This window comes from Xenopus laevis, chromosome 8S, assembly GCF_017654675.1.
Source record: "Xenopus laevis strain J_2021 chromosome 8S, Xenopus_laevis_v10.1, whole genome shotgun sequence".
Lineage (NCBI taxonomy): Eukaryota > Metazoa > Chordata > Amphibia > Anura > Pipidae > Xenopus > Xenopus laevis.
In genome coordinates this window covers 12084582-12156670 of record NC_054386.1, presented here as the reverse complement: position 1 = coordinate 12156670, position 72089 = coordinate 12084582, and the positions used below count along the sequence as shown (strand labels likewise).

Sequence of the window (72089 nt, the reverse complement as noted above, 5' to 3'; positions counted from 1 at the left end):
ATAAATAAATGATGATGATGATGATGATAATGATGCCATTGTAATTCATCTGTATTGGTAGACTGTGTGCAAGTTGAGGCACAAGACGATGTATAGAGTTTTTCAGTATGTGACCACACAAGAGCAGAACAGGAGCCTTAAATTAGATATTTAAATTTAAGGTTTTCTGGAAATTATATAAGGATCAATTATTTATTAAATTTTTCATAACTGACAGTGGTTGAAGGAGCAGATGTAAAGCAAGACCTGTCGACAAAAAATATCAATAATCCACTGACAGATCAGTACTGAGAAAAGCAATATATATTGGTGCAGAATTGTTTTCATACTAATAACAGACTAAGGCTTTTCTATCGATTTCTTCAAAGATTATTTCAGCAGGAAAGCACCCCATGTGGCCAGAATAAAATACTGAAGTGTAGGAGTGAGAAAATCATATATTTCTAGGGCAAGTAATGGGCATCATCTGTAGAAATGGATTTTGTGTAATTCGGTTTCTTATATCAGCCATCTGCTACAAAATGGATAGGAGAACAGAATTTTATAATACAAGTACTGGTTATTCTGCATTGTAACACCCATATGTAACCAACAGCAACCAGTAGACTAATACAGTAAAATCTCATATTGGTTGCTATGGGTTACTGATCTGGGGCAAAAGTTGCACGTTGTTAGCATTTGTTTCAGTGATTGAATCAAACTAAAAAAAAAAAATAAGCTTAAAGGACAAGGAAAGGTAAACTAAAGAAGTAGGTAGAAATGTTGTACATTATGTTGTGTGCTTCTGTACCAGCCCAAGGTAACCACAGATCTCCAAAGATGCCCCAGTAGCTCCCCATCTTCTTTTCTGCTGATTCACTGCACATGCTCTGTGCTGCTGTCACTTACTGAGCTTAGGGAGCCACTCACAATATACAGTACACATAGAATAGAACTGTCACAATATAAGGCTGATTAGTAATTAATACAGATAATTACTACATGGCAGCACAGAAACCAGTGCAATTAGCATCAGAATTTAATAATCAGCAAACCTGTAGCATCAGCTGATATTACAGGGGAAGCTAATTTTCTGCTGGATAATTAGTGACGAGCCCTAAGCTTAGCTTCTCAACAGCCAATCAGAGCCCACTGAGCATGTGAGTGTCACAGACACTTTCCAAGATGGTGACCCCCTGTGACAAGTTTGAAGTCCTGGATCATTGCTGCTATCGACAAGCTGAAACTTTAGGCTGGTGCAATAAGGTCACTATATAAAATATGACATTTTTAGTCATATTCATTTTTAGGGTTTAGTTTTCCTTTAAAGATAATACTAAAATAAATTCAATGCATTCAAAAGTATAGGTGAAATAACAAAAGGAAGGCTTTCCTATAATGGTTAGATACAATTGAGTTTAAAGGATTTTGGTAAAGTGTAAGCAGAGCAAAACATGATCAGTGGAATTGTTTGTTCAGTGCACATAAGTTGGCACATGAATAGGGAAAAGAAGGGATCTGGGAGAGAAAAGGCAGAAGAGACGGCAAGGAGGAAACGAAAAAGGTAAGAAAACAAAAGGAGACAAAGCCACAGAAAACTGGAATGAAAATGTAAATTATAAAAAAAAAAAACAGAGAAAGGAAGGAGGAAATACTAAGATGGAAAAAAGATAAACATAGAAGAAAATGGTTCGAATAAATATTAAATTGGGAGAAATTAAAAGGAGAAAGCAATATAGGAAATGTAAGAGAAGATGGAATTTTCAAACCTGCCTGATGCAAACCAACCAGTATTCATAGTACATGTGTACTGGCAGGGCCTCCATTAGAGGGGGACAGGGGCCCGAGCCTGAAGGGGGGCCCAGCAGTGCTGCACTTTTGAAAGAGCCCCTTGACAGCGCCGAAGCCTATGGCCATTTCCGATGTCCCGATTTGCTGAAGTGCCACAAAGCCGAACAGCCGAAGTCCCGAAGTGGCGAAAAGACCCGAAGCCACGAAAACAGCCGAAATTTAAGTCCTGAAGCGACGAAGAGACCTAAAGTCACGAAAGTAGACGAAGTTGAAGTCCTGAAGCCAGGTGTTAAGCTATGCGCATGCGCACGCACAGAAAGTGGAAGGCCCTGGTAGGCAAGGGGACATCACTGGACAGGGGGAAACCGGAATTGGAGGTAACAGTGCTGGACAGGGGAAGCGAAGGGGACGGCACCGGCAGGGGAGCGGGGGGGCGATGAGTAGAGCCGGCCTAGGGGCAGCAAGTTTGTAAATCCGGGCCTGCCTGAAGCCATGAGTTCGATTCTACTGAACATCAATTTGTGTTTTTTTATTTTTTTTTTAATCCCCTGGCCACCAATGTATTGTTTTAATATTCTATAGGCCCCTGCCACCAATTTTTTTTAACTTGTATGGGGGGGGCCCTGACGCCAATTTTTTTTTTTAAAAAAAAAAATATTCTTTGGGGCCCTAGTTTTTATAACTTGTAAGGGGGGCCCTGGCACCAATGTTTTGTTTTATTTAACTTGTAGGGGGGCCCTGACCACCAATTTTCTAAAAAAACTTTTAAGGGCGGCCCTGGCACCACAGTTTTTTTTTAACTTATAAGGGGGCCCTGACCATCAATAGCTTTTTATAACGTGCGTGTGTGAGGGGGGGTTACCTTTTTTTAGCACTGATGCCTGTGTGGTCTTTTAACTGTTGTGTGGAGTGGGCGGGATCTGGGTGGGGCTTTGGGGGTGGGCTTGGGGGCTGGGTGGGGCTTGGGGGCTGGGTGTGGCCCTGGGGGCTGGGTGGGTGGTGCCCCGTGATTTCTAATGGCGGTCCTGTGTACTGGTTTGGATTGTCGGACTAGCATACACATACAGATTATTGTAAAAAAAAAACAAAGGGGCAAATTCACTAAGATGCGAAGTTGCGCCAGGCGCAACTTCGCCGCACTTCGCCAGGCGTATTTTCGCCAGCGCTTCGCAAATTCACTAAAATCCGAAGTTGTGCACAGGGGTAGCGTAAGGTTGCGCTAGCGTTGTTTCGCTATATAAAGCGAAGTTGCGCTAGCGAAGGCTAATTTGCATACGGCGCGAAATTCAAATTTCAATGGAGGAACACGTATCTGCACTACAAAAAATTTTCGATCTTTTTCAGCCTATCAGCCATCATGTAGAAAACACGCCAGCGTTTTTTGGGACTTAGAAAAAATTTTGACTTTTTTTGAAACAATCCCTATCTACTCTATTGCGCTTCGCCAGGTCTGAGGTGGCGAAGGAAGTCTAGCGTAAAAGGTAGCGTTCGCTACACTGCACAAGTTAGTGAATTTGCGTAGTTTCGTCGCTAGCGAAGATTCGCCTGGCGTAAGGTTGCGAAGTAACACTAGCAAAACTACGCGAGCGTTCGTTAGTGAATTTGCGCAGTAGCGAAAATGCCAAACGCTAGCGAATTAACGCTAGCGTTCGGCGCTTCGCGCCTTAGTGAATTTGCCCCCAAGTGTATACAGTTGTATCTATGTGTGTATGGCCAACTATAATGGCACAGTTTTGTCTAGCACATACTCTAAAACAACACAAGAGTCTGTATTATTAGTATACGTGTTAGTACATTTGCTGCATGCTGTGTTCGCATAGAATAAAATTTGGTGAAAGGACTTGCAAAACTGGACTTTTTTCATTTGCTAAAGAAGGCAAAACAGCAAGTTTAGGCACAAAAATCACTCTGAATAAACAGACTGCACATTGTGAAAAATTCAGACTAATGTAACACCATTTTCTTCTCAAAAACCTGCAGCAGTTTGTTACAGAAATCTTAAAACACAGGTGAAGGCAAGAGAGACTGATTTTGCCTTACTGATTACTGATTAATTACATTTCTTTATTTCACTGACGGAAACAGAAATAGTGAGAAAACAAAAGCATCATATGGAAAAACAGGGACATCTTTACCATGTTGTGGCAGCTAATTGATTGCCGCCAGTGTTGCTCAGCTGCATACTAAAATAAATGTTCTTTTCAATGCATTAGTATAAAGGCAAGGAAGACAGAAGCTGAAATAGAAGGGAACCTAGCTGGGCTCCAGCCTTCCATTCATTAGAATCAGGAGGTGGGTGTACAGGAGATATTTGTAACTGCAGATAAAGCTTTAATCTCTTGCTCTTTCACAATAGAATATAAATAATCATTTTTAACATCTACCGTAAATTAGAAGGAAATTAAAAATATACTGTACAGGGATCTGTTATCCATAATGCTCTGGACCTGAGATTTTCTAGATAATGGATCTTTCTGTTATTTGGATCTTCATACTAGAAATCATTTAAACAATTAATAAACACTGGTTTTGCTTCCAATAAGGAATACTTAATAGTATGGTACAAGGTATTTCTATTTTAAAATTTGGATTATTTGTATAAAATGGAGTCTATGGGAGACTTTGGATTTACGGAGTCTTTTCATAATTCGGAAATTTTTGGATAACAGGTTTCCGGATAACAGATCCCATACCTGTACCATAATGATTCAATAGAACGCTATGCTGTGGGTTTTTTAATATGAGAGACAGAATGTTAAGGCAGACATGGTAGAAAAAGAGAGAGACATTGGAATTCTGGGAAGCAGCGATGAATGGCAAAATTGCATTTACACATTGTCCAGAAGATCTATTTGAAAGGTCGTTATCAGAAAAAACTGTTTCTACCTACAAAAGGGAATGGGAAAGATGGCAGCTATTCTGCAAGGATGGTAAGAACGATGAAAATGTGAGTGTATTGTTAGCATTTCTAACAGAGTTAAGAAAAGAGGGAAGGTCAAAAGCGGGGGCAAGTACAGCATTAGCAGCAATTGCTCATTTTTCGATAGCACACGGGAAGATAGACATAACCCATTCCCCAGTAGTAAGAAAAATAATGAAAGGATGGGCAATGGTGGAAGGAACAAGAACAGATAAAAGGGAACCAATAATAGAGCGTAGATTACAGTTGATATTGGGGTCATTAGAAACAGTTTGTTTGAACAAATTTGAGTGTATATTGTTTAGAGCAACTTTTGCGTTAGCGTTTGGGGGGGCATTTAGGATAAGTGAACTAGTGCCTCCTTCTAAGAAGGCACTGGGGAAGGGTTTAATGCTTAAGCATGTTTTGGTACAGGAGGAAGAGGTTTTAGTATACATTGCTAGGTCAAAAACGGATCAGTTGGGTAGGGGAAAATGGGTTAGGATTGAGAAAACAGAAGGGGTAGCGTGCCCAGTGAGAGCAGTAAAAGAGTACACGAGAGTAAGGCCAGCGGGAGTTCAGTGGTTTTTGATACACGAGGATTTATCTCCTATTTCAGCTTTTCAGTTTAGGCAAGTGTTAAAGAAGGCAGTGGTGGCCAATGGTTGGGACCCAAGTAAGTTCGGGTCGCATTCTTTCAGGATAGGGGCGGCAACGGAGGCCGCAATGAGAGGAGATAAGGAGGAAAGAATAAAAGACCTAGGGAGATGGAGGTCGAGAGTGTTTAAGAAATATATTCGACAGGTAAAAGGGAAGGAGTAGGAGTATAACTGTGGTTGATGTCTGTTAATTCGTGTTTTTCAGCAGGGGGTACAACTCCTTGCAGAATCGTGATCATAGGCCATTCATTTGTTTATTGGGCAAGCAGACATGCAGCAGGGCAAGAATGGGGATTACCGGAGGAAAACATGAAGACTGCATGGCTGGGCTGGAGAGGTATGAGGTGGGAACAATTGAAAGGTAGGTTGGTCTCCACCCTCCGGCAATGTGAATTTGTTGATCTGCTAGTGATACATGCAGGAGGAAATGACTTGACAGTGGGTAAGACTCCAGCACTAATAGAGGCCATGAGACAAGATATGGAGTAGGTGATAGGAAACCCGAAGGTGGGGAAGATAGCATGGTCGGACATTATACAAAGGGGAGAATGGAGAGGAGCAATTTACCCTAAAGGTGTGGAGAAAGCAAGGAAGAAAGTAAACAGAGCCATGCACAAAATCATGTATTCCTCCGGTAATGGGATAATAAGGCATGAGAATATAAAATACAAGCAAAGAGATCTTTATAGATACGATAGAGTGCATTTATCGCGAGAGGGTTTGGATTTGTTTTTGAAAAACATTGGTAATTTTGTGGAGGAATGGTGGAGGTCACGGGCCAGATAGGTGGGCCATGGAAAAAGGATAGTAGGCACCCTTCCCTATTTTCCAGTGGGTGGCGTCAGCACGGCTCCGGAAATGGTGAGATTTACAGTGCAGGCCTACCCTTGGAGAGTCACTAGCGTGGATCAGACTGAGACTGCACGGTCTTGTCTGAGTTCAGCTGAGAGGCTGGGTTAGCGCCACTATTGCACATGATAGGGAGCAAGAGGATGGGTAACCGTAGGTCACAGAGTGCGTTTTGCCCCTGAATCTCTGCTCCCTTGTAAGTCGGTAAAGGTATGGGCGGAGGCCCAGAGGAAATGATAGGAGCCGCAGTTGTGGGTCAGGGGTGCCTAGTCCTTTGTGAATTTGTAAATAAAGAACGTGACCTCCACAGATTTTGCCACTATTCATGTGTTTGTGTTTTTATTTAATTGAAATGTTAGGATTTAGTTAAGGTAAAGTTAAAAGAAGGGGGTAGGGGGATCCTTAGCCTAAAGCTTTAATCTCTTGCTCTTTCACAATAGAATATAAATAATCATTTTTAACATCTACCGTAAATTAGAAGGAAATTAAAAATATACTGTACAGGGATCTGTTATCCATAATGCTCTGGACCTGAGATTTTCTAGATAATGGATCTTTCTGTTATTTGGATCTTCATACTAGAAATCATTTAAACAATTAATAAACACTGGTTTTGCTTCCAATAAGGAATACTTAATAGTATGGTACAAGGTATTTCTATTTTAAAATTTGGATTATTTGTATAAAATGGAGTCTATGGGAGACTTTGGATTTACGGAGTCTTTTCATAATTCGGAAATTTTTGGATAACAGGTTTCCGGATAACAGATCCCATACCTGTACCATAATGATTCAATAGAACGCTATGCTGTGGGTTTGTTAATATGAGAGACAGAATGTTAAGGCAGACATGGTAGAAAAAGAGAGAGACATTGGAATTCTGGGAAGCAGCGATGAATGGCAAAATTGCATTTACACATTGTCCAGTATTAGTAAATCAGACTTGTTATAAACTCAACATACAGTAGTTCTCCTGATATCCTTAGGGGACTATAAAACTGGTCTAATTGCTGACCCTATTTTTGTAGTTTTTAAATTACTTGCTTTACTTTACTTTTTCTACTGTAAACGGGACCCTAGCAACCAGTTAGCGTTCAAATTTCCAAAACTAAAAAGTTGCAGAACAAAAGGTAAATAATTCAAAATCCAAAACAAAATGAAGACCAATTAGAACCTGTCTCAGTTTATCTCTGTCTGGCCAGAGTTTCGGTAACTCCATCATTATTCATCAGAAGAGGAAGGACTGACTCAGTGGAGTTCAGTACAAATATGTGACGTTGCAAGAACAATGTTGCACACAAATACCATGTTTTTCCCCCACCTGCTGGTGATATAATTAGGAAATGTAACTGGCAAGCCACACTGGTTTGGCTGTGGAGTAGAAGCCTTGTAGTAGTAGTAGTAACAGTATTGGAGATACTGGAAAGTGCAGAAGACTGAGAACACAAAAGAGGACCCAGGAAAAGCCTGGATTTGGCTTCCAGTGCAGCAGTGGCATTGTCATTAGGAATGCACCGAATTCAGGATTCGGTTCGGGATGCTGCCAAGATTCTGCCTTTTTCAGCAGGATTCGGTTTCGGCTGAATCCTTGTGCCTTTCCGAACCGAATCCTAATTTGCATATGCAAATTGTAGGGAGGGCGGGATTTCACGTAACTTTTTGTTAGAAAACAAGGAAGAAAACCAAATTGTTTCCACTTTTTCCTTTCCTGCCCCTAATTTGCATATGCAAATTAGGATTCGGTTCGGGATTCGGACGAATCTTCCAAGATGGATTCTGGGATTCGGCCGAATCCAAAATAGTGGATTCAGTGCATCCCTAATTGTCATAGTCATTGTCATGGCACCTTAGTTTCATGATGATGATGAACCATTCAGTCAGGCAAAGTAATAGCTAAACCAGGCTTTAAAGGAGAACTAAACACTAAAATTGAATATGAATATAGCTAAAAATGCCGTGTTTTATATACTAAACTTGTTGCACCAGCCTAAAGTTTCATCCTTTCAATAGCAGCAATGATCCAGGACTTCACACTTGTCACAGGGGGGTCACCATCTTGGAAAGTGTCTGTGACACTCACATGCTCAGTGGGCTCTGATTGGCTGTTGAGAAGCTAAGCTTAGGGCTCGTCACTGATTATCCAGCAGAAAATGAGCTTCCCCTGTAATATAAGCTGATGCTACAGGTTTGCTGATTATTAAATTCTGATGCTAATTGCACTGGTTTCTGTGCTGCCATGTAGTAATTATCTGTATTAATTACTAATCAGCCTTATATTGTGTCATTTCTATTCTATGTGTACTGTATATTGTGAGTGGCTCCCTAAGCTCAGTAAGTGACAGCAGCACAGAGCATGTGCAGTGAATCAGCAGAAAAGAAGATGGGGAGCTACTGGGGCATCTTTGGAGACACAGATCTTTACTGCTTAAGGGCTGTGGTTGCCTTGGGCTGGTACAGAAGCCCAAAACATAATGTACAACATTTCTAGCTACTTCTTTAGTTAAGCTTTAACACAACTAGAGGGACATAACAGCTACCAACCAGGTCCCACAATCACAGCAGGCAAGTGGTTTTGTAAATAGCAGTTAATCTTAATCCTGTGCTTGAAGAAAAGGGGTTACATGCTATATCACACTTAACCCTTTCCTTTATGAATTGAATTCAAGGAGAAATGGCACCCACTGCTTACATTTGGGTATGCGACGTTGTTGTTTTCTCAATGTGTGTCTGAGCTGCAGAGCATCGCTTCCTGTGGTTTCCACTACAGCTCAGAGATTCTGAATGATACTGTCTGTCAAATGAAAAGGCATAGATTCTGAAATTGGAAAAAGAAAGAGTAAATAAAGCAGCAGGGCATAGGCACTGTCAGGGGAAACCTTGAAAATATCCCTATTGTTTTGCACATTGAAAGCCCTACATTCTTCTAGCAGATGAACAAGTGTATTTTCTTAAAGCAAATACTGTATTACATTGCAGGAACAGTATCAGTATTCATGTGCTAATATTTTCAGATGGACTGATCCTAAAGCACTGCACCCAAACAGCCCATCAGCAAACACTAACATGAATGCTATTCATATAGTTTATCATTTAGTCTTCTGTCTAAGTATCATTTCTCACTACTAATACTGCTTGATCTCTCAGCCGCATTTGACACTGTAGATCACCCTCTCCTCCTCCAGTCCCTCCAGTCACTTGGCCTTCGTGACACAGCCCTGTCCTGGTTCTCTTCTTACATCACCAATTGTTCCTTCAGTGTCTCCTACAATGGAGTATCATCTTCTCCCCTACCTCTTTCTGTTGGGATTCCTCAAGGCTCTGTCCTGGGACCATTACTATTCTCCCTCTATACTTCCTCCCTTGGCAAATTAATAAATTCGTATATTTCCACTACCACCTCTATGCTGATGATACTCAGATCTATCTCTCATCTCCTGATCTCAACCCAGAACTCCTAACTCGCGTCTCCTCCTGCCTGTCCGCTATCTCTACCTGGATGTCGCAACGCTACCTTAAATTAAACCTCTCTAAAACCGAAATGGTTCTCTTTCCTCCAACTAACACCAGTAGCATCCCCGAAGTATCCATCATAGTTAACAATTCCACTATCACCCCCTCTCCCCAGGCCCGGTGCCTTGGGGTTATCCTAGATTCTGCCCTGTCATTCACTCCTCATATCCAGTCACTTATTAAATCATGTCACTTCCACCTAAGGAACATATCCAAAATACGATCATTTATCACCCAAGACGCTGCCAAAATTCTTATTCACTCTCTCATCATATCACGTCTAGACTACTGTAACTCTCTTTTAATTGGCCTCCCCCACCAGAGACTGTCACATCTCCAGTCAATAATGAACACTGCTGCGAGGCTCATACACCTCAGCAACCGCTCCTCCTCTGCCTCGCCATTCTGTCAATCCCTGCACTGGCTTCCGTTACCTTTCAGAATCAAATTCAAATTAATGACACTGACTTTCAAAGCACTTCATAACTCTGCCCCACCCTACATCTCTGAACTCATCTTTATATACTCACCCACTCGCTTACTACGCTCCTCTACTGACCTGCTACTCAACTCCTCTCTCATTACCTCCTCACATGCTCGCATTCAAGATTTTGCAAGGGCTGCACCCCTCCTCTGGAACGCTCTACCATGGTCTGTCCGACTTTCTCTCAACCTTTCTGCTTTCAAGAAATCTCTGAAAACGCACTTCTTTCGAGAAGCCTCCCCTCACTCTGTTTAACTACCAAACGCAACACCACATACAATACCACATTTCTCACCCACTCAATTCGATCTTGCCCACTCCCACACCTTGTGTATTACTCCCTTCCCTTTAGACTGTATGCCTATGCATAGGGCCTTCCTCACCTTTTGTACCTGTATTGATTGTGATGTTTGTTACTCCATATATTCTATGTATGTAATTCATGTGATGTAGTTGTATAATCACATTTACTTTACAGTGCTACGCAATATGTTGGCGCTATATAAATACATGTTAATAATAATAATAATAATAATAAGTAAATGCTTCCTGCAGTGCTTCAAAACTCTTTTATTCTCATTTTCTTTTAAAATCTGTGACCATGAGATTCTAGATAGTGTCGGCTCCAAGGCGAAGAAAACAAATAATAGGAAATTTCTACGTGGTATGTGATCAGCATGTAAGAACAATGAAACACACTGAGAATTTATATGAAAGCAAACACACAGGTTTAAATGATTCTCCAATCTCTATGGGGTGCATCTGAAAGGACAGATATTCCTATCAGCAAACTCTGCTTAACAGTAGTGATGGGCGAATAAATTCACTAGACACGATTTTTTGTGGCAAATTTCCAAGTTTTGCCACAGGCGAATTAATTTGCGAAAACTGTGGCGAAAATTCACCCCCGAAAAATCCACTGCAGCAAAAAAAAATTGACATGCGTCAAAATTGGCGCGCGCATAAAAATTGTCGTGTGTCAAAATTATTCGGATGCCCATTGACTTTAAAACAAAAAAATGTTGGTCATGTCAAAATTGACACGCGTCACAATAATTTTGATGCCCATTTACTTCAATGCGTTTTGCGTTTTATTTTTTGCCGTTTTCGCAAATTTCTCGGTAAATTAAAAAATGCAAAATTAAATTTCTTTTTACACACACACATATATATATATATATATTAAAATATAATGGAATCCATTTAATAATGGTGATGTTACTTCTATATACCACTCTATTGCTTTGTATGCATTTATTATATTATAGCACTATCTTCAGCAACATTGAATGCCACGGTTTCATTTCTGCAGATAGCTCCTTGGGGATTTTGGTCAGCTTGCTGTTCGACTTGACAGTTATTATGTATTGAACATTTTCAGTACAGAAACAAGCCTCAGGAATTAAACTGATCTCCTGAACCTGAATTATATTCACGAGATATGCCATTGATATCACATATGATTTATGAGCAGCAGCACCATGGAGAAATAACTAGATCTATTTCTATGAACTTTACAATATAGATTTTCTTGGCTCGCTGGTGTCTGACTAGGTTAGAGATGAGCAAACAAGTAACAGCTCTGTCTCCTGACAGATTCACTTCAAACTTTTCAATATTGCCAGATTGACTTGTCAAACCTAGTTTGCTGATTAAGTAAACCACTGTAGCTGAAGCCCCAAATATCATCTGTGTATGTGTATATATATATATATATATATATATATATATATATATATATATATATATATATATATATATATATATATATATATATATATATATATATCATGAGTACAAGTTATTGCAATTGAAACACATCCATTTGTACGGGAGCACCATGCTTGACTGCTAAAGGTCCAGCCCTGAAATGACCAGCTGTGGCCAAGACATACAATTGAAACACATGACACCATGTTGGAGTAAATAAAGGCCACAGCTTTATTAATTAATAGCCTTGTAAACCAAAACCTTCCACATTATGCCAGATGCTGAGCAAGTCAGCAGGCACGAGGTTAGGACCCGGAAAACAGGGGGGGGGGAGCCGTAGGCTACTGCCCCACCTGCAACTTAACTCACCAAATTGTATCCCAATTACCAATTGGGAGTAGTGATAGGCACTGTTTCGCTTCGCGATAAAATTCGTGAATTTCTCGCGAATTTGCAAAACGGAAAAATTAGTTTTTGATGCCGGCACCTGTTTTTAACGTCAGCATCTGTTTTTTTCGACGCCGGCTATAAAAATTTTCGGGCGCATTTTGCAGGCGTTTAGCGAATTTATTTGCTGGCGGCGAATCGCGCAAATTCGCCGCGAATTCGCGCCTGCCAAATAAATTCACCCATCACTAATTGGCAGTGCAAACGACCCAAAAGCTGTGACACAAAGTGAAGAGAAAAACATTTTATAAATAATTTTAACTATGGTTACAAAGATCAGTAAAACATGTTAAACAGGGGTGGGTGGCAGATAAGCTGATATCACTAGGCTTGCAGTTCCGGGAATGATTAGGCAGGTTTTGCTGCGCGGGAATCCGTTTGTGCCCGGCCTCAAATGACCAATGGGATTGGGCAGGCTGTCTGACAAACCCCCTGGTTGGTCCCAGCAGCCATGTCCCACCCCCCCATCCACTGGGGGTTGGGTGTTGGGTGAGCCGAGGGTGAGTAGAGTATAACAGTGCTTTATTAGCAGGCTCATGCAGCCATTACACAACAGTAAGCAACTCTAACACCACAAGCTGTATACAAAGTATGCACAGTATTGAGCACAGTGACATCTACAGGCCAATTGTATAAACACCACACTTTCCTACTATTGCTTTTAAGATGTTTGTGGTATCATTATATCTTCTCATTCTAGCCCCAAAACTATGGCTATGGCTAAAATCTAAATCGCCAGTGAGATGACACTTGGAGTGCTTCGTTGCCTGAAGTTTCCTTGTGAGGCAACTTCAAAAAATGAAGTGCTCCGTGTGCCATCTCACGGCGATTTAGATTCTAGCCGGCGGGAAGGCAGTTCGGGGAGATAAGTCGCCCGAAGAAGAGGTGATTTGTCGCTGAGAGACAAAATCTCCCCGAATCTTCACGTGTGTCTCTGCCATTAGAGTTGAGAGTATTATGGTTTCTACCAAAGTTAATCCACCCTGTGCAAATTTAGAGGTACATTACCCTTAGGAGGTTGTACTTTTGATAGCTCCTAGCTTTTCATTTCTAGTCTAAAAGGATATTTCATAAAAGAATGACCGACAGATAATACGATATAAAAAATGAATAAAGTGTATGTAGAAATCCCATTTGATGTTGTCTGGCAAGTAATTGAATGAATAAGGAACATCTGTTGGCTTGGCAACGTTACGGTAGCCATAGTAACCACAGCAAGTTTAGAGTAATGTATGAGAAACCATTCTTGTATTTGACGTGAACATAAAACACATCATTATATAACAAACTAGGTTATAATTCAATTGACATACTGAATGTGTACCAGTCACATGTACAATGAGTAAATAATAGAAGTACACTAAACATTTTGGTCCTAGATGGAGGCGACAATGTACTGCGAGTATTTGCCACACACTTCTGTGAACAGCAGGTCATTGAAGGCCATTTACTAACATTGGGCTAAACTGTACCACTGACTGGCTGCTATGGATTACTGTACTGGTACTGATTTCAATGGTGTTAATGAAAAAGCCCAATTCATTTCTGCTTCACAGAACTTACAATCTAATTTGTGTTACTTACGTGTGGAATATTAAGTAAATTGCTCAGTGTGACAATAGGTGCTAAAGAAATATAATCCAGGGCTGTTAATTAGGGCTGTCTGTTAATGAAGTTTACCCTACAAATATATGAAAGTCTGTCAGGACATTCCAGTTGCTTGTATGCTTACAAAATAGGAGAAAAACATGATAAAACAAGGTGCCAAGTATGGAACCAGCATATTTCTGGGTAAAATATTGTATGTGTGTGACATTGTGCAATTATAACAGCGACACATGGGCTAATTGCACAATTGTTGTTCACAACACTCACATACAGGGTCAGACTGGGCCGGCGGGACACCGGGAAAAAACTCGGTGGGCCCCGCCGGCCCTTATCCGCTTCCTGTGACACTGCTGCCCTAACCTACTCCTCCTGGTCCTGGTGCCGAAAGTTGAAAGGTACGGGCACGGTACGTATGCTGGTTGTGGGGCCCATGCACAAAGGGACCCCAGAGTAGGCTTTGCGGGGTCTGGGGGGGCCCCAAGACAGCAGTCCCCTTTGGGCCCCCAGTCCGACCCTGCTCACATACCAGTAGTTGGTTAAACCACCTGTGCCTTGTGCACCAAACTTGAACTAAAAGCTCTGCAGGATAGACATTTTTACTTTTATACAAACAATTGTGTAATCACACTGTGTATAATACTATAGGGAACCCTATGCAAGGATAGTGAAAATGATAATAATAGGTATAGTATCTAATATCCGGAATGCTTGGGACCTGGGGTTTTGTGAAGGATGGATGTTTCACTCTTGATACCTTAAAATGAAAAATGATTTAAACATGAAATAAACCCATTAGGATTGTTATGCCACCAATTTTTATTTATGCAGCTTATTCAGCTTAACCAAGTACAATGTAGATATTTATAATTGCAGAGAAAAAAGGGACTTCCTGTAATTTTGAGCTAATTCTGAGTTTCTGTTCAGGAAAATGGAATCCCATACCTGTATAGCCATGCCATTGCAGAACCCTAAAATGTTTAACCATCTTTAATAACAATAAATATTGTAAAACAAACCTCGGTATTCTATACTTTTATAAAAAAATTCTGGATGAACGTCCAAAATTTAAAGTAATGTCCGTTTTAGGGATGTAGCGAACTGTTCGCCGGCGAACTAGTTCGCGCGAACTTCGACTGTTCGCGTCCGCCGAATGTTCGCGAACGTCGCGCGACGTTCGCCAATATGTGTTCGCGTTCGATTCGAACAAAAATCGTTTGACCATTCGACCATTCGATTCCTTCGACCGCTAAAATCGAAGGATTTTCGTTCGAATCGAACGATCAAAGCCATTCGATTGAATGAAATCATTCGATCGAATGGTTTCGATCGTTCGATTCGAACGAAAATCCTTCGATCGAACGATTAAAATCCTTTGATCGTTCGAATCGAACGATTTTGCGGATGTTCGAAGTTCGCAAACTGTTCGCGAACTGTTTGCATTTTTGCCGGTGTTCGCGAACGGCGTTCGCGAACACATAAACGGCAGTTCGCTACATCCCTAGTCCGTTTATCTAATCTAACTATTCAGAATCAAGGATAAAACAATTTGGGGATGAACTGAATCCATTAGCATTGAATTCAGCAAAACCAGTAAAAAAACCTTTTTTTTAGAAACATAAATTGCAGAAAAAAATTCCATTATTCCATTAATTTTAAAAAGTACAAGTTCCAATGAGGCATTGTTTCTCTTTTCATGATTGCATAAAAAATTACATCAAAGTTAAACTTAATTGACTTTTATTCCTCAGTTGCCTTTTTTTTCTCACGATCGCTAGCATATTTAAGATTAATTCCAATCAGGTTTAATTATAGGGGGAAATCAATAACACATGAAAATGGCATTGCAAGATTAATTTTTAATGAGGCTTTACAATTGTTTTAATTAAACTCGAATGAAAATTTGAACATCAGATTGCTGGAATGGTTCACTTAGACTTCCTGGTGACGGCTATAGAATTTTATCAAAATTACCAGAGTTCTTTGTTTGATAAATTTCCAAACTATGAGTTTGAATAACTGGATCTTGAAAATATTCAACATAGCATTTTTTAATTCCACTTCCAAACACAGGGAAAAGCATGATCTAGAATTTTAAAGAATCAGCCCTTAATGATTTGCATTTGCAAAACCTGCTAAGATTTAGCATTATCCCAAACCATATTCTGAAATTGGTTCATCCTTAGGAAATATAACATTTTACTTAGGTTTAACTTCAGAAAAACAACGTAGACAGTTGCCATTATAACATTTCTACAGCATTACATTCATTAAACAATTAATAAAGAAAATTGAGCATAATTGACTTCCAAATGTGGAACAAGGTTTCGTTAATTATAATACAGGTATGGGACTTGTTATCCATAATACTTGGGACCTGGGGTTTTTGGATAATTTGTATCTCCATAGCTTAAGTCTGCTAGAAAAATGATTTAAACATTAAATAACCCCAATAGAATTTTTTTTAAAAAACTAAAATCGAATTTCACAAAAAAAGACTTTAAAATGTGAATTTTCTACATACAGTATTTAGAAGTTGAGGGATCCTTATTTAAATATAGAGTGCAATTGTATTCCTGTGTGGCACAACTTTCATGGAGGCAACAACTTTGTGTAGCCTTGTCTTTGTAATGTAATAGAATTCATGCAAAGGGCTGCTGTACCAGCAGGGAGAAACATAGACAGCCATGTAACAGACATTACCGTACATATGTAGGGATGTGAAAATCTTAGACACCCTTACACATTACAGACAGGCACACCCCTAGTAATATGGACACCTCAGTGGGTCCTTATGGGGACCTTGTGCTTATGTCATCCCTGCAGTTCTCACAGTGGATGCTAGATGGCACTGTGATATAATATAAAAGGGCTTGAAAGCCATGAGGTAGAGGCCATTGCTGCTGAACCTTTCCTCTGTTAGGCCACAGAGGTTAGGGGTGGTGGAACTCAGCCTGAGTATAGTGAAGTGATAGTTATACCCTTTAATAGATCACTTTAGGAGTGATAGATAGGGTATGTAGTTGAGCAGCTCAAAGCTCCGATGAGGATATTAGAGGGATTAAGATCCCGGGTATTACTGACCCCATAGTAGGGCCTAAGTGTTAAACTCAGGGAAGTATGAGTTTCTGAGTTCCACTTAAGGTAATCTTGAAGCTTGGGGAAATACCTTCCAACAAACTGCATTGTTTTCTACATGTACTCTTCTCTCTTCAGAGAGTTGTTCTATATTAATACAGTGAGTATGCCTTGTTACCTTGATTAATCTCTGTTTTATTCTATGTTCCATGCTCCATGGTGAACTCTAGTTTTGGTTAATAAACTCAGTTCATTATTCAAGCAAATAAAACTACTGGCGCCCAATTTCTTTTGCATCGCACACAGTTACAGTTACACTACACCCTGCCTCCACCCCGCTGCGAGGGCTTACCCCTGAGAAAGAGAGCTCATCTGTGGTCTCAGCCCACAAAGGAAAGTAGCGTAAACTGCCCTCTCATAAAGCAGTTTACTATAGCGCTACACATACAATAAACTGTCACTATATATTTGTTGAGGGGCTGTTTGGTACGGAAGTTTATCATACAAAATGTAGGTACAAGTGATGGGCGAATTTGTCTCTTTTCGCTTTGCCACGAAATTCACAAATTTCCAGCAAAATTCATAAAACGGTTGAAATATTTGCGGAACGCGATTGTTGACCCCAGCGTCAATTTTCTCAATAGTTCTATGATTGTTGGGATTTCCCAAACTGTGGAGGTGCAATAGAAAATTAGATAATTCAATTATAAAAGATATTTTAGCATTGTATTGCTTGCAATTGTGAATACAAATTTATAATGTTTGACAAAGGAAAGAAGACTCTCTGATGGTGAAGTTATTGAACCAACAGAATGTAATCGACATCCAAAGAGCAAACAATTAAATATGCCAATAAACGAGGAGACCAATGAAGAACTACATTTTGTTTTTGTCGCTGATGTTCGGCCTTCATGAAAAACATTGAAACCTTTTATATTAACACCTGAAAGGAATATTTTTATTTTATTGTCACGAGCTAGACGATACGTTGAAAATGTGTTTGGAATACTGGCAAATCGCTTTTGCATTTTCAACACCTCTATAAATTTATGGTCTGAGAAAATAGACATTATTGTTCTTACCTGTTGTGTTCTGCATCATTTCCTGCACAAGAACAATCATAGTTCCTATGCCCTTGAGAGCACGGTGGATCATGAGATTATTCAGACAGGGATTATACCATCTGAATGGCGTAACGGAAGCAGCCTGCTTCTACAACTGCAAGGTTCACAAGCAAGAAACACATCAAGGGGCTGATTCACTAAGGGTCAAATATCGAGGGTTAATTAACCCTCGATATTCGACTGGGAATTGAAATCCTTCGACTTCGAATATCGAAGTCGAAGGATTTAGCGCAGATAGTACGATCGTAGGATTATTCCTTTGATCGAACGATAAAATCCTTCGAATCGAACGATTCGAAGGATTTAAATCCAACGATCGAAGGAATATCCTTCGATCAAAAAAAGTTAGCTAACATTGACTTCGGTAGCTTTTAGAGGGCGAACTAGGGGGTCGAAGTTTTTTTTTAAAGAGACAGTACTTATGGTCGAATAGTCGAACGATTTTTACTTCGAATCCTTCGATTCGAAGTCGTGGTCATAGTCGAAGATCTAAGTAGCCCATTCGATGGTCGAAGTAGCCTAAAAAACACTTTGAAATTCGAAGTTTTTTTACTTCGAATCCTTCACTCGAAGTTAGTGAATCGGCCCCCAACTGATGCTAAAACCAACATGATGTACAGTTTTTCAATGGGGTTGGCAAACTAGACTGGCAATTCCGTATGATTTAAATTGTGACCTTTTGCAATAATTATTGTATAGTGCATAATAAAGTCATTACATAGCACTTTGTAGAAAATAAACATTTTAATTTGGTTTAACATCTGGGGGGTTATTTATCAAAGTCCAAATTTATCTCAATATTTTCAGAAAAAAAAGATTTTTGCCCGAAAACTTCGGATTAGTGCACGAAACCCAGCGCAGATCAAAAAATCTTTGGGACTTCTCCCATTGACTTACATGCAACCACGGCAGGTCTGAGGTGGCAGATTTTCAGATTCAGGCTTTTTCCGAAAAATGTAAATTTTTTTTTCCACTAACAATTCGGATCTTACGCTTAGCGGCAGATTGATTAAGGGTCAAATTTCGAAGTACAAAAAACTTCAAAATTCGGCCATCAAATTAAAAAAGTTTGAATTCGAAGTTTTATCAACAAATTTGGCAATCCTGCGGTCGAATAAAAATCCTTCAATTTTAGCGATCGATCAAAGGATTTTCCTTCGACCTCTAAAGACTTAGAAAATGTTTGTAGAAGGTCCCCATAGGCTAACATAGCACTTCAGCAGGTTTAATTTGGTGAAGTATTGAAGTCGAAGTTTTTTTAAAGAGACAGTGCTTCGATTATCGAATGGTCGAATATTCGAATGATTTTTACTTAGAATCAAAGTCGAAGTAATTTCGAAGTCGTAGTATCCTATTTGATGGTCGAAGTATCAAAAAATGACTTCGAAATTAGAACTTTATATACTTCGAAAATTCACTCGTACCTTAGTAAATCTGCCTCGTAAAAAACAAAAAGTAAGTTTTTGGCATTCAGAGTTTAGTAAATACCCCTTTATTGTAGTTTTTCGTTTAAAAAAATAACATAAAAGAGCAATAAGGGATTCTGTACTATAAATACAATTAAAGAAAACCTTTAACATTACCATATGAATAAAATAGAAAAACAACCAAACAAGTTCTATCATGAAACAAATGTCTAATACAAAAGTGAAGCACAATATTGCAGAAGTGCAACTATATAATCAAATCTAGCTTACAAAGGTGTGTGGCTAGTATTATCTAGAGATGATGATTCCAGGTATTGCAGGCTTTATTCATTGGTTATTGAGGAAGAGAGATTTCTAGTTGTTAGTGGAGGAACATGGCTGAGGGAATGATTGATTTATATGAGGAGGGTATTGTGGATAGTGGTTGCAGTGTGGGTGTGGTAACATGAGTTGAGTATTGCTTGATATTGTGGTACTTTCAGAGATGTTATTTTGTAGGTCTTTATGAACTAAATCAGTTAATAGTTCCCAGTGCAGCCTCTGTTCTCCTCTCATCCTCTGTAATTTGGAAGCCACAGAAAATGCAAGTGCATCAAGTTCATCATCGGGCTTTGTAAGTATGGCTGCCGCTTCATTAGGAATTAAAATGTTTGAATCTTCCTGTTGTGATTTTCTTTTCTTTGTTGTTGGCACATTCCTCTGTGCTGGTTGTGATTCTAGAGTTGGCACCTCTTTTGTTTGCTAAACAACATTTTCAGAGTTCAAAATCTGTAGGAATAAAATATAATATGGTTATAAAATGATACACGAAAAGAAGAGGCGGTCATAGTAGCATAGTTGTGGGATGCATATATCATCTGTGGAGGAACTGGACTTAAATTCCATTTTAAAAACAGTGCTTTATTTGAGATTACATTTTTAACATAGTCAACATTTGCAACAGGATTTATTCTCTTGCACAGTTGCACTAGGGTCTTATATGCTTCCGTTCTCTACATATATTGTACTGGAAATCAGCAAAAAGAAGATTGATAGCTACTGGGGGCATATTTGAAGACATGGATCTTCCCTGTGTTAGCCATGGGCTGGTACAGAATCTCAAAACATAATGGGGTAAATTTATCAAAGAGTGAAGTTCCGCCACTAGAGTGAAATTCCACAGCTCTCAATTAATTTCTATGGGATTTTGAAAGGCGTATTTATCAATGGGTGAAAGTGAAAGTGAAAGTTCACCCTTTGATAAATACGCCTTTAAAAAACCCATAGAAATGAATGGAAAGTGGCGGAATTTCACTCTAGTGGCGGAACTTCACTATTAACTTCCCTCTTTGATAAATATACCCCATGAAGTGGCATTTCTAGCCTACTTTATTGTTAAGCTGTAGTTCTTCTTTAAGAGCTGCTACAATTCCACATTAAATCCTAGAAATGTTCAGGAGTCCCTTTGACGCAAATAAAATACATTTGCATTATTATTATTTATTTTTTTTCTTTCCCTTTTGATCTAACTAGTGATGGACGAATTTGCGCCGTTTCGGTTCGCCAATAAATTTGCGAATTTCGCACGAATTTCGTGAAACTGCGAAAAATTCTCGAAACAGCGCTGGCGTCTCGTTTTTGACGCCGGCGCCCGTTTTTTAAAAAATGTTGATGCCGGTGAATTTTTGCCGCGAATTTTTGCGGGCGTTTCGCGAATTTATTCGCTGGCGGCGAATCATGCAAATTCGCCGCAAATTCGTGCCTGGTGAAAATATTCGCCTATCACTAGATCTAACTTAAATTTAAGATGGCCATTGACGCAAACGACCGATCTCCGCCGGACGAAAAATGTCGGGAATCTCCACACATGGTCCGAAAATCGTAGGAATCCTTGATTCATATGATCAGATCTTTGCGTCTATGGCCAGCTTTAGAACAAACAGACTATGTAATTCTGTACATGCTAAAGTACCTTCTTCTGAACAGCTTTTCATCGCATGCAGCGCACATGTACATGTAGCAGTGATAATGCGACTTGCCTAAGTAAGAACCACTCTGTATGCATAATATGAATGTTTTGGAGGGCAAGGAAGTATATGTAACCCTTTCGATACCCCTTCTGTCTGTGTTATACTGTAACCTAAAGCAGCAGATTTATCAAGGGTCGAAGTGAAAATTTGAATAAAAAAAAAAAATTTTTTGTGCTATTTTTTGTGTTCTTCGACTAGAGAATAGTCCAAATTCGTTTTGAGTTCGAACAAAAATTGAAAATTCGAATATCAAAATTTATCATGTACTGTCGCTTTAAAAATTAGACTTCGACCATTCGCAATCTAAAACCTGCCAAATTGCTGTTTTAGCCTATGGGGGACTTCCTAGAACCCATTTGGAGTCAATTAGTGGACTTTTAAAATTCGTTTTATTGCTACTCTGTGTGTTTATATACATGTTAGGGACAGGCTGTTAGTAGAAAAGAGTTACAGGATTGTTTTAATAAGGCTCTTTAAACTTATCATCATTTCAAACCAATCTCAGTTTTATATTTTCTGTACCCTATTTTTAAATCCTACAATTTTATGCAAACTTGAACCTTAGCGTGAGGATTAAATCTCTGTCATGCACTAGATATTCTACACTTCTAAATTAAAACAAGTGCATTGCTGTTAAACATTTGATAGATTATGCTCTGCTTGATAAAAAAAATGTTCTGCTGGCAGGATCTGCAATTAACAGGGTTGTGAGCAATGACTAATCACAAGTGTTAATTGTTATTAAAGAAGGAAAACTAACTGCTAAATACATTATGCATGAAATTAAACTCAATTACAAAAGTATTAAGGAACAAGCTCAATTATAACAGATTCACCAATATTAATAATTTATGCCCTTACATTAATCTTTGGTCGTTTCTGTCTACTGTGGCTGTCACAATAGCAATTTAATTTCTCTATTCCACACATTTAGGGTAGGATTCCACAAGCGATTTTGTCGCGTCAGATCAACGCTGCGACACCATGCGACAATTCTATCTCTTACCTCGACAAAATCGCTCGTGGAGTCCTACCCTTAGGCTAGAAAGGAGAGCAGGCACCTGAGTATGTTTGATCAAAATTGTTAATAAGAATGTCTGAATTCAAATACATCAATTATTGCTAAAGATTATTGCATATGTCACCACATTCCTGCTGCAGGTATAGGATCTGTTATCCAGAATGCATAAGGTTTCTGCATAAGAGATCAGTGTCGGACTGGGGGTCAAGACCCAATGGGGCTGCCACATCAGGGGCCGGCACACCCCTCAGGGGCCCCCTCTCCAGTCACAACCCAGCTTTGTAACTAATTGTAATTAAAATGGAGTCTATTGGGCAAATTCACTAACCTCCGGAAATTCGCCAGCGACGGCTTTGCTCACATCGCCACACTTCGCCAGGCGAAAATTCGCCAGGACAAACGCTAATTCACTAAAATGCAAAGTTGTGTCCAGGGCGCCGAACGGTTGCGAAGTTGCACTAGCGTTAATTCGGCAAGCAAAGTGAAGATACGCAAGCGATGGCTAATTTGCATACGGTGGGAAGTTAAAGTACAATGGACGTATATGTTGCAGCAAATACATTACATTACACAAGTCCAGGGAACCTTAATAAAATAAAATAAAGTTGTTATAATGCCCTACACATGAGCCCAGTGTATAGTTTATGTGCCATATGTTCGGAAATGTAGGGGGGAAGCAGGGTACCCTAAAAAAAATTTACGATCTTTTGCAGCCTATCACCCTGAAAAACTGAAAAGTCGCCAGCGTTTTTTTGGGACTTAGAAAAATTTTCAATTTTTTTTTGAGGAAGTCCTATCTACTCTATTGCACTTCGCCTGGTCTGAGGTGGCGAAGGCAAGTCTGGCGCAAGAGGTAACGTTCAGTAAAAACTGCATCTTAGTGAATTTGCGTCGTTACGTCCATTCGCCAGTTTGAAAATTCACCTGGCATTAGAGTGCAAGTAGCCCTACAGTCTATCTTCTTCGCTAGCGAATTTACGCCAGCGTAAGGCACTTCGCCCTTTAGTAAATTTGCCCCAATGGGAGATAGCCTCCCCATATAATTCGAAGCTTCTGGATAATGGGTTTCTGGATAACGGGTGCACACTCAGTCATGCTACACAAATAATTGGGGGATAAAAAAAGTCCGTTTAAATGGTCGAGACACCAATTTGTAGTAGTGTTTCACTCTGTGGGAATGTGTTGTGATACTGTGGTTTGTTAAGATCTTCTACAATAGCCATTTGTGTCGCCCTAGATTTTGTATCATGAAAAATGTATTTTACGTGCATACCAGCTACTTTGCAGCTCTACTGATATTCTTCATAATATGTATCAATCATATGAAAAAGAAGAAATACATGTGGATTAAGAGTCAGAAAGTAATCCAAAGGCACACAGGATTGATGCAAGCAAGATTACCTTGCGTGTTGAGGTTATTTGTTTTATAGATACCGTAGCCGTAAGCTAAAGCTACGGCTTGATTCACTGACAGTAATGGTTTCGGCATTTTAAAATGTGAAATAAAGTGTGAAAATGCGGCTGGGTGTTTTATATGGTTCTGAGCAGCACTTTTAACTAGAAGATTACAACTTCACTCCTTGATTTAGCAATCAGAAACTGAATAATTGCTTTACTGATAATGCCTCTATATGTAAAAAAAAATGATCAGGTTTTTACCTGCCGTTTTTTAAAATTCAACATGTGGAAAGGATTAAATAAAAGACTAATAAATCAAGACGGGGCAACAAAATGATACAAAAACCATAATCCTCCTTGTAGATCTGAAGACAAGAATTATAAGCCTAGGTAAATTGGTGTAACAATTCATAATTCAATAGAGGCTCTTTAAATTCCGAGCAAAGCCCTTGGAAATGAAGAACCGCTCAGTGAGAACTTTGAAAGGCTTATCGATCCTCGCTGACATTTTTGACACATAATAAAAGGTCATAGCCAGCCTTTGGCATTTAGATAAAAATTGAAAGCGTCACACTGAATCATTTTATGTGTTGCCAGTTCATTTATAAGGGATATAATTGAGATGTGTATTTTGCTTGACAACAGTCACACCATTGACCTGCACTTAATAAAACGATTTTTCTCGCAATGACATCTATGTAGTGAGACTTGGGGGCAAATTTACTGAAGGTCGAATATCGAGGGTTAATTAACCCTCGATATTCGACTGCCGAATGGAAATCCTTCGACTTCGAATATCGAAGTCGAAGGATTTACCGAAATTCGTTCGATCGAACGTTTGAATCCTTCGAAACGTTCGATTCGAAGGATTTTAATCCATCGATCGAGCTAAAAAAGATAGCAAAGCCTATGGGGACCCCATAGGCTAACATTGACTTCGGTAGCTTTTAGGTGGCGAACTAGGGGGGTCGAAGTTTTTTTTTTAAAAAGACAGTACTTCGACTATCGAATGGTCGAATAGTCGAACGATTTTTAGTTCGAATCGTTCGATTTGAAGTCGTAGTCGAAGGTCGAAGTAGCCCATTCGATGGTCGAAGTAGCCAAAAAAAACATTAGAAATTAGAAGTTTTTTTTCCTCTATTCCTTCACTCTAGCTAAGTAAATGGGCCCCTTATTGTATCTACCTCTGGTGAATATCGGGGCCAATTCACTAAAGGTCGAAGTTGCTAACGCTAGTGACTTTTTGCCAGCGTTGCTGCAGGGACATCGGCAACTCACTAACAGGCACCAATTCGCTAGTGAACAGGACTGTCGCTAGCACTCATTCGCACTCTATTGCAAGGCGACTTTTCGCTCTGGTTGAAAGGTCGTTACTCCTCAAATTCAGTATGCATTAATATACATTAAAGTTTCAAAAACACTGGCGACTTTTCCTTTTTTAAGCGGGATTGGCTACAAAAGTCTTTACTTAGACTTTTTTTTTTGGTAACCGGTTTTCGCCAGACATTTCATAACATATGGAACATTAATTTTACAGTGGGCTCATGTGTAGGGCATTATATTAACTCTCTTGTCTTTATTAAGGTTCCCTGGACATGTGTAATAAAAAGTGGTAACAACCATTTGCACCAATATTTATAGTAAAGACCTCCATACAAATTTAAATTTCCTGCTGTATGCAAATTGATCACTGGTGAATTTTCGGTAGGCACAATTGAACGCTAGCACATCTTCATTATGAAATGATTGCATAGCTGAAGTAACGCTACCGAAAAGTCGCCAGCATTCGATACCCGGGACAAAACTTTGCATTTTTGTGAATTTGCATATTTGTAGCGCATCTGCGCAGGTGGTGCGAAGATGACGCTGGCGTAAATTCGCTCGTTATTGAATCTGCTCCATAGTTTAAGCCATTGCCTTACCTAATAAACAAGACAGAGAGACAACTGTCCCATAGAACCTCATCTCATAAATATTGCAGGTTTTTATATTAACATTGCATCTGACATGTCTTTGATCAGGGAGATAAAAAAACACATTTAGTATCAAAATGTGATGTTGCCCATTAAATTATCTTTCATGAATCAATCTAGTCAAAATCAGAGTATCATCTTAAGCAAGTTTACCTGCCTCTTACTATTGCCATTGTCTTCCCTCCCTGCACTGAGTGGTCTACCTGTACTGACAGAAACACACAGACTTTGCCCTCAATAGAAATCTCCTGTTTAAAAGCTGCTCTCCATGGAAACCCACATGACACTCAATTTAAGAGCCTTTTCCTATTTCTGGGAGTAATATGCAACCCTTGGGATTCTGCAGCCTCAGCCAGCGTTTCATTATTCTATACAGCACTTTCCCTTTTCACTCTATATAAAGTACATAAATATAATTATAGCTCAAGATCACTTGAATTTTTTGCTAGCAACTACAACTCTACATCCTTAACCGGGTGTTATAATAAAACATTTAGGAGGCAATTACTCCTAAATATTTATAGCAAAAAAGCAGATTTCGGTAGGTTAAAGATTGTTTTCTAAAGTAGTTAGCATATTCCAACTTTAATGAGAATAAAAAGTAATAATTCTTCTACAATAGTGCTGTTTGGAATAAGAGATTTAATCTGTGTGCCTTTACTTTATATTGCTATCCAGAATTCAACCACTATACACTGGCAGCTACTGGATGCAATTATTCCTCCCTCAGTCTTACTGTCTTATGTAGCTCACGCAGGTCTTCACTGCTGGTTAGAGAAAGGAGGCGCAAAACATCATGGCAGCAATATATTGTGGGAATGTATTAAAAAAAATGGCAATGTACATATTTTCTACCCATATAAAAATAAACTGTAATTAAATGTTTTTCACTGAGCTGCACAGAACTCTTTTTAACTGTATTGCCAGAAAGTGATAAGCATTAAAAATATTAAAGTGATGGCTACAAGGCACAAAATACATGTTTACCAACTGGCAGTTAAAGAACAAATGGCTTGGTTTGCAAACAGGGGCTATGGTTTAAAGAAAAATTTCACAACTAAATGCTAAAGAATCTATAGCTTTATAATGGAAACTTTGCCCCACTTAAAATAATGTATTCCAATGTCCATTAACAGATACAGCCTAATTCTGAGACATAAACATTATCCTTAGTTCATTTACGCACATTCCTTCAATTCTGTAATGTTAGGAACTGATATAATGTTTATTTGTAACAGGCTCCCCCATAATCATTCCCCTATCTCCCTTACTTCATTTGTGTTTTCTTCTACTGTGCTTTTTTTTTCTTCTCATCTCAGCTGTTTTGACCATCGTTATTATAATTTTTTTCAATAAAAATATCTCCCCAGAAAAAGTACATAAGTCAGTGGTGGTACTGTGCTTTACCTGGGTGCATCTGCTATGTGAGAACCTAAAAGTGTAAACAATAAGGGGATCATATCTCATTTCTAAGCCCGCAAACTCATGGGGGCAAATTCACTAAGCGCCGAAGCGCCTAACGCTAGCGTCAGTTCGCTAGCGTTGGGCATTTTCGTTACTTCGCAAATTCACTAACGAACGCTGGCGTAAATTCGCTAATGTTACTTCGCACCCTTACGCCTGGCGAATTTTCGCAACGGACGTAACTACGCAAATTCACTAACACGCACATTGTACTGAACGCTACCTTTTACGCTAGACTTCCTTCGCCACCTCAGACCAGGCGAAGCGCAATAGAGTAGATAGGGATGGCTTCAGTCCCAAAAAACACTGGCGTTTTTTCTATATTATGGGTGATAGGCTGAAAAAGATCGAAATTTTTTTTGGGGCTCCCCTCCTTCCCCCCTACATTTCCTAAATCATGGCAACTTAACTATACCGTGGGCACATGTGTAGGGCAAAATAAAAATGTTATCTGATGTTTTGAAGGTTTCCCAGGCATTTGTAGTGCTGCTACATATTCCTCCATTGAAATTTGGATTTGGCGCCGTATGTAAATTAACCATCGCTAGCGTAAATTCGCTTCGATTAGCGAATCAATGCAACTTCGCAACCTTACGCTACCCCTGAGCGCAACTTCGGATTTTAGTGAATTTGCGGAGCGCTTGCGAAACTACGTCTGGCGAAGTGCGGCAAAGTTGCGCCTGGCGCAACTACGAATCTTAGTGAATTTGCCCCATGGTGTCAGGATTGTGCCCAACTGGCAGATCTCTCAGCAGCAAATGAGCACCTATGCAGGTTGCATCCTACCCTGTATAACTAACCAGGAAAAGTCCATGGGATGCCATCATTGAGGTTTCCATCAACTTCATGGCAATTACTGTCTATAAGCAACTCTTACTCACCCAATATTGCATTCAGATTTCAGAAGCAGATAACAGGAGGACATACATTTAAGGCAACAGGCAAGGGACTCTTCAAAGATTAATTCGGACAAATTCTTGTATATATCACTGGGATCATTACCACTTTTTGGGCAACATTTAAAAGGTGTTGGGAAAGAAAAGATGATACCTAACAAATGTTGTAAGATGAAGCGATGCATAGAACACTCATCATAAAATGTACATACACGCCTTAGGCTCCCTCTTTGTGTGTTATTTTCAAGTTCTGCTTCCATAGAGACAGGTATCTTCTCTGACTCAACGTGGCTTTTTTTCTTGACATTTATTTTTATATCTATTCCTGTCACTGAGCGTATGGCTGTGCATTTTTATAGTGCATAGAACAAATCAATTCTGTGAATTTCCATATTTTACATCAGCTTTTCCAACTTGCTGCAATATACAAAAGCTATAAAGGCACAGCATTTTCCTCTGTACAGCGGATACAGCATCCATATATCCATTAAAGATTGATGGTAAACAGGCGATTGTGCCAGATGGAGATTTCCAAAGGATTCATTTGCAAGACATAAGACGTCTTTTTTTGTACTAAGGTTGAAAACAGGGTAAAAGACAGAATATATTATCTTTATAACACTAAAATGCTGAGGGGTTAAAAGGAAGCAAACATTACAAATATCAGTCATGTTGATCTCCAGCTCTCCCAATTCTCACAAATCAAGTATACTTTTCCTTTTAAAATTCAATTTTCATCTGAGAGTTTTTTTCACTAAAGAAACACTTGGGGGCAGATGTATGAAGGGTCGAATATCGAGGGTTAATTAACCCTCGATATTCGACTAGGAACTAAAATCGTTCGACTTCGAATATCGAAATCGAACGATTTAGCGCAAATCCTGCGATCGAACGATCGAAGGATTATTCGTTCGATAGAACGATTAAATCCTTCGAATCGAACGTTTCGAAGGATTTTAATACAACGATCGAAGGAATATCCTTCGATCAAAAAATCTCAGGCAAGCCTATGGGGACCTTCCCCATAGGCTAACATTGACTTCGGTAGCTTTTAGCTGCCGAAGTAGGGGGTCGAAGTTTTTCTTAAAGAGACAGTACTTCGACTATCGAATGGTCGAATAGTCGAATGATTTTTAGTTCGAATCGTTCGATTCGAAGTCGAAGTAGTAGTCAAAGGTCGAAGTAGCCCATTCGATGGTCGAAGTAGCCCAAAAAACACTTCGAAATTCGAAGTTTTTTTAATTCGAATCCTTCACTCGAGCTTCATGAATCGGCCCCTAAATAAAAGCTATGTGCTGACCTTTTACTTGAAAACTTCTATTTAACCCATGTCATTGTAATAATCATGAACAGACAGTGGGATTGAAGTCGGAAGGTTGCACCCGGCATCAAAATAAGATACAAGCAGCAGTGTAGGATGAAGGTTTGTCAGACCGTTATGTGGAAGGACATTAAAATTCCACTTCATCTTTTCCCTGAAGCTTACAGAATGACTAACAGCATTGTTGGAGGCGTGCTTATCCAGGGTTCTGGTGAATGAGCTGCCTTCAGTTGTTGCAGGCAGTGTGGATCTGGATTGAAGGGAATAGATGCTAGACACAGAAGTAAAAGGAATGGGTGAGAAAACAGCAGAACTGCTGCATTAGTACAAGTCATTGTTTCTTCCATGCACATCATTCAGGAAACACCAGCTGCCGAACACCTTTCATTGCATAATCCAGGATCCTCTTCTTACTGGAGTTAAGCACTAAATTCCTGAAGGACACCTGAATCTACACCTGTAACATCTGGATTGCATATCATTTCTTTGACTTCTGTCTTAATATAAGTCAATGCTGATTACAGAAGTTTGTTTGGAGAGATCCTTTGTTCTCCTCCAGGCAGTTATCAATGTGAAGATTTCAACAAATTATGAACAAATTATGAAAATCTAACCTTTATGTAAACCTTGGAGAACAGCAATGGAGGTTAGTATTTGCTCCTGCATCCCATGTGCCATGAAGGCATGTACATTGAGTTGCAGCTTAGAGTTCAATGCACTATGTTATTGATAGCAGTATAGGTTGTATATAAACTATTTAGAAGACTTGTTTTTGGTTTTTTTTCATGAAGAATGATCTAATCTTATACCTATGCATTACTTCTGTATAGTGACGTGTATTCTGCTTGTAGGCACTCTCTAGGGAAACACAAGGGATGGAGTTAACTGCCTCGTGCATTCTGTGCCTGCTCCTGTCTCGCTTCATAACCACAGAGACTAAAGGTAAAAGGTTGAAAATCATTACCTCTGCTCCACATTTGTCTAATTTGTAAGCAATTGTGCATGTGATTGGCGTGGGTACCACTGGATGCAAATCCATAAGTGGCTCCTAGGTCTCTATAATGTCTCCATGAACTGCTAGAATTTTATATTGAATTAAATATTTATATTGAATTAAACTATTGTATTAAATTACCTTTGTTCGTGTTACACATGTTTAACAAATGTTTATTGAACAAGCTCAGTTTTTCAATGACATGGTGTACAGCAATTTTCAGAAATGTTAGCCCTTAATTTGGCATCTCATTTCTCAGGTATGGACCAAGCTTTGAACATTTTTTGGCCTTTAAAAAAAAATTTCTTATAGACCATGTTGCTCAAATGTTAACCAACACATTACAGGTGGTTGGAGGGGTTAAACACAGCAGGTCATTTATTTATACCAACATACATGTAGTGAACTAACATACATGTAGTGTTTCAGATTGATTGCTGGCAAATTCGATGAATTATATATATATATATATATATATATATATATATACTCCAAAAGATTGCACTCACAGTGCTTAAAATTGAGAAAAAGATTTTATCGCAAAACTAAAGACTGACGTTAAGGCCTTTCTCTTTGAGAAAAACATCAGTCTTTAGTTCTGCAATAAAATATTTTTTTCAATTTTAAAGGGATACTGTCATGGGAAAAAAAATTTTTTTCATAATGAATCAGTTAATAGTGTTGCTCCAGCAGAATTCTGCACTGAAATCCATTTCTCAAAAGAGCAAACAGATTTTTTTATATTCAATTTTGAATTCTGACATGGGGCTAGACATTTTGTCAATTTCCCAGCTGCCCCAAATCATGTGACTTTCGGAGTGAATGGCGATTATTTGGTGATTATGCACCAAGGCATAATAATGGCTTTTGTCGAGAGTGCCGGTAATATAGTGGAATATACATATACAGGTATAGGATCCCTTATCCGGAAACCCGATATCCAGAAAGCTCCGAATTACGGAATGGCTGTCTCCCATAGACTCCATTTTATCCAAATAATCCAAATTTTGAAAAATTATTTCCTTTTTCTCTATAATAATAAAACAGTAGCTTGTACTTGATCCCAACTAAGATATAATTAATCCTTATTGGAAGCAAAACCAGCCTATTGTCTTTATTTAATGTTTAAATAAATTTCTAGTAGACTTAGGGGCATGAAGACCCAAAATACGGAAAGATCCGCTATCCGGAAAACCCCAGGTCCCGAGCATTCTGGATAACAGGTCCCATACCTGTATATATATATATATATATATATATATATATATATATATATATATATATATATATATATATATATATATACATACACACATCTATATATATATATATATATATATATATATATATATATATATTTGGAACTTGCCCAGGGCATGTGCCATTTACTGCTGTTTGATCACATGTTCAGTCTTGACTCTTTATTTAAAAGTACACTCATTTTTAAACTCAAATTGTATGCTACTTTTATGATCCTTTTCTTCCATCTCTGATAGAGTAATATACACATATAGTTGTTGACATTATTGTATTGTGGTGGTATTATATTTCCTAGCTCTACCCTTATCCCATCTCCTTATTTGTAATTGCCGAAAAACACTTACAACATAAAATAAGAGAAACCAGGACAGCTATATTAGTCTGAGTTACAGCATTGTCAAAGGCAAACCTAGATTAGAAGGTGCAGGCTCCACGCAAATACGGAATCAATACTTTTTCCATTTAACCACTTGAATCTATCAAGCCTCTTTCTTAGTCTAAATATAGTATTTCTTTGTGAGCAATTCATAGTAAACAATGTTGTCATGATTTAAAAGGAAGTACATTAGCGCTTAGCTTCGATGGCAGATTAGAAACAATCATCTAATGCATTGCCCGTTGTATCTAGCCTTAGTGGGCAGACGTAACAGATTTCTTGGCATAGAATAACAAACAGCATCATAATAACCTCAAATTCTGCACATATGTAAAGAATTTTGGCAGAAACATAATATGAGGTGCTAAGACTTAAGTAGGGACATGTTAATGTATATTTCCACTAGCTCTTGGTTTCTCATGTAAATTCTATTGAAATTGAATTATGTGATATGTTTCTGACCTCAAACTGAATCTGCCCCAGGACATTTACTCCATTGGTGCTGTCCAGTACTGGAATAGATATAAGATCTATTATTTGGATCTATTATTCTGAAACCTGGATATTTAGATAATTTGGATCAACAAGTGTTAAGTCTGAAAAATCATTTAAACATTAAGGGGCCGATTCACTAACTTCGAGTGAAGGATTCGAAGTAAAAAAACGTTGAATTTCAAAGTGTTTTTTGGGCTACTTCGACCATCGAATGGGCTACTACAACCTTCGACTACGACTACGACTTTGAATCGAACTATTCGAACTAAAAATCGTTCGACCATTCGATAGTCTCTTTAAGAAAAAACTTCGACCCCTAGCCATCTAAAAGCTACTGAACTCAATGTTAGCCTATGGGGAAGGTCCCCACAGGCTTTCCTACGTTTTTTTGATCGAAGGATATTCCTTCGATCGTTGGATTAAAATCCTTCGAATCATTCGATTAGAAGGATTTTATCGTTCGATCGAATGAATAATCACTATTTGCGCTAAAATCCTTCGACTTCGATATTCGAAGTCGAAGGATTTTAATTCCCAGTCGAATATCGAGGGCAATTTAACCCTCGATATTCGACCCTTTGTGAATCGGCCCCTAAATAAACCCAACAAGATTGTTTTGCCACCAATGTGGATAACATTAGTTACCATCAAGTACAAGATACTGTTTTATTATTACAGAGAAAAAGGAAATCGTTTAGAATTATTTGCTTAAAACAGAGTCAATAGGAGATGGTCTTGACATAATTTGGATATTTCTGGATTAGAGGTTTCTGGATAAGGGATCCTATACCTGTTCTTATGTCCAGATTTTTTTTATGAGAAACATAAATCTCCTATTTCAATTCCAAATGAACCCATAAATGTCAATGGAGTTGGAGTTCTACATTGAGATCATTTTCCTCTCATTGAATTGAATTTGGCTTATTATAGCGTAATACCCAACTGAAGGGTTAGCTAACCACATATACCATTGGGGGTAATTGGAAATACATTTTATAATAAAATTCTAAGTTTACATCTTTTCGAAGGTGCCGATTTAGCTTTTTTCCTTACTTAAAGTGGCTGTTCACCTTTAAGATGGAGTCAGTGACCCCCGTTTGAAAGATGTATAGAGTCAGAAGAAAGTTGAAAATCATTTAAAAACTATAAAAAAGAAAAATGAAGGCAAACTGAAGAATTGGCTATTCTATAACATATTAAAAGTTGACAAAGATCAACAACCCCTTTAATCAGGTATCACTACTCCCAATTCTGCTTTGTTGGACCACTATTCATTCTTTTTCCTTATACCTTTGTATAAGAATAGAAAAACAGTATTGAATAAGAAGTTGTGTTTTTTTTCTTATTTTGGTTTCCTCCTATAAAGGTATTATAAGTTCAGTTTGCAGCTTCAGCACTGCATTAAATTCCATTGTACAAGGAATATGTGGGCAACCTTCTTCACATTTCATAACCCACGTTTAGATTTATAATCCCCCCTAAAAAAGGCCACAAATGGGCACAACCTTGTTTTCAATAGGAGGATAGTCAACTAAAATGGCCTGTAATATACAGTAGGTCTAGAAGTAGCTTTAGGGAAAAACCTCCTGCATTTTCTTACAGGCTATAAAGAGCAATGCCATGAAACTGTGAGCAATCCTCTATGCAAGAACATGTAGCAAGTTGTAATTGCATAAAAACTGAGTATAATAACAAATAGAGTCTCCTGTAGGCTGCCAGTCCACATAGGGGCTACCAAATGGCTAATCACAGCCCTTATTTGGCATCGCAAGGGATATTTTCATGCTTGTGTTGCTCCCCAACTCCTGTTACACTTGAATGTGGCTCACGGGTAAAAAAAGGTTGGGGACCCCTGCTCTAGATTATGGAGTATAGTGCCTTTAATAATGCCAGGTTGCTATACCTTTATCGGAACAAATACAAAGGAATGGAACCTAAACACAAGCTCTTCCTTTACATACATGGCAACACTGACAGTTGTAGCTTTTTATTACTATGATTAATATTTATCACACTTGATAAAGGGCTTAGCCTGAAACATGTAGTGTGGCATTCACTTCCCCAATTAAAACAATTTGTAGTCTAAGACTACTGCCTCGGATTTGTCCTGCAATTCAATCTTTCTTAAATATTATATATATGTACTTTCTGGAATTACTGAAAGTACAAGAATTACTGGGGAAATCTGCTACAGGGCAACCCTTTTGAAATAAAAAATAACAAAGTGGTATAAAGGGGATACCTTTATTGGCTAACTAAGTAGGGATGCACCGAATCCAGGATTCGGTTCGGGATTCGGGCATGATTCGGCCTTTTTCAGCAGGATTCGGATTCGGCCGAACCCTTCAGCCCAGCCGAACCAAATCCAAATCCCATATGCAAATTAAGGGCGGGTGGAAATCAGGTGACTTTTTTCCCGAAAACAAGGAAGTATAAAATGGTTTCCCCTTCCCACCCCTAATTTGCACATTTGGATTCAATTCAGTCTTCGGCCGAATCTTTATCAACGGATTTGGGGGTTCGGCCGAATCCAAAATAGTGGATTCGGTGCATCCCTATAACTAAAATAATCATAGCAAGCTTTCAGACCATTTTAGTTCCTTTTTCAAGCGGATTACCTGATGGCTATGATTATATTAGTTAGCCAATAAAGATATCACCTTTATACCATACCTCCCAACTGTCCCTTTTTTGGAGGGACAGTCCCTCTTTTGACAGCTCAACCTGCTGTCCCTCATTTGTACTGGAAAGTCCCTATTTTCTCTGCACTGAACAGCCAGAAAAAGAAACAAAGTTTCTAACTTAATTGGCTTTAAGCAGAGAGCCCAGAACAGCTAACATGTGCAAATAAGATACTGTGTAACAATTTTGAGACACCCAAAAACTGTTTAAATTAGGAGAAATATTTTCAAACTTGCATAACCTGCCGAATTTTGTAAAATGAACATGGTAATTAGGGGGTGTGGCCACAGAAAAGGGCGTGGTCAAAAAATGTCGCTGTGCTACATGTGAAAAAAAAATTTTGTCCCTCTTTTTACTTCCAAAATGTTGGGAGGTATGTTATACCACTTTGTTATTTTTTATTTCAAAAGGGTTGCCCTGTAACATGTTTCTGGCCAACACAGTACAACAATTTTACCTGCAATTACAATGGGGAAATCTGCAATCCCTTTTTGTTGACTAAATGTAGAGCATGTAATTTAAAAAAAATATTATTTACTTCTATTATCTTGTGCTTTAATTACTCAGGAATAGTTCCTTGATTCAAAAGGCTTTTCCGGCAAAATATTCGCAGTGACTAAGTTTACTAAACAGCGATGCGCTCAGAAGTCATTGCGATCACTTGCGGTAACTATGTTGACGAACCAGCTTACGTTAGCGGTAATTTTAGAGATGAGAATTTTCTGGCGACAAATTCAGTTTGTGAATATTTATGCTATAAAATAGTCTTGTTTTATGGCGTTTATTATGGCATGATTCATGGTCAGATATGTATCTTCAAAACTGCTAAACTTTATAGATATTATCAACAACACAGTAAACAGATTTCACCCAATCAAACATGTAGGCATGATATAAATCCACATTTCAATACATCCAGTCACAAGTCGTACCCCTGCCAATAGAATCACATAAATAAAATTCATAAACAAGCTTTACCAATAAATCTGTGTGCATCATATAAATGTAGTTAAATCTAGGCCTTTGGTCCCTCCTAGCCATAATAAATCGTCTTTCAGCAGAAAAAGCTGTTGTAGAAGCAGGCGGTAATATTTTGCAAATATTCTGGCGTTAATTTTGTCTTTCGTACATTTCGCTGTTAAGTAAACCAGGCATTAATGTGTACGTAGCGTTATTTTCAGCAAATGCGATAACTGGCAAAAACATATTCTTGCGCAAGAAAATTCGCAAATTTATATTTAATGCAGGTTAGTAAACTGGCGAAAACATATTCTACAACAAAAATGTCTATATTTTGTGTGCATATTTTTACTGCGCTTTAGTAAAGGGACCCCTAAGAGTGGAGGAGTGCTGATGGGTAAGTGGCAATAGAACCCTAAAATACAGACACAGGTTATATACTGTTATAATACACAAAAGCCATGAATATCTTGTAAATTATATCCTTATAAACGGTGAGTAGTGATGTCATCAGTTATAAACGGTGAGCAGTGATGTAATTTCTGTCACATGACTCACTAGAATTTGTGTATTATAATAAATAAAGTACCCCCAATTGTAAAATATGAGGATATTATAAGTTACCTCGGAGTTCCATGACCTGTATAAAAACACTCGGCCTTCGGCCTCGTGTTTTTATATGGTCATGAAACTCCTCGGCAACTTATAATATCCTTATATTTTACAAGAGGGGGTACTTTATTCACTATATACACTATTTATCTTTATCTGTCTTTTTAAGGTTATATACTGCGGATTATACTAGTGGGTTTAAACACTAGTGATGGGCGAATTTGGGGCGTTTCGCTTTGCCAATAAATTTGCGAATTTCACACGAAACGACGCAGGTGAATTTTCACGGCGGTTTTGCGAATTTATTCACCCCAAATTTGCGCCTGCCGAATAAATTTGCCCATCACTTTTAAACACAAATAAACAGAAGAATACATTATGTAAACACATTATACGGGCTCACAATTAACTGTAAGTAGTGTGGGGGTTGGTTATAAATCTTACTTATATATTGGTTGCACTTTTCCTTTAAAATAGATTTAATATTACCAAGTGGTTGAAAAAGGTTGAGAGTAATTTCTAAAGGGATCCTGTCATCGGAAAACATGCATTCAAAATGCATTAATAGTGCTACTCCAGCAGATTCTGCACTGAAATCCATTTCTCAAAAGAGCAAAAAGATTTTTTTATATTCAATTTTGAAATCTGACATGGGGCTAGACATATTGTCAATTTCCCAGGTGCCCCTGGTCATGTAACTTGTGCCTGCACTTTAGGAGAGAAATGCTTTCTGGCAGGCTGCTGTTTTTCCTTCTTAATGTAACTGAATGTGTCTCAGTGGGACATGGGTTTTTACTATCGAGTGTTGTTCTTAGATCTACCAGGCAGCTGTTATCTTGTGTTAGGGAGCTGTTATCTGGTTACCTTCCCATTGTTCTTTTGTTTGGCAGCTGGGTGGGGAAAGGGAGGGGGGTGATATCACTCCAACTTGCAGTACAGCAGTAAAGAGTGATTGACGTTTATCGAGCACAAGTCACATGACTTGGGGCAGCTGGGAAATTGACAATATGTCTAGCCCCATGTCAGCTTTCAAAATTGAATATAAAAAAATCTGTTTGCTCTTTTGAGAAATGGATTCCAGTGCAGAATTCTACTGGAGCAGCACTATTAACTGATTCATTTTGAAAAAAATGTTTTTTCCCATGACAGTATCCCTTTAAGAAATGATAATAAAAACATCTATGGGCTACTTTACTAAGGGCTCTTACAGACGAGCGTTTTTACCTGCGCTCCCCTGAGTTCCATTTTTCTGCGTTCAGCCGCAGGGGAGCGCAGGAACAGACGCATTACATTTTTTCCAATGGGGCTGTACTCACACAGGTGCGTGTAGGCGCCGAATGCAGGGAAAATGCAGCATGTTGCGTCTCAACCTGCGTTCGGCGCCTACACGCGCCTGTGTGAGTACAGCCCCATTGGAAAAAATGTAATGCGTCTATTCCTGCGCTCCCCTGCGGCTGAACGCAGAAAAATGGAACGCAGGGGAGCGCATGTAAAAACGCTCGTCTGTAAGAGCCCTTAAGCAGGTGACAAATTGCCCCAGTGCAGTTTCCCATAGCAACTGAAAAGCAATTAGATTTGGTTGCAGTCAATAGCTACTGCAGTTTGGCACCTATTTTAGCAAATCAGCCGCAAAAGTTGGTAATGCTAATAATATATTTTTTCTGTACACTCTAAAAGGAAATTAATTCCAGAGACAGAGCTATTTTGTACAATAGACAGGGTCATGCACAAAGAAAGTGTCAGCACATTCAGACAGAAAGGGAATAAGTAGTCTAGAAGAACCAAGGTATTTATTTATTGGGTAATATTCAGAAACAATAATGATACTTTCTCATCCCAACATGGATTTATTTCCTCTACTTTTGAGCTCGAAAAGGGTTCAGAGAGTTATTATGAACTAATCAGCCGATATGGTAGTTGAATAGTGTGTAAACAATGGCATACTGTTCTATGCACTTCAGGTATGAATAAACTAAAGGACCGTCCCTGCCCAACTTTTACCAAAAAGGTGCACTGTTTTTCTGCAGGCTCAAAAATAACTGGTTTTAGCTCTCCTCTCCTATTCTCTACTGTTCTGCCTTTGAAGTCTTTGTAGGCACAAGATGTCATTTATTTTAACGAAACAATGAACTTTCTCTCTCTCCTTCTAGAAATTGCCTGCATGCCTGGCTGCCATCCAGTAAATGGGTTCTGTGAAAGTCCTGGTGAATGCAGGTAATACCAACACTGGACCTAGTTTAATGCACTTGCATTAGAATAGCATTAAAATAGCCACCATAATAATAATAACTCATTACTAATAATGATTGGCGAATTTCTCCCGTTTTGTTTTGCCAAAATATTATCACATTTCCAGCGAGATTCGTGAAATGGCACAAAATTTGTGAAACTCGAAAATTAAATTAATGCCCGCGTCAATTATGGACACGCGTCAATTTTGACGTTGACGTTAAAGTCAATGGGCGTCCGAATAGTGTGCGAAACGTGGAAATTCACCATGAATTCGCCCATCACTAATGAAGGTCCCCAGCTAAACTCAAGGAAGTTATTGTTCAGATAAAAATATACTATGTATATTTATTACAAGGGAACAGCTTTTGATGAAAAGTTTCAAACTATAGTAGTGCACTCCTTTGGTTGGAATATATTTTTTAGAATTGTACATAGTAATAACGTCCTTTTTATTGTCCTCATCTTCACTTCTTGCCTGAGCTTTAATTCCTGATAACTCATCGCACTTACCCCCATATGTAATAAAAGAAATATATATATTTTGGCAGGCACTGGACTTCTTATTCTGTCTTTCACTTGCACTCTATTAGTTCTGTGAAACAAGGGATAAGCAAGGTGTAATATATATTACACCTTGCTTATCCCTTGTTTCCCAGAACTAATAGAGTGCAAGTGAAAGACAGAATAAGAAGTCCAGTGCCTGCCAAAATATATATATTTCTTTTATTACATATGGGGGTAAGTGCGATTGGGCAAAGATCACGAGCAATCATGCCTGGTTTGCACCAGTGTTACAATTTATCCCAAATGTGTTCATTTGGGTTGAAGTCAGGACTTTGTGCAGGTCAGTGATTTTTTTGATGTAGTGGCACCTATGAAAAGATATGTACAGGTATAGGATCCATCATCTGGAAACACGTTATACAGAAAGCTCAGAATTATGGCTGTCTCCCATAGACTCCATTTTATCCAAATAATCCAATTTTTTTTAAAATGATTTCCTTTTTCTCTGTAATAATAAAACAGTAGCTCGTACTTGATCCCAACTAAGATATAATTAATCCTTATTGGAAGAAAAACCAGCCTATTGGGTGTATTCAATGTTTACATGATTTTCTAGTAGGCTTGAGGTATGAAGATCCAAATTATGAAAAGATCCATTATCCAGAAAACCCCAGGTCCCAAGCATTCTGGATAACAGGTCCCATACCCGTAGCAACATTTACATAGAAACCTTTAGCAAAGACCCAGTTGGTAACATAGACCTGCCTTTAGAGGCTTAACATACAGTATTTCAGTCTCTAAATGGCTTTATACCCACTTCAAGGATGGTTAAAATAGATACGCCGCCTCCACAGATGCACATAATGTATTTCATGCCCTTTATCAGCCTTTCTGTAACAGTTTACATGTTATTAAGTCAGTAATTGTCCCTAAAACTTTCTGCTCTGCCCCCGATTCTAGGTATCTACATATTTATGGATCAGCAGTTTCTTTTAATTATGAGAAATGTTTTCAAACTTAAAAAAAAAAAGTCATCAAACAAAATATCAGAATTATATTTTAAAATATGACTGAGGGCTGAACTCTACGGGCGTCTTTCGCTGGAATCGTCTCGCGGCAACAAAACGCAGGAGACAGTAGTCGGATGTAGTCGCAGGTGTCAAAATACATAGTTACATAGTTACATAGTTACATAGTTAAATTGGGTTGAAAAAAGACAAAGTCCATCAAGTTCAACCCCTCCAAGTGAAAACCCAGCATCCATACACACACCCCTCCCTACTTTTAATTAAAATTCTATATACCCATACCTATACTAACTATAGAGTTTAGTATCACAATAGCCTTTGATATTATGTCTGTCCAAAAAATCATCCAAGTCCCTCTTATAGTCATTAACTGAATCAGCATCACAACATCACCCGGCAGTGCATTCCACAACCTCACTGTCCTGACTGTGAAGAACCCCCTACGTTGCTTCAAATGAAAGTTCTTTTCTTCTAGTCTAAAGGGGTGGCCTCTGGTACGGTGATCCACTTTATGGGTAAAAAGGTCCCCTGCTATTTGTCTATAATGTCCTCTAATGTACTTGTAAAGTGTAATCATGTCCCCTCGCAAGCACCTTTTTTCCAGAGAAAACAACCCCAACCTTGACAGTCTACCCTCATAATTTAAGTCTTCCGTCCCTCTAACCAATTTAGTTGCACTTAGTCTCTGCACTCTCTCCAGCTCATTTATATCCCTCTTAAGGACTGGAGTCCAAAACTGAACTGCATACTCCAGATGAGGCCTTACCAGGGACCTATAAAGAGGCAGAATTATGTTTTCATCCCTTGAGTTAATGCCCTTTTTTATGCAAGACAGAACTTTATTTGCTTTAGTAGTCACAGAATGACACTGCCCAGAATTAGACAACGTGTTATCTACAAAGACCCCTAGATCCTTTTCATTTAAGGAAACTCCCAACACACTGCCATTTAGTGTATAACTTGCATTTATATTATTTTTGCCAAAGTGCATAACCTTGCATTTATCAACGTTGAACCTCATTTTCCAGTTTGCTGCCCAGTTTTCCAGTTTAGACAGATCACTTTGAAAAGTGGCAGCATCCTGCATGGAACCTATAGTTCTGCACAATTTAGTATCATCTGCAAAAATAGAAACAGTACTTTCAATGCCCACCTCCAGGTCATTAATAAACAAGTTGAAAAGCAAGGGACCTAGTACAGAGCCCTGCGGTACTCCACTAACAACACTGGTCCAATTAGAAAATGTTCCATTTACCACCACTCTTTGTAGTCTATCTTTTAGCCAGTTCTCTATCCAGGTACAAATACTATGTTCCAGGCCAACATTCCTTAATTTAACCAGTAACCATTTGTGTGGCACTGTATCAAATGCTTTAGCAAAGTCTAAGTAAATCACATCCACTGCCATCCCAGAATCGAGGTCTCTACTTACATTCTCGTAAAAAGAAATTAAGTTAGTCTGGCAAGATCTATTACGCATAAAACCATACTGGCACAAACTCATAGTATTATGATTTGCTATGAAGTCCAGTATCTTATCCTTTATTAACCCTTCGAAAAGCTTTCCTAATACTGACGTCAGACTAACTGGCCTATAGTTTTGAGGCTGAGAACGGGATCCTTTTTTGAATAGAGGCACCACATTAGCAATTCGCCAGTCTCTCGGCACTGTGCCAGATCTCAATGAATCCTGAAAAATTAAGTAAAGAGGTTTGGCAATCACAGAGCTAAGCTCGCTAATTACCCTGGGATGAATACCATCTGGCCCTGGACCTTTGTTAATCTTAACATGTTCAAGTCTCTTTTGAATTTCATCATGTGTGAACCATGCATCATTAGTTGTATTACTAGAATTGGGAGTGTTAAGAAGGAAACCTTCACTTACTGGTTCTTCATTTGTGTAGACAGATGAAAAATACGAGTTCAGAATCTGCGCTTTTATTTTGTTTTCATCAACCAGCTGACCCCCCTCTGATAGTAAGGGTCCCACCCCTTCCTGCTTCATTTTTTTACTATACCAATACAGTATAATGGGACTGAACTAAAAGTCGCAGGTAAAAACTACATTCCATCCGACACAACAGAAAGCTGCGTCTTCATCCGACAGTCTTATCGTGTGTAGTTTTTACCTGCGACTTTTTGTTCAGTCCCATTATTTTTACCTGCGACTTCATCCGACTTTTCTACTGTGTTTTGTTGTCGCAAGACGATCCGACGAAAGACGCCTGTAGAGTTCAGCCCTAAATGTTTTTTTTTACAATTATAGACTAAATGGAGAGAAACTGGTGAAAGGGCTGGGATGTAGGTTACATAGTTAACAACAGAATGTTTGATAATATTGCAGGTGCCGTACTGGCTGGAAAGGACAATTCTGTGATCAGTGTATCCCATTTCCCGCTTGTCTGCATGGGAGCTGCACTAAACCATGGCAATGCCTCTGTGAAGAAGGATGGGTTGGGAGCCTCTGTGATATTGGTTTGTTAATTTTTACAATTATCTCCATTGCCTGCAAAGCTTGCTCACAGAATTAACAAGCTATCCAAGTGTCTAAAATATATTTCCTATTTTTACTGATTATACTGATTAAAGAGTAAATCAATGTGCAAAAATATTATTTTATAGAAACCATTTTGCCTTAAAAACATGTTTCAGCTGAAAGTGGAACTCGAATCGCTGCATACAAGATGAAAGATAAGAAGAAAATGCATCCAACAGCTCCACCTGGAGGTCAAACTCTTAAACACAGATGAACTTGTTTGATAATTTAATGAGTGGTTATTGTCATAGGGTATATTAGGAACATTATAAATGTTAATATTTCCAGAAAAAGTTCACAAGCAAGAACCCTAGGAGCAGATTTACTAAAGCCTAGGAATCTCATTCTTGAAAACTGCATTTTTCATGCATAGAGATTTTTTCCCATATGTAAAAAGACTTCTTGTTGTTTATCTGCCTTGTTTAAAGGGATACTATCATGGGAAAAACATTTTTTCAAAATGAATCAGTTAATTGTGCTGCTCCAGCAGAATTCTGCACTGAAATCCATTTCTCAAAAGAGCAAACAGATTTTTTTATATTCAATTTTGAAATCTGACATGGGGCTAGAAATATTGTCAATTTCCCAGCTGCCCCAAGTCATGTGACTTGTGCTCTGATAAACTTCAATCACTCTTTACTGCTGTACTGCAAGTTGGAGTGATATCAACCCCTCCCTTTCCCCCCCCTGCAACCAAACAAAAGAACAATGGGAAGGTAACCAGATAGCAGCTCCCTAACACAAGATAACAGCTGCCTGGAAGATCTAAGAACAACACTCAATAGTAAAAACCCATGTCCCACTGAGACTCCTTCAATTACATTGAGAAGGAAAAACAGCAGCCTGCCAAAAAGCATTTCTCTCCTAAAGTGCAGGCACAAGTCACATGACCAGGGGCAGCTGGGAAATTGACAAAATGTCTAGCCCCATGCCAGATTTTATAATTGAATATAAAAAAATCTGTTTGCTCTTTTAAGAAATGGATTTCAGTGCAGAATTCTGCTGGAGTAGCACTATTAACTGATGCGTTTTGAAAAAAACATGTTTTCCGATGACAAGATCCCTTTAAAGTTCTTTGATTCTCATAAATCAAAAACATTTCTCAGTGCAAGAATTTGAGGCTTAGGGCAACTGGAACTCAAGCTTTTTCACTGGTATTAGTGAGCAAGTTTCTTTTTTATTTTTTGTAAACCTGCCCTATATAAAAACACTTTAACGGGGTTGTTCACCTTTAAATTAACTTTTACTATGATGCAGAGGGTGATATTCTGAGACAATCTGCAATTGGTTTTCATGTTTTATTATTTGTGGGTTTTGAGTTATTTGGCTTTTTATTCAGCAGCTCTCTGGTTTGAAATTTCGGCAATGTGGTTGCTAGGGTCAAGATAACCATGGCAACCGTGCATTGCTTTGAATAAGAGACTGACAAAAAGTAGCAATAACAAAAAAATTGTAGCCTAAGGGCAAAGACACACGCTGCTATTTCAGGAGATCAGTCGCCCAGCAAAAAATAGTTTCTTCTTCGGGCGACTAATCTATCCAAACTGCCTTCCTGCCAGCTAGAATTCCGCCGGTGGGATGGAACTCAGATCACTTCGGAAGTCACCGAAGTTTCCCCATGAGGCAACTTCAGGCGACTTTGGAAAAAAAACGTTCCGAGTGTCGTCCCGCCGGCGATTTACATTCTAGCCATCGGGAAGGCAGTTCGGGGAGATTAGTCGCTTGAAGAAGAAGTGATTTGTCGCTGGGCGACTAATCTTCCGAAATAGCAGCGTGTGTCTCTGCCCTTACAGAGCATTTGTCAGTGAAGCTGGAAAGAGTCAGAAGAGGAAGGCAAATAATTCAAAAACTGTAAAAAAAGGAAACGTTAATGGCAATTAAAAAGGTGCTCACAAATAACCTTTATATAACATACTTAAAGGGCTGGTTCACCTTTAATTTAACTTTTAGTAAGTTATAGAACCACCAATTCTAATAAACTTTTCAATTAGTCTTCATTATTAGTTTTTATAGTTTTTTTAATTAATTATTTGCTTTCTTCTTCTGACTCTTTCCAGTTTTCAAATGGGGGTCACTGACCCCATCTTAAAACAAATGCTCTGTAAGGCTATGACTTTATTGTTATTGCTACTTTTTAATACTCATCTTTCTATTCAGGCCTCTCCTATTTATATTGCAGGAGATGCTTTATTTACCAGTAGGTCTTTCCAGCTGACACAAGGTCACCCATTCCGATTAGAAGAAAGAGGTTCCGCCTAAATATTCAGAAGGAGTTTTTTACAGTGAGAGCTGTGAAGATGTGGAATTGTCTCCCTGAATCAGTTGTACAGGCTGATACATTAGATAGCTTTAAGAAGGGGTTGGATGGTGTTTAGCAAGTGAGGGAATACAGGGTTATGGCAGATAGCTCATAGTACAAGTTGATCCAGGGACTGGTCCATTTTAGAGTCTGGAAGGAATTTTTTCCCCCTCTGAGAGGCTTCAGATGGGTTTTTTTTGCCTTCCTCTGGATCAACTGGCAGTTAGGCAGGTTATATATAGACTTAAAAGGCTGAACTTGGTGGACGTGTGTCTTTTTTCAACCAAACTTACTATGTTACTATGTATGTTACAGTTAATTATTCAACTCAACTCATGGTTGCTAGGGTAATTAGTAGTGATGGGCGAATCAATTCGGCTGGCACAAATTTGCGGTGAATTTCCTCATTTCGCCACCAGCGAATAAATTCGTGAATAGTGAAAATCGGAATAGTGAGAATCGAAATAGTGAAAATCAGAATAGTGAAAATCGGAATTTGACGCCGGCGAATTTTCACTGGCGTCAAATTGAGTTTTTCAAAATTTTTTTGTGAAAGCGTTCTAATTGCTTGCTTTTTTTGTGAAAACTTTTGAATTACTCGACTTTTTTGTGAAAATGTTCGAATTGCTCGATCTTTTAGTGACAACGTTTGAATTGCTCAATTTTTTCGTGAAAACGTTCGAATTTCATGCTTTTTACGCACACTTTCCGGTTTCATGATTTTTCGTGCATTTTTGCCCGTTTCGTGAATTTTGCGGTAAATTTGCTAATTTTTCTATGAATCTAAACGGGAGAAATTCGCCCATCAAAAGTAATTAGGACTCAGCAACCAAATTGCTGAAAGAGAGCTACTGAATAAAAATCTAAATAACTCAAAAACTGCAAATAATAAAAAACGAAAACCAATTGCAAATTGACTCAAAATATCACACCCTACATCATACTATAAGCTAAGTCAGTACAAATACTGAAGGTGAATAATTACTTTGCACCAAATTTCTTCTGGTTTATCAGTAACTGGATTCTACACAATTATTTGTGAGAGACTCTTTGTTCATAAGCAACAGGTGACACTGTTACTGAGAGAAGTGATACAGGTATGCAATCTCTAAGCTGAAAACCTAGTATCCAGAAAGCTCCGAATTTTGGAAAGCCGATCTCTCATAGGGGCAAATTTACTAAAGGGCGAAGTGACGAAAACACTGACGAAAATTCGCCCATGTGACATCATTTCGGTACGTCGCCAATTTACTAACAGGCGCAAGCGTAACTTCGCTAGCGAAAGAGCGAAAGTCCCAAAAAACGCTGGCCTCTTTTCCTTTTTTCAGGGTGATGGGCTGCAAACGAGTGCAAATTTTTTTTGGGTCAACCCGCTTCCTCCCTCCATTTCCTAACATATGGCACATAAACCAAACACTGGGCTCATGTGTAGGGCAATATAACAACTTTATTAAGGTTCCCTGGCCTTGTGTAATGTAATGTATTTGCTGCAACATATATGTCCTTTGAAATTAAACTTCCCGCATTATGCAAATTAGCCAACGCTAGCGCAACTTCGCTCTGCTTGCCGAATTAACACCAGTGTTCGGCGCCCTGGACGCAACTTCACATGTTAGTGAATTAACAGTCTGAGTGAATTTTCGCCTGGCAAAGTGTTGCACTGCCTGTGAAGCCATCGCTGGCGAATTTTTGTCGCTCAGTAAATTTGCCCCATAGAGTCTATTTTAAGCAAATAATACTCATTTTTTAAATATAATTTCTTTTAAAGCCATAATAAAATGGTACTTCTTACTCAATTCTAACTACTGTAAGTAGCATACGCTACATGAATCCATATTGGTGGCAAATTAATCCTATAGGGTTTCTTTAATGTTGAAATGTTTTTAAGTAGACATAAGGTATTGTGATCCACATTTTCCCTGCAGATTCCAAGCAGTGGGGATATTAGATTGCATACTACCTGTTCTACAAAATGTGCACAGTAAAATGGCTGAACTATATAACGTTGCACAATGTCACACCTACTGTCCGATTAAGTTCGGTCATGCGTGTAAAACCCATTAAGTGATGTTGGCAGATGCTGGGTTATTATGGTGAGGATCAGCTCAATATAAATAAGTGAAAGCACAAATGTGTCCATGTAGCTCACCTTTGGCCCTTTGAAAATGTTAATATAAGGCTCTAAGCAAAATTCACCTCTGCAATCAAAAGCAATTTCAAAGAAACAGTGCTAAAGCAGCTTTTGTACTGAGCATTTTCCCCCAAAATGTACAAAGTATAAATTATGTGGGTTTTTTTTTTATATGAAGCGGAAATATTGTAGCACTTACAGATACAATTTCTAAGTAAACGCTACTATAGACTTGGGAATGCACTTTATATCTAACATCTCTCCCTGCTGTTTCTTGTCTAAAATGCTTATTGACTTACGGAAAGGAGAACTAGGAACTTTGAAAGAATATGGCTTCTTTAGCCTGTTAGAAAACAGCATATTCACAGGTTCTTGCAGGATCCCATAATCAGGAAACAGCATAAAAGTGCAGACAGAAAGCAATAAAGGAGCAGTAAAGCCTAAAATGGAATATGGATAGAATATCTGTTAGAAAAGAAGCCCCAGACTTAGGGGCCGATTCATTAACTTCGAGTGAAGGATTCGAAGTAAAAAAACTTTGAATTTCGAAGTATTTTTTGGGCTACTTCGACCATCGAATGGGCTACTTCGACCTTCGACTACGACTTCGAATAGAAGGATTCGAAATAAAAATCGTTCGACTATTCGAACATTCGATAGTCGAAGTACTGTCTCTTTAAAAAAAACTTCGACCCCCTAGTTCGCCATCTAAAAGCTACCGAACTCAATGTTAGCCTATGGGGAAGGTCCCCATAGGCTTGGCTAACTTTTTTTGATCGAAGGATATTCCTTCGATCGTTGGATTTAAATCCTTCGAATCGTTCGATTCGAAGGATTTAATCGTTCGATCTAAGGAATAATCCTTCGATCGTACGATCACACTATTTGCGCTAAATCCTTCGACTTCGATATTCGAAGTCGAAGGATTTCAATTCCCAATCGAATATCGAGGGTTAATTAACCCTCGATATTCGACCCTTAGTGAATCAGCCCCTTAATGTGGGTTATTTATTAAGGCACAATTTTTTTTGCGGCGTCTGTTTTGACGCCAAAAACCTGAAAATTCGCAAATGTCCCAAATCCGAATCCCAAAATACTCGAATTGATGTAAAAAAACAATGGCAGATGTCCCCTTAACTATTTGAAGATGTTTTAACCCTCATGAAATTTTCAGGGTTTGACTATGGTTTTTGACCGTGGTTTGCGTTTTTTGAGCAACAATATGAAAAAGTTGCATCTTTCCCCCAATTTTTGAGCTATTGAAGTGAAAAATAAGAGTGGATTCGAGTTTGGTTGGACTTTTTTATTTAAAAAATCAGATCTGTTTTTATAAATAAGCCCCAATGTGTAGCATTTCTAGCCTTCTTCTGTGTTAAACTTTAGTTCTCCTTTAAACTTGAAGTTTTCTTTACTATACAGAGCAGGAAAGCCTAAAACAGAATTTGGCTGGAATTGGTTGTTTGAAAAAAGCCCCAGACATGGGGGCAGATTTATCAAGGGTCGAATATTAAAGCAATGGGAGTTTTTTTCAAAGTCCACCAATGGACTCCAAATACGCTAAAACAGCAATTCGGCATGTTTTAGATGGCGAATGGTCGACGTTGAATTTTTAAAGAGACAGTACACGATAAATTTCGATATTCAAATTTTGGAATTTTTTTCAAATTTGAATTTGGACTATTCCCAAGTCGAAGTACACAAAAAATAGCTCAAAATTTGATTTCTTTTACTTTTTCACTTCGACCCTTGATAAATCTGCCCTATAATGTGTAGTATTTCTAGCCTATTTCTGTGTTTTAGTTCCCTTTAAACCTGAAGTACTTTAATATACTGAACCCTCACAATTGCTCTTTACTGTATAAGATGACTCACCTAGGAAACCACTTGCTAAGGGTTTCCTCCTGCCAAAGAAATATTTGCCTCTTGAGTCTTTTTCAGAGGTCAACTCATTCATGCTCCATGCTCAGTTACCCCAGCTATGAGTCTTCTCCCTAAAGAGGCAATTTCTGCCATTTTCCTTTAGTTTTTTTTGGAATAAAAATAAAATCATTATTCTACTTCCTGAAGTACAGTACCTACAGTACATGATTTATATCAGTAACCTATAGACTGGTGTTGACAACAGCGTTCTTGCAAATCATATTTCTTACAGGTTGTGGAACATAACATATATAGATTGTGCACGTTCTGTCATTATAGATGTTCACCCATGTGCTGCTAAGCCCTGTTCCAGCAACTCTACCTGCATTGAAACGGGGGACGGCGGATACATTTGTTTGTGCAGTCTGGGGTATACAGGAAAAAACTGTCTTTTAAAAAAGGGACCCTGCATTACAAATGGGTAAATATATGTCTTCTTCTTTGCATCTTGGCTTATTAAATGCATATGGAAGGGTAAATTGTCAATGTGATCCATTATCCGGAAACCCGTTATCCAGAAAGCTCCAAGGAAAAGGTCATCTCCCACAGACTCCATTATAATCAAATAATCTAAATTTTAGAAAATGATTTACTTTTTCTGTGTAATAATAAAACAGTCCCTTGTACTTGATCCCACCTAAGAGATAATTAATCCTTATTGGAAGCAAAACCAGCCTATTGGGTTTATTTAAAGTTTACATGATTTTCTAGTAGAATTAAGTTTTAAAGATCCAAATTACAGAAATATCAGTTATCTGGAAAGCCCCAAATCCCGAGCATTGTGGATAACGGGTCCCATTACTGTAGTATACATACAAAAAATTTATTGGTTTCAGTCCCTTAGGGGGTTATTTATCAAAGTCAGATTTTATCTCAACATTTTCTGCTACAAACTCCGATCAATTCCGCTCGGGTTTTTTACGCTTATTATTTTTATTATTATATTTTACAGAAAATTTGCTTTGAAAAAAAAAAACAGATTTTCACGATTTTTCGGATTTTTCACCCGAAAACTCAGATTTCTTATGCTTTTTGCCCGAAACCCAGCGCACATCAAAAAAAGATCTGAGATGCCAGATTTTCTGATTCGGACTTTTCCGTCCTCGGGTTGAATAAATTCAGAAAAATTTGTGATTTTCCAAAAGTCCGATTTTATATAAAAAAAAAATCACGAATTTTTCGGGATTTTTGCATTTGGAGTTTAGTAAATAACCCCCTAAGTGTTAAGTATATACTATATTAAAGCAAGAAAGACTTTTTCGTTAGCGTTACTTCGGCAGTGCGAGCATTTCATAGTGAAGCGTTCGTTTGTGACTAGTGAAAATTCGCTAGTGATCTTGGGCTTAGGTCAATTTGCATATGGCGGGTAATTTAAAGTTGAAGGTCTTTATTATAAATGTTGGTGCAAATGCTTGCAGTTACCACTTTTTATTACAAATGTCCATGTCCTTAATAAAGAGAGTTAATATAATGCCCTACACATGAGCCCACTGTAAAATGAATGTTCCATATGTTAGGAAATGTCTGGAGAAAACCGATTAGTTAGGATTTTGCAGCCAATACCGCTTAAAAAAAGTTAAAGTCGCCAGCGTTTTTTGAACTTTAATGTAGTTTCGGCACACAGCAGATGATGTAAGTGACAGAAGATTGAGGAAGATCTGGCTGCTTTTTAGCACTTCGCCTGGTCTAAGGTGGCAAAGTCAACTCTGGCAAAAGAGGTAACGTTCAGTAAAATCTGCACTTTAGTGAATTTGCGGAGTAACGATCGCTCGACAGAACGAAAAGACGCCTGACGATAGAGGGTGAATGAACGCTAGCAACGGTCCGGTTTGGTAGCGAATTGGCGATGTCCCTGCTGGTGGCAATGCTGGTGAAAAGTCGCTAGCGTTTAGTAAATCGGCCCCTATATCTCTGGTTGTCTGTTTCATCTATGGCATGCATTTGGCATAGATCAAAAGGCTCACTGTACCATTGAAAAAGTTAGTCTAACCAGGTATCAAAGTTAAAAACCATGTATATTTAATATTAGAATTTAAACTGTTAAATTGAGTATGTTGCATTAACACTGGCTTTACTTTTCCTTCAGGTCTCCCTGTCAGAATGGAGGCACGTGCACAGACAACAATGGCTTTGCAGCTTATGCTTCTTGTCAGTGCCCTGCTGGATTTGTGGGTAATTACTGTGAAATACATATAGACATTGACGATTGCAACCCTAATCCTTGCAGAAATGGTGGAAGCTGCACCGATATAGGATCGAGATTTCACTGCCATTGCCCTTTGGGTTTTTCTGGGCGGTTGTGTAATGATCTCACCCCACTGTGCAGTAGTAATCCATGTGCAAATGGTGGGACGTGTTATCAAATGGGAGAAAAATTCCAGTGTTTTTGTCAGCCCAGTTATACAGGAACTACCTGCTCTTTTCCCCATAAAAACGTGAGCCTACATATATATGAGCGGAGAAACAAGCTACCTTCCTATCATAAATCTCCACCACATGAAGTACTTAAGATTACAGTCAAAGAGACAATTCACAATGTAAATCCACTCCTTAACAAAAGTCAAGTTATCTGTTTCATTGTGTTGGGGCTACTGACCTGTCTCACTGTCCTCGTCACCACCACAATTGTGTTCTTTTCGAAGTGCGAGACGTGGTTTTCCAATGCCAAATACAGCCGCCTTTTAAGGAAGAATAAAAACATTTACATGCAAAGAAGCCGAGAAGAGGACCATGATGTCCAAATAATATTCCCAGAAGGAGTAAAACTTGAAGACTGCCGCAGGGATTACGCTTCTACATAAACATGAGAAATAAACTGTTTTGTTAGTGTCCAGGCTCAGTTCTCCATGGGTGCTACTGGCAGAGGATTTAGGCTGTAGGTCACCTAAAGCTGGAACCCTGAGGCTGAACATCTCTCTGTTGCATAACATTAATAATATCATGAAAAAAAAATAATATTGAAATCTGTTTTTTCTTTGAGCTTTTTGTTCTCAAATGCTTAATACTACTCTATAGGGATGCATTTTGCAAAGTCTGAAAAAGTAGGTTTCCTTTCTTTGGCTCCTTGATAACAAGAGAGGTGCCTGAAGAACTTCTGATATTAGTCTTGGGGTTCTTTGCTGATCTTTTTAGATGGATCACTGATGCATTCCTCAACATTTAGAAATGGTGTTGCAACATCAAGGGGCCGATTCACTAACTTCGAGTGAAGGATTCGAAGTAAAAAAACTTTGAATTTCGAAGTGTTTTTTGGGCTACTTCGACCATCGAATGGGCTACTTCGACCTTCGACTACGACTTCGACTTCGAATCAAAGGATTCGAACTAAAAATCGTTCGACTATTCGACCATTCGATAATCGAAGTACTGTCTCTTTAAGAAAAAACTTCGACCCCCTAGTTCGCCATCTAAAAGCTACCGAACTCAATGTTAGCCTATGGGGAAGGTCCCCATAGGCTTTCCTACGTTTTTTTGATCGAAGGATATTCCTTCAATCGTTGGATTTAAATCCTTCGAATCGTTCAATTCGAAGGATTTAATCGTTCGATCGAAGGAATAATCCTTCGATGGTTCGATCAAACTATTTGCGCTAAAATCGTTCGACTTCGATATTCGAAGTCGAAGGATTTTAATTCCCAGTCGAATATCGAGGGTTAATTAACCCTCGATATTCGACCCTTGGTGAATCGGCCCCCAACTGTTCTTTTTTTCAGGCCCTGTAAAGTTTTGGTTTTGGGTGCGAATTTGTGGTGAATTTCCATGTTACGCCGCAGGCGAATACATTCGTGAAACCCGAGCGAAAATTCAAATCAGAAAAGTCGCTTGCTCCAAAACTTTTGCATGTCAACACAATTCGGACACTCATTGACTTTAACGCCACCATCAAAATTGACACGCATTGATGCAGACGTCAAAATTGATGTGGGTGTCAAAATTCGAATTCCACAATTTTTTCGTGAATTTCGTGGGAAATTCGCAAATTTTTTGTCAAAGCTAAACGTGAGAAATTCACTCGTCACTACACTAAAGTGTTTGCTATAGACTGATTCTAAAATCAGGGGAGCTGTACTGGTTTCTCTACATTAAAGCAAAACAGGACACTTTGCAGACCCAGATGCACCACCATCAGTCTCAGCTAGGGCAGTGGACAAACCATATGTTTTTGCAGCTGGCAAACCATCCAACACAATTGGAGCAGTGTGGTCATCTCCTTGTGTATCATTGCAAGTGGCTTATTCGTGGCCAGCTTAGCAATTAATTTAGAATATTTAAATCACTGATATATGCAGGTACATGGCAAGGGAGAAAAATGTCTGTCTTGGGTGATTACCTATAGAAGACTTCCACTAGTGAACATTTAATAATACATGAATAAATAAAAATTTGTCTCTTTCTGGGGAGACTAAGGGGGTTAATTACTAAACTCCGAATGCAAAAATCCCGAAATTTTTTATTTTTCTTTATAAAATCGGACTTTTAAAAAAACACTAATTTCTCAGAATTTATTAAACCCAGAGTCTGAAATCCGGCATCTCAGACTTGTCAAGGATTGCATATAAGTCAACGGGAGAAGTCCCATTCGGGCAAAAAGCATAAGAAATTGGAGTTTTTGGGTGAAGAATCCAAAAAAATGGTGAAAACTGATTTTTTTTCCCCACAAAACAAATTTTGGGGAAAATGAAATAATAAATAAGCATAAAAAAACCTGAGCGGATTTGATCTGAGTTTGTAGCAGAGAATGTTGAGATAAAATCAGACTTTGAAAAATAACCCCCTTAGAGGGGGTTATTCACTAAACTCCGAATGCAAAAATCCCCAAAAATTTGTGATTTTTTTATAAAAACAAATTTTTTGGAATTTATTAAACTCCGAGGATGGAAAGGTCAGAATCAGAAAATCCGGCATCTCAGACCTGTAGAGGTTGCATATAAGTCAATGGGAGAAGATTTTTTTATGTGCGCTGGGTTTCGTGCAATAACCCAAAGTTTTCTGAGTTTTCGGGCAAAAAGCATAAGAAATCTGAGTTTTCGGGTGAAAAATCTGAAAAAATTGAGTTTTCGGGTGAAAAAATCATGGAAATCTGATTTTTTTTTCCCCACAAAGCAAATTTTAGGGAAAATATAATAATAAATAAGCGTAAAAAACCCAAGCAGATTTGATCAGAGCTTGCAGCAGAAAATGTTGAGATAAAATCAGACTTTAAATAACCCCCTAAACCTCTGTAAATCTTCATTTTTCTCAATCTGTGGCAAATTAAATCTACTTTTTATGCACTCTCTTCCTATAAATCTGTCAGTGAAGCAGTAACCAAATTCACCAATTGTTTTAAAATAAATAACAATACACATGTCTAACTGAAAGCACCATGTTAGAAAAGCTACACAATATGAATGCACTAATTGACAGAAAATATAATTGATGTTTATGGCTTCTAATAAAACATAAAGGAGTCCCATTTATAAATCTTAAGTTTCAGGACATTTAAAGGGAAACTAAAGTCTAAAATAGAATAAGGCTAGAAATGCTGTATTTTGTATACTAAACATAAACATGAACTTACTGCGCCAGAACAAATGATTTATGCTTTCAAAGTTGGTTGCTGGGGGTCACTATCTTGTAACATTTTTTACAATCTTTGCAAGACTAAGACCACGCACATGCTCAGTGTGGTCTGGGCTTCAATTGGAGGTTAAGCTTCAATTGTCAAATAATATCTGGCATAGAAGCCGATACAGCAGTGATCCCCAACCAGTAGCTCGTGAGCAACATGTTGCTCTCCAACCCCTTGGATGTTGCTCCCAGTGGCCTCAAAGCAGGTGATTATTTTTGAATTCCAGGCTTGGAGGCAAGTTTTAGTTGTATAAAAACTGCCAAACAGAGTATCAATGTAGATTGACAATCCACATACAGGCTACCAAATAGTCAATCACAGCACTCATTTGGCACCCCAAGAACATTTCTCATTCTTGTGTTGCTCCCCAACTCCTTTTACTTCTGAATGTTGCTCATGGCTTCAAAAGGTTGGGGACCCCTGCGATACAGGAAGACTTTGCAGAATGCAAAGTAGACTGCACTGGGTCTGTGAATACGGATCTCTACACAGTCGCCAGCTGCTTTACAGGGAAACAAACAAAGCTACTTGAGTTCTGGGAAGTAAGGTGGGGGGGCATTTGAAAGTATGATTGTTTCCCTGCAGAGAAGTTAGGGACCATATGAAGTTTCCTGTCCACAGCTGTCAGAGCAAGTAAAACAAAGGGGGAATTTCACTGCATACAGTCAGGTTTCTTATAAAAATGGTAGACATTTTTTAATTAAAGTATATTTTCATTAAAGAAAGTAAAAATGGGATTTTATTTTCTTGCCTTTAGATGCCCTTTAACAGGCAGATCTATGAATTCTACAACATGGAAGTTTAAGAAAGGAAAGCCTTTTATTTTTAAAAACATTGCAGGCAGAGGATTATAATGCACCATTGCTAGTGTTTTATGGCAGTGAAACCTGTGAGCAGGTGCAAGGCTTAGATTCATTGTGTTAATTCATGAAGTGCTGTTGTCTCATATATTTACCTCAAGTAAAATGTTTTTGTGATATCTAGATATTGTGCTGTGCTGACAAAACAGTGCCAATGTTTTAGTGCAGTTGCTTAAAGTTAAAAATATGACTTATTTCACAGAATATATATATATATATATATATATATATATATATATATATATATATATATATATATATATATATATATATATATATTATTTTTTATAACTATGTTTATATTATAAAAATACAGGGGAACATTATTATACGATAATTTTTAGCATACCAGGAAATTAAAGGCCCCTAATATATAATATATCCCCAGGGAAACACAGAATATTTGGGTGTGCAGTATCTCCTTATTGTATATGTATATAGAGAGACAACATACTATATATAGTAAAATGCAAGGCTATGGCTAAATTAAGACACAATGCCCTGGCATAATGAGTTTTCTTTTTATTGTTTTAATATCCACATATTTTAACCTTTTGATTGTCAGACAATTCTAACTTCATTGCAATCACAAGCTGCAAGGCAACAAATAAACAAGAACCTGGAAAAGCAGCATCTACAACATTGGCAACTTAAGTGCCACAACCAAAAACACTACAATTTACAGCCCATGATTTATAACCCAGTGATACATATGTCTTGTGATAAGATGACTATATATTTTTTGTATACAGGACCAGCCTTTTTGTTGCCAGTGAACTGATTAATGGATATAAAAAAATCATGTATGTGTTAGATAAGAGCTACAGGGATTCTAGATGGACAAGCCACGGTTTGCCACTTTTGTTTCCCCAAGGAGAAAATGTATTACCAAACAGGATAGGGGTTTCTAAGTAGTGATGGGCAAATAAATTCGCCAGGTGCAAATCGGCGGTGAACTTCCGCGTTTTGCCAACGGCAAATAAATTAGTGAAACTGCCGCGAATTGCGTCAACATTTTTTTGGCATGGAAAAGTCGCTCATGTCAAAACCATCGCGCGTCAACAATATTTGGACGCCCATTGACTTTAACGGCTGCATCAAAATCGACGCAAATTTTTCGCAGGTTCCCGAATTTCCTGGGAAATTTTCGGCAAATCAAAACAAGACAAATTCACCCATTGCTATTTGTAAGCCCTGTTCAAGGAGAAGGTGGCAAAAAGGCAAGACTAGATAGAAAATGTCAGACGAGGCAGCAATAAAATTGCTTATTGAATGCACCTGTTTGTAGAATAATTATCAGTTTTAGGCTTTTATATTGATTATTATTGAAACACTTGTGCCAAGCCTGGTATATACAGACGATTATTGATGTATGGCACAGCTACTACTGATTCAGAGATTTCTAGTTGAAAACTGATGACATTAGTTGCATTAGTAGCTGGGATTATTATGACAGTGATTCCTAGAAGGGAATGATGTATTATTGTATTATGAAAAGAAAAAAATAATGTAGGAAGTAGATGCAATTTGATGTCAGAATCGAGTCTTTTTAAAGCGAGTTACATGGTCTGTATTTTTTTATGTGATAATTAGTGATGGGCGAATAAATTCGCCTGGCACGAATTTGCGGTGAATTCCAGCGTTTCACCGCCAGCGAATAAATTTGCAAATCACGATTTTTTCGAACCTTCAAATTTCACGATTTTTTCGAACCTTCAAATTTCAAGATTTTTGAGTGAAATCCTTCAAATTTTACTATTTTTTTGTGAAATACTTCGAATTTCCGATTTTCACGATTTTTTCGAACCTTCAAATTTCACGATTTTTTGAACCTTCAAATTCAAATTTCAAGATTTTTGAGTGAAATCCTTCAAATTTCACGATTTTTTTAGTGAAATACTTCGAATTTCACGATTTTTGAGTGGAAACATCATAATTTTACATTTTTTTTCGTAAGAACATTCGCATTTCACGATTTTTTCAGGAAGTTTCCTATTTCATGATTTTTCGCTAACTTTTCGCCCAACAAATTCGCCCAGCACTAGTGAAAATCAAGGGAAAAGGTAACACAGGGAAAATGTAGATGTAGCAATAGTCAGTGCAAGGGTAAACCATGGCCTGAAAAATGAGTTCCTAATTAATGCTATTACTTAGTGATGGGCGAATTTGCGCCGTTTCGCTTTGCCGAAAAATTCGCGAAACGCCGCCGGTGTCTCGTTTTGACGACGGCGCCCGTTTTTTTGACGCCGACGCCCGTTCTTTACGCCGGCGCCCGTTTTTCAAAAAAAAATTTTTTGATGCCAGCGAATTTTCGCAGGCGTTTTGGTAATTTATTCGCTGGCGGCGAATCGCGCAAATTAGCCGCGAATTCGCGCCTGGCGAATAAATTCGCCCATCACTATTACTTGCACCTACTTTGTCATCAATATGAAGAAGGTAAATCTGAACTCTAGAGATAATAAAGTTATACTGCTCCAGACGAGCAGCTGAAAAGCTATACTTACGTTATTATTCACAGTGTCCCTATATCAATTTGTGTACAGTATGATATTTGCCATCGTTCAGCATTATGTTATGATATACATAGTGAAAAATAATATTATTTGATGAGTACAGTCTATTATTGGGAACAATATGTATTTCTATGTTATACTCCCTTCAATATTTTTTGATGAAGAGGCTTGGAATACTCTGTAATTCAAATTTCTAAAAAAAAAAAGCCTACTGAAAGAAATTGTCCTAAAGTTCTATTGATAAAACATATTTTGTACAATACATGAATTAAAGCTTTTATCTGAATGTAAAGTCTTTCATAAAGTATGACCGAAGGATATTGTTTAATAAAAAGTGGATTGAATACCTTTGTCTCAATGTTTTCATTATTACAATGTCTGTTACATCAAGTAAATAGGCATTTATTCAGTTCATATGATTTTATTTAAACTCCCAGCCCAGCCTAATTATTCCAGGAAAAAGATAAAACAACACTGAGGGGCAGATTTATCAAGGGTCGATTTGAAAATTTTAATTTTGAATTTTGAGTTTATTTTAGTATAATTTGACTAGGGAATTTGACCAAATTCATTTCAAATTTTAAAAAAATTCGAAATTAGAATTTTGAAATTTATCATGTAATTTTGAAGTAATGGGAGTTTTTTGAACTCCCATAACTTCGAATTTCTAATAAAAAAAAACCAACTGGAATTTATTAAAAAAGAATCTAAGTTTTTTTTGCTGCGGGTGAATAAGCCATATTCATTCAAATTCAAATCGTTCGAACTGCAAAATATTTAAAGTTTTTTAATTTTTTTTTTCGAATTTTCAAAGTCCACCAATTGACTCCAAGTAGGTTGTAGGAGGTCCCCCATAGGCTTAAACAGCAATTCGGCAGGTTTTAGATGGCGAATGGTCGAAGTTGAATTCTTAATTTCGATATTCGAATTTTCAGATTTTTTCAAATTTGAATCTAATTTGGACTATTCCGTAGTTGAATTACACAAAAAATAGCTCTAAATTAATTTTTTTTACTTCGAATTTTCACTTTGACCCTTGATAAATCTGCCCTGTACTGTTCCTTTAAGAATTCGAATTAGACTATTCGCCATTTAAAACCTGCCAAATTGGTGTTTTAGCCTATGGGGATCTCCTATGATCAATTTGGAGTCATTTGGTGGACTTTTTAAAAAAATATACAATAGAATTTTGGTTAGAATTTTGATTCAAATTTGCAGCTCGATCCTATTCACCCGTTTTAAAAAATGTAATTTTTTTTTTAATAAATTTCGATTGGTCATTTTTTTCGAGTTGATGGGAGTTTTTAGAAACTCCCATAAACTCGAAATTTTACCCTTGTTAAATCTGCCCCTGAATCTGGATCATGAACAGAATGCTGCAAATAAAACAGGTTTTTAAAAAAGTATGACCGAGGATATTTTTTAATAAAAAGTGGATTGAATACATTTGTCTCAACGTTTTCATTATTACCCGCGTTGCAACATTTCCCTTATTAAAGAGTGTTCTAATCTAAACAGACACATAGTTTATACTGTACCTGCAGAGACTCAATATACCTAAATATTTTCTGCACAGCAAAGAGTATATTTATTGATGCTATAAAAAAAGATAATTATAAGGATTCTAAGACCAGGCTGAAAATAAGATTTTCAGTACATTTAGTGGAACTATAACACAACCCCTCTAGATGGCAGCATTTCAACACAAATCAGAACCTCCATTAACATTTTTGTATTGCGTTTCATCTTAATTTAAGGCTAGTTAGTGTTGATGTATTAGAAATAATGAACCATGACGAAAGTGTTGCCTGATGGAAGCCATGAAATCAATCTCAGGCTACTGAATGGCTTGTAAAGTAGCTCTTGATAATTTGCCATCTACTTTTGATTAGGCTAGGAAATTGCTCCCTGCTAATTAGTTTCTGTTGAAAAAAAGTGAGCCTTTTATGGCCTATCACACTGGTTTTCTGATCAGTTAATAGTGCGATGTTGTGCTGTTAATAAGTGAAAGTATAGCATCTTTTTAAGTTAAATTGACAAACAGCCTGTATTAAAGTAACACCGATCTTAGTTGTTAGAGGAGACTGGTTTTATGATTCCATGTTTGATACTTACTTTTATTTCCAACACTGAATTATTTAAACGGCTAAGATACTAGATTAAAGAACTCACACAAGAAGCCATTTCTTTGTTTATGTATGAATAATAATAATAATAATAATAATAAAAATGCTGCAGTGATTTAGTAACAGTGGAGGTCATTTTCATCCTCAGTATGCAGAGGAGCGAGGGGGCACTGTATCTTTTGCCTTTACCAGGAGTAAAGTAAATAAGTCATTTTTTTGACAATCATAAGCAGAAAAGAGGTGTGTAAGGGTTCGTACATACACGCGGTTTAGGGCAGTGTATTATGTGCTATGACAGTTTTGCTAATGAAGCTGAAATTGCCCTTTAAATTGTGAGTTTCGGTTCTCCCAAAATGCCTGCTTATCTTAAATTGTTACATTTGCATCTTTGCTTATCTTAAATTGTTACAAAAGTATCCAAGTGCAACTGCTCAGTGTTCTGGGCTCTCTGCCAAAAAGCCGCTTATTTTAATTAAAGGGATCCTGTCATCGGAAAACATGTTTTTTTCAAAACACATCAGTTAATAGTGCTACTCCAGCAGAATTCTGCACTGAAATCCATTTCTCAAAAGAGCAAACAGATTTTTTTATATTCAATTTTGAAATCTGACATGGGGCTAGACATTTTGTCAATCTCCCAGCTGCCCCCAGTCATGTGACTTGTGCCTGCACTTTAGGAGAGAAATGCTTTCTGGCAGGCTGCTGTTTTTCCTTCTCAATGTAACTGAATGTGTCTCAGTGGGACATGGGTTTTTACTATTGAGTGTTGTTCTTAGATCTTCCAGGCAGCTGTTATCTTGTGTTAGGCAGCTGTTATCTGGTTACCTTCCCATTGTTCTATTGTTTGGCTGCTGGGGGGAAAAGGGAGGGGGGTGATATCACTCCAACTTGCAGTACAGCAGTAAAGAGTGATTGAAGTTTATCAGAGCACAAGTCACATGACTTGGGGCAGCTGGGAAAGTGACAATATTTCTAGCCCCATGTCAGATTTCAAAATTGAATATAAAAAAATCTGTTTGCTCTTTTGAGAAATGGATTTCAGTGCAGAATTCTGCTGGAGCAGCACTATTAACTGATTCATTTTGAAAAAAAATTTTTTTCCCATGACAGTATCCCATTAAGAAACTTTGTATCGTTTTCTGGCATCAGTGCAGAAGATCAAAAGAGAAACTGGGGACATTTCCGTAAAAAAAACAGGGACTGCAGGCTGAGCTGTCAAAATCGGGACTGTCCTGCAGAAATGGGACATGTTTGGAGCTTACATGCACCTGTGCGAGAACAGGCCCCTTTAAATGAATAGAATGTGTTTCTTCCTGTGCTCCACTGCACTGAAAACACATTAAAATTGAACACAGGGGAGCGCAAGGAAAACCGCTTCTATGTACTGTACAAGCCCTAAGGGGGTTATTTACTAAACTCTGAACGAAAAAATCATGAAAAATTCGTGATTGCCTTTATAAAATCTGACTTTTAAAAAAATCACGAATCCCATTGGGTTTAATTAATGTTTAAATAATTTTCTAATAGACTTAAAGGAGATTTCAACCCGTAACACAAAAAAAGTGGCAGTTTAATTAGATATGAGGCTTTTACAGTCCTTACCCAAGTGTAACATGTGCACAATACAAACGATGATGTTTGCCATGGAAATGCATCAATAAACCTGCCAGGGTAAGGTTACCTTATCTGAACTATTTCTGAAATCATTGTAGGGAGGAAATACTTTTTTGTGAGCTTTAACCTATTAATTGTAATGAACTGTGACTCACCTGGGGAATGACCTCAGGCACCAGTTACGCATTCCTCTTTAAATATTACACTCATCCTCCGGGGCTCGGAAAAAGAGTCAGCCGAGGTACAACACGAGGCAGTTTAACTAATATATATTAAACTTTTTTTTTTTTTAATTTCCAACCACAAAAAGGTAGCTGGGAAGCATCATGATTAAAACAGAGTATGAAACCTAAGAAACTGACTAGAATTGAATTTTTATAGGTGAGATTATGGTGTCGGCGTGTGACTCGCCCCGACGCCCCCTGTGTGATTCAGCGCATTTACTGTACATGTGAAAGCTGAATCAATTGGGGGTTTTATCCTTAAAACAGATGTCTCATTTGGTAGCGAGACTGAGTCACACGTACAGTGTTTGTAACACAACTGTCACACAGTACAGTATTTCTCAACCGTGTCCTTGAATGCCCCTTACAAGGCAGCATTTAAGGCTGAGAATAAGTAGGATAATTGCAGGCTCTTCCTTGTGCACCTAAACTAAGGAAAAGGATGCTTGTTAAATAGGATGATAACTGAGACCAGGGGGAGTCAATTGTTCCCTACAAGAACACAGAATGGAATATATATTAATATATATTAGGGATGCACCTTCGGCAGATTCTGCCTTTTTCAGATGGATTTCTGCCCGGCCGAACCAAATCCAAATCCTAATTTGAATATGCAAATTAGGGGCGGGGGAGGGAAATCGCGTGACTTTTTGTCAAGGAAGTAAAAAAGTTTACTTAAAAATATAATTTTATTTTGTTACATTAAAACAGGCCAACGTTTCGGTCCAAACCTAGGACATTCATCAAGGACCTAGGACCTTTGTCTTGATAAAGGTCCTAGGCTTATATATATATATATATTCCTGCATCACCTGAACACCCGTGGCAATTTTTCAAGGTGTAGGACAGGGCTCAATGGGGAAAAATAATAAAATAGAATAATAAGATAAAAATAATAAAAATTGCAGCGAACACATTTGGGAATAAAAATTTGCATGTTGCAATATAATATTCATTAGGCTTTTAATGCATTGCGAATCTTAATTACACTGCTTGATGGTGAGATTATCTTTTGGAGCAAATGTATTTAATTAATACATTTTATTAATTTAACTTATTAATTAATAGGTTTCCATACAATGCACACTATTGCAAACTATAAAATTCACAATCGCTATCCTACTGTCGTTTGAGGGGCAGTATTTGTGAAGGCAAAATTGTTCACTGTGCAAACATTTATGCGCACTGCAAAAGTGCTTAAAATATGGCATACTACACCATGCACTTTGCACCTTACCCTGTACTTAATAAATAACCCAATATAACCTTTTTTTCCATAATGGACAGTGTTTCCTGCTCACTATCCCTTAAAGGGATACTGTCATGGGAAAAAACATTTTTTCTAAATGAATCAGTTAATAGTGCTGCTCCAGCAGAATTCTGCACTGAAATCTGTTTCTCAAAGGAGCAAACAGATTTTTTTTTATATTTAATTTTGAAATCTGACAGGGGCTAGACATATTGTCAATTTTCCATCTGCCCCAAGTCATGTGCTCTGATAAACTTCAATCACTCTTTACTGCTGTACTGCAAGTTGGAGTGAGATCACCCCCCTCCATTCCCCCCCCCCAGCAGCCAAAAAAAGAACAATGGGAAGGTAACCAGATAACAGCTCCCTAACACAAGATAACAGCTGCCTGGTAGATCTAAGAACAACACTCAATAGTAAAAACCCATGTCTCACTGAGACACATTCGGTTACATTGAGAAGGAAAAACAGCAGCCTGCCAGAAAGCATTTCTCTCCTAAAGTGCAGGCACAAGTCACATGACCAGGGGCAGCTGGGAAATTGACAAAATGTCTAGCCCCATGTCAGATTTCAAAATTGGATATAAAAAAATCTGTTTGCTCTTTTGAGAAATGGATTTCAGTGCAGAATTCTGCTGGAGTAGCACTATTAACTGATGCGTTTTGGAAAAAAACATGTTTTCTGATGACAGGATCCCTTTAAGCTTGAATAACTTTTAAGCTTTCAAAAGAATCAAAACCTCAATAAATACATTTGAATTTTATCACTAGACTATAAAGAGCATTTGGACATATGTTTATTGGATTGCCTGTAAAGTAATCACCTGTGCTAAACCAATTTATTTGCAGTGCTGCTTAATGTGTGTTTTATATTGCGACACAAACAGCAGCAGATGTTAATTAATTCTAAAAAATCATGGCCAGATGCATCTGACAGGATTAGTACTGAAAACAATGTGTTTTTTCCAATGTGCCTTCCCTGCATATCACTTTTTGCTACATGTGACTGCCAAAATGTTTTGCACATTTTTCTTTGGAACTCCATGGCAACGTGCTGCTTGATTCGGGAGAAAGACTGAATAGAAGCAACTTTAAAGTACATGTCCTTTATTTAACAGGCAAAATTCTTACTGGGAGGCTGTATTTGCTTATTGCATTACTACTTGCACTAAATATGTTATATTTTATTTACTATTGTTCCACTATAATTTCTATTTTAGATACTTTGTAAAACACGAAAATAAGGACTGGAGTCCAAAACTGCCCCCATACTCCAGATGAGGCCTCACCAGGGACCTATAAAGAGGCAGAATTATGTTTTGATCCCTTGAGTTAATGCCCTTTTTTATGCAAGACAGAACTTTATTTGCTTTAGTAGCCACAGAATGACACTGCCCAGAATTAGACAACTTGTTATCTACAAAAACCCCAAGATCCTTCTCATTTAAGGAAACTCCCAACACACTGCCATTTAGTGTATAACTTGCATTTATATTATTTTTGCCAAAGTGCATAACCTGCATTTACCACCACTCTTTGTAGTCCATCTTTTAGCCAGTTCTCTATCCAGGTACAAATACTATGTTCCAGGCCAACATTCCTTAATTTAACCAGTAACCTTCTGTGTGGCACTGTATCAAATGCTTTAGCAAAGTCTAAGTAAATCACATCCACTGCCATCCCCGAATCAAGGTCTCTACTTACCTTCTCATAAAAAGAAATTAAGTTAGTCTGGCAAGATCTATTACACATAAAACCATGCTGGCACACACTCATAGTATTATGATTTGCTATAAAGTTTAGTATATTATTCTTTATTAACCTTTCGAAGAGCTTTCCTACCACTGACGTCAGACTAATGTAGTGTCAAGCTATTCATTCAACTGTATATCACTGTGTATCACTGCACGTTCTACCTGTATGCACTACGCACTTGATTGGGATCACTTTTAACTCAATAGGAAACAGTTGCAAGCTCTTAGAATGATCTGGCCCTTGCTCAGGCAATGTTACAAATCCCACAAGCATCACACTCCGAATTTGTCTCATTATTTTCTGAAATATACTACGACCAAATCCGCACTGGTTATTTCCCCTTATTTATCAGTACATTTTCCCAAAAGTTTCCTGTGTAGACAAAAACTCATGAATAATTTAATTTGTTCCAATTCTTTGGCTTTTTGCCGAAAACCATGAAATCTTCGGATTATTGTACGAACCCCAGCGCAGATCAGGATATCTTCGGGACTTCTCCTATTGACTTATATACAACATCAGGAGGTCTGAGATGCCAGATTTTCCGATTCAGACTTTTTCCATCCTTGGGGTATAATAAATCCTGAAAAATTTGAGTTGTTTTTTTTTTCACTAAAAATTTGGATATTATAGTCAAAATATAGAATTTTTTTAGCTTTTGGCATTAAGACTTAAATAACCCCCTTGATGAATATTCTTGCCTATTCGTGTAAAGATATGTTTAACTTAACTGAAAGAAACACAAGACCATTTTATTTAGTTCTGTTTGTTCAGAAAAGAGCAAGACAAAGAATTTTTTTTTTTTTACAGAATGGTCACTTCACCTTTCTGCAAATAGAACTGCTCTCAGAACTGATCCATTAGATTAAGGTCTGGCATTTGTGATAATTAGTGATGGGCGAATTTGCGCCATTTCGCTTCGCCGGAAAATTTGCGAATTTCGCGCGAAATTCGCAAAACGGCGAAAAATTTGTTTTTGACGCCGGCGCCCGTTTTTCGGACGCCGGCGCCCGTTTTTGACGCCGGCGTCCGTTTTTTTTCGAAAAAATAATTGACGCCGGCGAATTTTTTCCACGAATTTTCGCAGGCGTTTCGCGAATTTATTCGCTGGCGGCGAATTCGCGCCTGGTGAATAAATTCGCCCATCACTAGTGATAATGTCTTCCAAACACTGATTTTATGCTTGTTTAGCTATTGGTCTGTGAATATTGAAGAGCTAAGTCATCCTGAAATTTCTTGTTTCCACCTATTGTGAGCCTCCAAAAGAGGGTACAAGTTGCCTAAAATATCCCAAGCCAAAAAAAAGGAACAATCTTTCTGTACATAATAAATCAAAGGATAGGGTCTCCAAATAGTAAGTGATTACTCACCACATAAAGGAAGAGGCCCACCGCCCTTAGCCCTCAGCACAGTGAGTGGACTAAATTCTTTGGAGCAGGAACTCAATAAAGGCAATCTTCCACCAGGCAATTGGTTCAAAGTGAAAAAATAGTTTATTGTGTCCACAGCAAGGACACAATAAACAAGGAAACAAATCCAAGGAACACTAGTTTGTAATAGACTGCACATCACTCTACTTAAAGGGGCAGTGTCACTGAAATAAAAATAAATTGCTCCAAACTGTTGTGGAAATATATTCAATTCATTTTACAAGGAACCTTTGTAATCCTATGATAGTTTTTATTAGTTAGTCGACTCCCTCAAAACATTTTTTTATTCTGCCAACCCCACTCTAACAGCAGGAGCAACTGGTTCCTTGGTGTAATAGACTCCAGCATAACTTCACACCATGGCAAAATGACAAACAGCATGTTTGTAGTGGTAAAAAGAATGGTAGGTCACTAATGATGGGCGAATTTGTCCCGTTTTGCTTCGCCAAAAAATTTGTGAATTTCTCTCGAAATTTGCTAAAAAATTAGCAAAATGCAATTTTTGATACCAGCGTCAATTTTCACGTTTCTGTTGAAGTCAATGGGCGTCCGAATAATGTTGACGCACAACGGTTTTGCCCCGAACGAGTTTTCCGAGACGCGAGCTGTGAGCTAAATCCTCCCCCGCATAGCAGTTGGCAGGGGAGGATTTAGCTCACAGTTTGAAACCAAGGCACAGGAGTTTTTCAAATAAAGTAATGCTATTAAGCAGAGAGGTAAGATATCTATTTTACTATGATTAGAGGTAAACAAGTTAGGGACTTTACCTTGACGTGGTATGGTGGCTTATCAATTTTATGATCATAACTTTGTAACAAAAAAACCCTGTTTCAAAATGACATGCACTTGCATATTTACTTGAATTACTGAGACAGGGAATTAGATATTTTGAAATTGGCCCCAGGTGTGCACCCACAATCCTCCTTTTTTTGTCTTTGATTGTTACATGTAAAGGTGGCCATACATGGAGAGATCCGCTCGTTTGGCGATGTCACCAAACGAGCGGATCTCCCTTCGATATGCCGACCTTGAGGTGGGCAATATCGGGCTGATCTGATCGTGGGCCCTAGGGCCCAACGATGGGATCCTAACGATGCCTAACGGGCGGTCGGATCGCGGGACCGCATCAACGAATAGATGCGGCCGCGATCCGACGGGATTTTTTGTCTCATCCGATCGAGATCTGGCCGACTTTCGGCCAGATCTCGATTGGTGAAGCCCGTCGGGGGGCCCCATACACGGGCCAATAAGCTGCCGACACGGTCTGTCGGCAGCTTTTATCGGCCCGTGTATGGCCACCTTAAGTTTTCAGCCAATATTCATTACTGTATATTTAATAGTTCATTGCTAAAGCAGTGTCTTGTTTTTAAAGAACTATATTTATTAATATTTGCTGAAAAAGCATTAGCCAAATTCAGTTATTACCATTACAGAAGGGCAGCATGCTGCATTACATTGCAGATTTGTTAACCGGCTATGAAAATAACTGCACAAAGAGTATAATAGTAGGCTGTTGCTAAGTAGCAGTGACAGAGAACATTACTTTGGGGGTGGGTGTAGATCATAGGCATTTTTAACATTTGGCTTATCTATGTTTTTATCTTTGTTTACTTGAATTGTTGAGAAACTCTCTCCAAAAGAACATAATTTAATTTAAATGTAACAGATAAAGGCGTCATCATCATCATCTGTGTACTGATTCTTAGCCTCATTAGGACAATTGTGCACAAGGGCACCTTTTGATTCAGTTCAATAATAATAGAAGTCTTGGGGTCACCACAGCAGCCTCTGTCTATAGACTTGCACCTAAAGAATCATTTTGTTGGCAAGTACTGGAAATTACAAAATCCATAAAGATTTTCAGTTTCATCCTATTCTCAGTAAAGTGCAAGCACAATTGTATGTGTTTAAGCACTGTGTATCTTGACAGCGCTATATAAATAAATGATGATGATGATGATGATGATGGTGTTTAGTTAATGTATTAATCACATTTATGTCAGACACATCAACCCCTCACAAGAAGAAGAATATTAATTCATGTCTTCAGAGTTCTCTCAATCTTGGATCCTGTAAGGCAAGTGACACTTGGACTCCAGCGTTTAAACAGGACATTATTGAATTAGAGAGGGTACAGAGAAGGGCAACTAAGCTGGTAAAAGGTATTGAAAATCTTAGCTATGAGGAAAGACTGGCCAAATTGGGGTTGTTCATGCTGGAGAAGAGGCGCTTAAGGGGTGATATGTATACTATACTATGTATAAATTTATAAGGGAATTATATAATAATCATATAATAATCTCTCTAATGCTTTATTTACCAGTAGGTCTTTCCAGTTGACACATGGGCACCCATTCCGATTAGAAGATCGGAATCTAATACATTAATGCATATAATCTAATACATTAGATAGCTTTAAGAAGGCGTTGGATGGTGAGGCTGTTGCCATGGGTAGTGATGGGCGAATTTATTCGCCAGGCGCGAATTCGTGGCGAATTTGCGCGATTCGCGCCGAGCGAATAAATTCGCAAAACGCCCGCGAAAATTCGCGAAAATTCGGCGTCAAAAACGGGCGCCGGGCGTCAAAAACGAGACGCCGGCGCCGTTACGCAAATTTTTCGCCGTTTCACAAATTTCGCGCGAAATTCGCAAATTTCGCCCATCACTAGCCATGGGATTAATGGCGAAGTAAAACTTAAGTAGAGCAGAAATGTTGTACAATATGTTTTGGGCTTCTGTACCAGCCCAAGGCAACCACATCCCTTTAGCATTAAAGATCTGTGTCTCCAAAGATGCCTTAGTAGCCCCCCATCTTCTTTTCTGCACTTGCTCTGTGCTGCCGTCACTTACTGAGCTTAGGGACACACCCACAATATACTGAATATATATAGTTTATAGCTTGGTCTTTTAAATGTACAGGTATGGGACCTATTATCCAGAATGCTCAGGACCTGGGGCTTTCCGGATCTTCACACCTTAAGACTACTAGAAAATCATGTGAACATTAAATAAACCCAATAGGCTGGTTCTGCTTCCAGTAATGGTTCATTGTATTTTAGTTTGGATCAAGTACAAGCTACTGTTTTATTATTACAGAGAAAAAGGAAATCATTTTTAAAAATTTGGATTATTTGATTATAATGGAGACTATGGGAGACAAACTTTCCGTAATTCGGAACTTTCTGGATAACTGGTTTCCAGATAATGGATCCCATACCTGTACATTGTATTCAATGGTCCTTGTATTATAATAAAAATAACTATTTTACTGTTTCTTTTAGAATCATGCAAAACGTGTGTGTGGCCTTAGCATGGAATATAAATATCACGCCACAAGTACAGTACTGATCTTACTGTATATACTCATGTTATCTCAGCGATTTGCTGTAATTTAGTCCATCTGATCCCTGAGAATGAAAGAATTGCAGGAATGCATTCATGTTGAATGTATATACAATCTTACAATCTTAGTTTACAAATACTTCATGAAAAAATATTTAAATTAGTCAACAGAACACATCATATATTTAGCACAGCTACTTATAGGCATAACATCAAACGAATGCAGAAAGGTTATGATAGCTGTATAATATATACTATGGGGCAGTTTATGAACTGTTGGTATTTTTTACCAGTCGGTTAAGATTTAAGTTCTATCCTATACTGGAATAACTTGTTCTAGCACCAAGTGTTTGTGAATCACTAAGCCCTCATTTACTTGTCTTGCTTTAAAATCAATGTAATTTCCTGAGGTTTACACATTTGTGGGCCAAGGGGCTGAGCTCTAACACCCCATAGAACAGAGTGATTTTCTACTTTAGTGTGTGTTTCATGGTAAATGGGTAATTTTTCTCAAGGCCGCTGAGCAGTGTTGAGCGCCAAGATCGGACTGGGCCAGCGGAACACCAGGATAAAAACCCGGTGGGCCCCCTCCGGCCCAGACCCCCTCTCCTGATCTGCTGGCCCTGCGGCGTTGCAGTAGGGGGGCAGGGGGTCCGGAGGGGGGTTCTGGACAGCAGTCTCGGTGGGCCCCCAGTCTGACCCTGTTCAGCGCTAAAAGATACAAGGGATCTTGCCTATTACAAATGACATCAATCGAGAAGAAGTTGGTAGCATTTTTAGTATTGTATTAAAAAAACTGCACTACAGTCTTCATGGTAATAGTTTCCTAGTTGTGGAGTCTAACTTCCTTTTTAAATACTGATGCAACATCAGCTTTTTGTCAGTCTTGACAATGATCTAGATCAGTGCTGTCCAACTCCTGTGGTACTGAGGGCAGGAATGTTTCTGGCCTAAATGGTGGAGGGCCGATAATGAACGCCAATGTTAACCGCTCACTGTTTTTACACCACACCTACTTTAAACCACATCCATGTTACCACAAGACCATGTCCACATTAATGGTGGTAGCACACCAAAAAACCAAATAGTTGGTGCTCACTGCAGGGATATCATTCATCAGTCATATGTGAAACAAGTTTAGTAAGTCATATAAAGCATACCCTTAAATTCATATGTCTCCTCCCTGTGGATAACACAGCACCCCCAGCACATGATTAAACACCTTAGGGGCCCCTAACAATAATTTTCAAATGCTAACAAACCCACAGAACTAATATCAGGCTAAGGTAGAGCAGGGCACACACAGGCAGCGTATGGCACACACAGGAAGCATAGGGCAGGCAGAGCATGGCACACCCAAGGAGAATAGGGAAGGCAGGGTATGGAACACACAGGGAACATAGGGCAGGCAGAGTATGGCACACCCAAGGAGAATAGGGCAGGCAGAGTATGGCACACACAGGGAGCATAGGGCCAGCAGAGTATGGCACACACAGGAAGCATAGGGCAGGCAGAGCATGGCACACACAGGGAACATAGGGAAGGCAGGGTATGGAACACACAGGGAACATAGAGCAGGCAGAGTATGGCACACCCAAGGAGAATAGGGCAGGCAGAGTATGGCACACATAGGGAGCATAGGGCAGGCAGAGTATGGCACACACAGGGAGCATAGGGCCAGCAGAGTATGGCA

General features: G+C 38.4%; 1 protein-coding gene across 1 annotated transcript; it reads left to right on the top strand.

Moving 5' to 3' along the window:
- Window positions 1–29657: 29657 nt before the first annotated feature.
- Window positions 29658–52628, top strand: dlk1.S (delta-like 1 homolog S homeolog). The gene is made up of 6 exons (XM_041575079.1): window positions 29658–30290; window positions 30496–30586; window positions 39174–39237; window positions 43132–43262; window positions 49953–50094; window positions 51760–52628. The coding sequence occupies exons 1-6, from the start codon at window positions 30285–30287 to the stop codon at window positions 52472–52474; spliced, it is 1149 nt and encodes a 382-aa protein (XP_041431013.1). The 5' UTR covers window positions 29658–30284; the 3' UTR covers window positions 52475–52628.
- Window positions 52629–72089: the final 19461 nt, after the last annotated feature.

Bases quoted from the DNA above. Each gene is read 5' to 3' on its own strand.
- dlk1.S (XM_041575079.1), top strand. The intron at 30,587-39,173 runs GTAAAAGGTTGA...CTCTCCTTCTAG, and splicing joins CATAACCACAGAGACTAAAG to AAATTGCCTGCATGCCTGGC. The intron at 43,263-49,952 runs GTTTGTTAATTT...CTGTCATTATAG, and splicing joins TGGGAGCCTCTGTGATATTG to ATGTTCACCCATGTGCTGCT.